Below are 72,089 nucleotides of genomic sequence, written 5' to 3' on the forward strand. Positions count from 1 at the left end.
ATTATTTTCAGAAGCCTGAACTTACCCATTTCTGCTAGCTCTTCCTGAATTCTTCTGCGTACTGTCAGGGCTTACATGATTTTAAGTCAAATTCTCATCTACCCCAGTCATCAGAACAGTAGTGAGTATCCTGGAAATTGCCATTTTCTCTGTTGCTTTCTCATTATCTATGCCCTGAGCAGCATCATTCTTCTTTCTTGTTTTGGTTTGGTTAGTTAGGTAATCAATCGGGTCTCACCTTAATTTAGTAATAAAAGCTTCAGCTAAAACCTTATTATATGCAGCCCCATCTACCATTTCTTCAAAATGAATCCCTTATATCTCTTTGATCTACTGTCCACTTACATCTCTCTTTATTTGTGCTAGAGGTTATTTCATAAGATGAGATCTTTTCAGCCTTCTGATACATAGTTGAAAACCTCAGGACTCCATGCAGCTATTTTCAAATGCTTTTATTGTAACTAAATGCTTGAGATTAGTCAGGCCAAAATTCTGACATATTCAGTTTCATAATACTGAGATGCTGAATAAATGCTCATAAACTGATATGAAAAAGTAGAAGTTGATAATGGTGGTCCTTAAATACTCAGTATTTAAGGTCCCATCCTCCCTTAGCTACAGGTTTAAATGATAAAAAATTGCACATCGGTATAGGGCTCTTACCATGACTATTTCCTTGAGCTTAGTAAAACCACATCTTATTTTGGGATACCACATGATTTCTGCAACACAGAGAACAGGCTTCCCTGCTGGTTGGCCAAACATTTGAGACCATCTCTCTGAAGATACACTCAGGTTTGGAACTGTAGAAGTGCTTTCCTAGCCAAGGTTTGTGATCTTCTTAAGATAGACTAGCTGTGTCTCTCACTGCAATAAAATTTTTGAGGAAAAAAAATGAACTTGGAGATCAGCTTCCAGATTGCCAGACTTTTCTAAATTAATCTTAGGTTTGAAGGTTTGCAGAATAATCAGGTTTTTCTGAAACCACTAAAAAGCCTGCATTGATGTTTCTTTCACATTTTGCCTAGGCATCTATACAATTTAGAGTTCATATTCAATTTCATCATGTTCATAGCTCATTAGCATGCCTCAAAACCAACAAGGATTTTGATACACATAACCACTTCTTTAGCAAAATCATGTACCTTCTTTGGCCCCAAAGTTAATGTGTTCTGCATCTAGGGGTAGTAACTTTTCTATACACAAGATTTATAATGTGCTAAACACAGACAACATTATACCTAATGGCATAAAATTGAAAGCATTTCCTCTAAGGTCAGGAACAAGACAAGGGTATCCACTTTTTCTGTTCCTATTCTACATAGTACTGGAAGTTTGTGTCAGAGCAAAAGAAAAAATAAAGGTATCTAAATCAGAAAAGAAGAAGTCCTTTGGTTGCTGATGACATGAACTTACATCTTATATATAGAAAACTCTGTAAAGACTCTACTAATAAAACTGTTAGAACTAATAAATGAATACGGCAATGTTTTAGAATACAAAACCAATACACAAAAATCAGTAGTTTCCATAGACCAACAACAAGCTATCTGAAAAAAAAAAATCAAGAAAATAATCCCCTTAACAATAGCTACCAAAAAATTAAAGTACTTAAGGAATTAATTTAATAATGGATGTAAAAGAACTATAATATAAAAACTGTAAAACATTGATGAAAGAAATTAAAGAAAAAATAAATACAGCCGTAAGTTGCTTAACAACAAATATACATTCTGAGAAAGGCATTAAGTAAATTTGTTATTGTGCAAACATCATATAGTGTACTTAGACAAACCTAGATGGTATAGCCTACTACATACCAAGGCTATATGATATAGCCTATTACTCCTAGGCTACAAATCTGAATAGCATATTGCTATACTGTAAGCAATTATAACACAATGGTAAGTATTTGTGTTTCTAAACATGAAAAAGTACAGTAAAAACACGGTATAGAAGATTTAAAAAATGGTGTACCTGTATAGGGCATAAATGGAGGCCACAGAGCTGGGAATTGTTCTGGGTGAGTCAATGAGTAAGTGGAGAGTGAATGTAAACGCCTGGGACATTACTGTATACTACTGTAGACTTTCTAAAGACTCTACACTTAGACTTTACTAAGTTTAGAGAAAATATTTTTCTTTCTGCAATAACAAATCAACCTTAGATTAGATTTACTAAAACCAGCATCACACAAACACCTGAGTAATGAATGCACTATGCAATGATGTTACCATGGCTACAATGTGACTAGGCAATACAAATTTTTCAGCTCCATTATAATCTTATGAGACCACTGTTACATATATGGTTCATCATTGACCAAAACATCATTATATAGTGCATAATTGGAAATGGAAAGATATTTCATGTTCATGGATTAAAAGATTATCAAAATGTCCATACCATCCAAAGCAATCTATAGATTCAACACAATTTCTATCAAAATTCCAATAACATTTTTCAAAGAAATAGGAACAAATTCTAAAATGTGTATGGAACCACAAAAGATCCTGAATAACTAAAACAATCTTGAGCAGAAACAAAGCAGTAGGCATTATACTATCTAATTTCAAACTATATTACAAACCTATAGTAATTAAAACAGCATGATATTGTCAAAAGAAATAGACATATCAACCAATAGTACAGAATAGAGAGCCCAGAAACAAACCCACATATTTACAGTCAACTGATTTTCAACAAAAGTACCAAGAACACACAATGGGAAAAGGATAGTCTCTTCAATAAGGTGCTGAGAAAACTGGGTATCTACTTGCAGAACAATGAAACTGGACCCTTATTTCACACTGTATACAAAAATCAACTTAAAGCAGACTATAGGTTTAAACATTATATCCAAAACTGTCAAACTACAACAAAACAACATAAGAGGAAATATTATTGACATCAATCCTGGCAACGGTATCTTTTATTTGACCCCAAAAGCATAGTCGACAAAAGCAAAAATATACAAATGGAATTACACCAAACTAAAAATCTTCTATACAGCAAAGAAAACAGTTAACAGACTGAAGAGACAACCTAAAAATTGGGATAAAATATTTATAATTCATTTTTATTATAAGAGGTTAGTATTCAAAATATATAAGGTACTCAAACAACTCAACCAAAAGAAAACAAATAATCCAATTTATAAAATGGGGAAAGGCAGCAACAGTAGATTGGATAAATAAAATGTGATACATATACACCATGGAATACCACACAGCCATAAAAAGAACAAGATTATGTTCTTTGCAGCAATATAGATGTGCCTGGAGGCTATAATCCTAAGAAAATTAGCACAGGAACAGAAAACCAAACACTACATTTTCTCACTTATAAATGGGAGCTAAGCAATCTATACTCATGGCCATAAAGACAGTAGTAACAGACACTAGGGACTACTTGGGGGAGAGAGAGTAAGATTACAAAAACAATTGGGTATTATGCCCAGTAACTGGGTGACTTGATCAATCTTACTCCAAACCTATGCTCAAGTAACAAACCCACAAATGGGTCCCATGAAACTGAAATAAAAGTTGATATTCTTATTTTTTAAAAAAGGGCAAAGGACAAAGGATGTAAATAGAGGTAGCTAGGAAATAACTAAGATCAGAGCAAAACTGAAGGAGATAGAGACACAAAAACCCTGCAATAAATCAATAAATCCAGCAGCTGATTTTTTGAAAAGATCAACAGCATAGACCACTAGCCAGACTAACAAAAAAGAAAAGAGAGAAGAATGAAATAGATGCAATAAAAAATGATAAAAGGGATATCACCACAGATTCCACAGAAATACAAACTACCATCAAAGGTTACAACAAACAACTCTATGCACATAAACCAGTAAACCTGGAAGAAATGGATAAATTCCTGGACACTTGCACCCTCCCAAGCCTAAACCATGAAGAAGTCAAAACCCTGAATAGGCCAATAACAAGGGCTGAAATTGAGGCAGCAATCAATAGCCTACCAACCAAAAAAAGCCCAGGCCCAGATCATAGCTGAATTCTACCAGACATACAAAGAGGAGCTGGAACCACTTCTGAAATTGTTCCAGACAATCCAAAAAGAGGGAATCCTTCCCAAATCATTTTATGAGACCAACATCATCCTGATACCAAAAGCCAGCAGAGACTCAACAAGAAAAGAAAACTTCAGTCCAATATCCATGATGAATACAGATGCAAAACTCTTCAATAAAATACTGGCAAAACGAATGCAACAGCAAATCAGAAAGCTTATCCATCAAGATCAAGTAGGCTTCAACCCAGGGATGCAAGGCTGGTTCAACATCCACAAGTCTAAATGTAATTCACCACATAAACAGAATCAAAGACAAAAAGCACATGATTATCTCAATAGATGTATAGAATGCCTTCTACAAAATTCCACAGCCCTTTATGCTTAAAAACTCACAGTAAACTAGGTATCAGTGGAACGTACCTTAAAATAATAAAAGCTATGTATGACAAACCCACAGCCAATATCATACTGAATGGGCAAAAACTGGAAGGATTCCCTTTGAAATCTGGCACTAGGCAGGGATGCCCTCTCTCACCACTTCTATTCAACGTAGTATTGGAATTTCTAGCAAGAGCCATCAGGCAAGAAAAAGAAATAAAGGGTATTCAATTAGGAAAGGAGGAAGTCAAATTGTCTGTATTTGCACATGACATGATTGTATATTTGGAAGACCCCATTGTCTCAGCACAAAAGCTCCTGAAACTGATAAGCAACTTCAGCAAAAGTCTCAGGATACAAAATCAATGTGCAGAAATCACAGGTATTCCTATACACCAATAACAGACTTAAAAAAAGCCAAATCAAGAACGAACTGCCATTCACAATTGCTACAAAGAGAATAAAATACCTAGGAATACAACTAACAAAGGATGTAAAGGACCTCTTCAAGGAGAACTACAAACCACTGCTTAAGGAAATAAGACAGGATGCAAACAGATGGAAAAACATTCCATGTTCATGGTTAGGAAGAATCAATACTGTGAAAATGGCCATAGTGCCCCCAGTAATTTACAGATTCAATGATATCCCCATCAAGCTACCTATGACCTTCTTCACAGAACTGGAAAGAACCACCTTAAACTTCATATGGAACCAAAAGAGAGCCCACATAGCCAAGACAATTCGATGCAAAAAGAACATAGCTAGGGGCATCACGCTACCTGACTTCAAACTATACTACCAGTAATCCAAACAGCATGGTACTGGTACCAAAACAGAGATATAGACCAATGGAACAGAACAGAGGCCTCAGAGGCAATGCCGCACATCTACAACCATCTGATTTTTGACAAACCTGACAAAAACAAGCAATGGGGAAAGGATTCCCGGTTTAATAAATGGTGTTGGGAAAACTGGCTAGCCATGTGCAGAAAGCAGAAACTGGACCCCTTTCTGACATCTTACACTAAAATTAACTCCAGATGGGTTAAAGACTTAAACATAAGACCTAACACCATAAAAACCCTAGACAAAACCATTCAGGACATAGGCATAGGCAAGGACTTCATGACTAAAACACCAAAAGCATTGGCAACAAAAGCCAAAATAGACAAATGGGATCTAATTAAACTCCAGAGCTTCTGCATAGCGAAAGAAAAGCATTAGAGTGAACTAGCAACCAACAGAATGGGAAAAAAAATTTGCGATCTACCCATCTGACAAAGGGCTAATATCCCAAATCTACAAACAACTAAAACAGATTTACAAGAAAAAAAACACACAAACCCATTCAAAAGTGGGCAAAGGGTATTGACAGACACTTTTCAAAAGAAGACATATATGGGGCCAACAAACAAAGGAAAAAATGCTCATCATCACTGGTCATTAGAGAAATGCAAATCAAAACTACATTGAGATACCATCTCACGCCAGTTAGAATGGCGATCATTAAAAAATCTGGAGACAACAGATGCTGGAGAGGATGTGGAAAAATAGGAACACTTTTACACTGTCAGTGGGAGTGTAAATTAGTTCAACCATTGTAGAAGACAGTGTGGCAATTCCTCAAGGACCTAGAAATACAAATTCCATTTGACCCAACAATCCCATTACTGGGTATATATCCAAAGGATTGTAAATCATTCTACTATAAGGACACATGCACACATATGTTAATTGCAGCACTGTTTACAATAGCAAAGACCAGGAACCAACCCAAATGCCCATCGATGATAGACTGGACATGGAAAATGTGGCACATATACACCATGGAATACTATGCAGCCATAAAAAAACGATGTGTTCGTGTCCTTTGTAGGGACATGGTTGCATCTGGAAACCATCATTCTCAGAAAACTGACACAAGAACAGAAAATCAACCACCACATGTTCTCACTCATAGGTGGGTGTTGAACAATGAGAACACGTGGACACAGGGAGGGGAGCATCACACACTGGGGTCTGTTGCGGGGGGAGTAGGAATGGGGAGGGACAGTGGGGGTTAGGGAGTTCGGGAGGTATAACATGGGGAAGAGATGCCAGATATAGCTGATCAGGGGATGAAGGCAGCAAACCACATTGCCATGTATGTATCTATGCAACAATCCTGCATATTCTGCACGTGTACCCCAGAACCTAAAGTGCAATAAAATATATTTTTAAAAATAGTAATAACAGCACATTTTAAAATTATGAAAATATAACTGGATTGCTTGTAACACAAAGGATTACACATCGCATGACTACATCAAAGTATCTCATGTACTCCTTAAATATATACACCCACTATTTAACCACAAAAAAATAAAAATTAAAATGAAACAATGGTATGTGGGATGGATAATAAATGATTGTTTTAATTTATTTTATCTCCCCAACCCATTTTTTAACCTCTATTTACATTGTCTTTGATTTGATTCAGGCTCTAAGCATTTGGATTATTACAGCTATCTTCAGATTAGTCTGTTACCCTTCACACTGGCCTGGTACATTCTCTAGACTTTCCAGACCAGCCTCCTCACTGACACAGTGAGACAGTATCTTTCTAAACTTAATTCACTATTACCTTGCTTAGCAAAAGCAGTTTCTGTTGTTCGTTCAAATAAATAATGGCATTCTCTGTGAAATACTTGTGAGCCACTTTTGTGGAATTAAATCAGATAGGCTCTAATCCCTAATTCAGCAAGTTCTTAAATTTTTATACAATAATGAGCTCTACTTTAAGTACTTGATAGCAAAAACAGAATGCCACTTTGAGAGTAAACCATGTGTTGTTTACTTTATCTTTCTCACTGAGAATGTCAGGATTCTTAGTTTTATGTCCAACAAGTTCCTTATATAATTGTTATTTTTGGTCACAGTTGTGCATACTGAGGCAATTTTCACTGTTTTCTAGCTATAAACCCAGATGGCATTGAACATTTGCATAGAGACCCAGGGTTATTGATTCTGACTCTTTCGGCCTTTCCATGGTCTACAGAATTAGGAAGCTTTATACTTACTGGGGGAGGGGGGAGAAGAGATAGTTGTGCAATGTATTTTACCTACCTAAAAAAAGAGAAGCAAATTAATTCTTATATATTTATGAATGGGCAATGTATTTAAGGGTTAAAGAAGACACTTTGTCACAGAATACAGACCTTTGAGCTATGACAAGCTCAAAGTTACAATGACAAGTGAAGACTCTGTAACTGTTCAATGTATAGTTGGAAAAAAAAAAGAGCAAAAAGCAAAAGCACTGATAGAATCTGTGAAAGCCTATAGGGTATGAGAGATTGCTAACTAGATATAATGCAGACATATTGATAAAGCTGAAGATTCAGTTTCTGTCCAAAGGTTAACTGTCAGTGTAAATACAATAAAATAAATATGAAGGGGGTACCAGCATTCAGTTGTATAAAGCTCAGATAATATATTACAGTAAAGATGATATCTGAATGAGTATTGAAGAATGAACAACAATTTATAAGGTAAAGAAAGTAGAAGCCATTCTAGATGTGTCAGCTGGTATTAGTACTATAAAAACACCTAATACTTTCTACTAAGGTTCAAGCAAACTGGACCAGAGCAAAAGTTTCAATATAAAAGTAACACAGAGAGGTTCCCTTAGCCTACCCTTCCACTGTTACACAAGATATTGAATACAAGAGTAAAAAGTTTACCCAGTGCCTAGATAAATATAATCTCTGAAGGTTTTGAAAAAAGAGGTGATCAGAATTGCACTTCCGAGAGATTAACTTGAGCAATGATGGAAGTGTTCTGTAGGGGTGAGTGAAAGAATAAAGAATAAGCAGTTTTAATGGTAATAAGAAACTTAAGATGATTTCTGGCAGTTTCTGAAGTTGTTCTTCTCAATTTCCCAATTAAAAAACCTAGAAATGCACAAAGTCTACTTAGAGACAAAATCTGCCAGCATGGAAGTAGATATATGCCTCAACCCTACCCCACAGTCTGCCCCTAGAGTATAGATAAAAGGTTTATATACAAGATTATTAAACAGTCAGCTATTTGCCACAAAAAGCACTACCCACCTCTCTTGCCTACAGTGTTCTGATAGAAGTGATATTTCCCTGAATATAAAAAGGCCCAGAACCATGCAGTGAAGGTAGAATAAGACATTTCTATCACTGCTGAACTGAGGTAAAGACACCATTTTGAAACACTAATAATTGGATAGGGAGCTATGAAGGCTGCTTCACTTCCAGCTGTAGATCTGACATGGGGATTTCAGTGAGGCCAAGTATAATACGCCCAACACATTTAAATCCATCTTTAGACAAGAAAGTTCTCCTATCAGTTTTCTTCTGTTTAGCCACTGAAAAGCATACACAGAAAAGACGTATCATTATAAGCTTAAGAGAAATAAATTTCCTAAAAATTACTTCCTACCAAACTTAGAAAATTGTTTTAGAAGAAAAAATACTGTCATATTCACTAAAATTCATGAAAACGTGGTCCCCAAGGAATGGGAACAAAATTTATGAGAAATACACCAGGTGAAATGAGAAAAAGAATGGAGAAAAAAAACTTAAAATGCAGAATAATTGGAATCTACATTAGAAGGAGAAAAGAGTATCATTCAGACTGAAGGTAATAGAATCAGTGATACAGAAGACACACTTCATAAGATCTCCCTGAATGCAGCAGTAAAGAGTCAAAGCAAATTGTCAAAGTGAGGTGAAAAATTAGATACTGATCTTATATTTACCACTTCTATAATTACAGATCTTCAGGAATAATAGAACAGTAACAGCAATAGCAAAATAAATAAATGAATAAAATTTTGCTGAAATGAAAAACCTTCATATGGGATTAAAAATTTTCTCTAAGGTCCAAGTAAAATTATAGGACCAATGCTGATATATACTCTTGCAAGGTTTTAAATTGTAAAATCTTGGACAACTATGAGACAAAGGAAAACATAATTTAAAATAAATTCTGGTTGTAGCTACTTCTTACTGGTATAACTCAACTTAAATTTGAGGATTTTTTGGTGCTGGGTAGTGAAATTGCTTAATAAAATGTTTAATTGGGGAATGACTGATAGGCTTCTCTGATTCCCTTTCAAAGTCACACACATATGAGATAAACTCTAGACACAATACAACTGAACAGAGAATTATTCCTGATAAATACACCCCAAAAAACAGTCCCAGAGGTAATATAGAAAGTATGTAAAAGAGAAGTTAGAACATTAAAGCAGCCCCAACATATGTCTAACAGAATAGGACAGGATATTGTCTCTTCTCATATCCTAGAATGCTCTTCCTTTAAATATTCATAACTAGAGATATTGAGAAGAGAAACAATATCCAAATGTAAGGCCAGAAGGAGAACAAAGTTGGAGGTCACAAACTACTGGATATCAAGATTTACTATAAAGCTGTGGTAATGAAGACAGGGTGATACTGATGAAAGATTAGAAACATTAATCAATAAAACAAAATAAAGAGCCCAGAAATAGACTGACATAAATATAGTCAACTGATCTTTAACAAAGGAGCAAAGACAGTACAATGGAGAAAAGATGGCCTTTTCAACAAATGGTGCTGGAACAAATGAACATCTACATGCCAAAAAATCTAGACACAAATTTACACTCTTTATTAAAAAGTCAACTCAAAATGGATCACAGATCTAAATGCAAAATGCAAAACTATAAAACTTCCACAGGAAAACATAGGAGAAAGTCTAGATGACCTTGGGTTTGGTGATGGCTTTTTAGAAATGCCAGCAAAGGCATAATCCTTGAAAGAAACAATGCATAAGATGGATTTCATTAAATTTTTAAATTTTGGCTCTGTAAAAGACACTGTCAAGAGAATAAAAAGACGAGCCGCAGAGTGGAAGAAAATATTTGCAAAGGACATATCTGCTAAAGTACTAACATCCAAAATATACAAAATAATTCTTAAAGCTCAACAGAAAGAAAACAACCTGTTTAAAAAATTAACCTATAATCAAAGTAAATAGGCAACCTACAGAGTGTGAGAAAATTTTTACAATCCACCCACCCAACAAAGACCTAATATCCAGAATCTACAAGGAATTCAAACAAATTTACAGAAAACTAACAACCCCATTAAAAAGTGGGTAAAAAACATGAACAGAAACTTCTCAAAATCAGACATTCATATGAAAAGAAAACATGAAAATATGTGAAATATATGAAAAAATATGAAGTAAAAGCTCAACATTGATCATTAGAGAAATGCAAATCAAAACCACAATGAGATACCAATAAGGGTCCCACACCAATTTCATCAGAAGCCCAAGCATAAAGCAAGAGATTCACAGCACAGTTGGGAAGAGGTGATGTCGATGATGCAAAGCAGATCAGAGTCAATGTGAAATTGCTGGCCACAGACATCGCTGGAATCAGAAGTGAGGCAGAGATTATGTGAGACTTCACATGAGAGGGGTCCGATATAGGAATTCTTGCAAATTTCTTGGCTCTGTGTAACCAATATTTAAGTAGTCATTATATAAAATCTATTGAACCTACACAAAGAAGTGAAGACAATGACGTTGTGATGAGTTGGCTCCTAATAAGTCAGGTTCAGTAAAGTCTATTGAACCTATACAAAGAAGAGAAGATGAAGACGTTGTGATGAGCTGGCTCCTATTAAGTAAGGCCTAGTTGGTCCTTTATGGTTCCCTAGTGCATATTTTAAAATAGTTCCTTTGTGGATAAACCTTCCTTGAATTATTCTATTTTGACTATGCCATCTGATTCTTGTTAGGACTCTGACTTTAAAAGGCAGAGTATTGCTCTAATGAAATAATGGAGAATATCCTTGATCATATTGACCCACAACTGTTCCTATAAATAGTGTGTATCTGATTCAAATGCAAATTTGTTTGTGCAGCAATGCTTTTCTTTTGTATACTCACAACCAGTGTTCTGACAATACTAATTCCAGTACACCTTCTTTCAACTTAGGTATTATTGAAAAGATTTCTCCTTAATACCACAGCTCACAAAATGAGTTTTTAGTTACAAACAAGACAAAAAGCAGTACCTGGCATTTCTTCCTCATGTGCCACACAAAAGCTCAATCGGTTTTGTCCAACTATAAAAGCAAATTACCTGCAAGCACAGAAGGGACAGTAACCACTTTTCCTCATTGTATGCCATTGATATAAGGCAACACCTAAAATGTCTTTTTAATTTTAAAAAATGTGCCTATAGCTTGTCCTTTTACCATGAGCTGTATTTGTCAACTTTATGGGTGGTTTTACAAGCTTCTTAGCTCTAGTGGGTAATCTGTTTGTATTTTTTTGTCACTATTATAACTCTGAATGATACTTCTGCTGTTTTTGATCTCTCTTCTGCCTTAGTAACAATTAATCAATTTTGTACTAAAAGCATTATTTTATGCTTTTCTTTAAAAAAGGGGGGTGGGGCATTTGTTTGCTAGAGTAGTCATTGTTTTTTTGCTTAGAAAACCATGTAAAAGTTCTGAGTTTTATGAGAATTTCATCATACTGCACTGTAGCTCCATCCATTAAAATCAGTATTTGAATTCTTTCTCATCTTTCCTCCATTTTTATGTAAAATCATTGCACTTGCCAAATCACTTTAAGTAGATGCTCATATTTTATATGCAAGGCAGTACTATTTAGTATTTACATGTTCAGCATTATTTTAAGTTGTAGTATTTGTTATTTTATTACTACTTCATTTTGTTTCAATTCCTTTATGAATTTCAAAAATTATTGTGAAATTGCAAACTTTAGTGAATTATATCTGTAACAGTAAAAAGAAATTACCATTTGTTCCCACAGATAAGTACTTCATAATTGTGTCCTTAAATGCAGTCCACCTTAGCACATGTGCAATTTATTAGTGTCACCTATGTAAATGATATGCTTTTTATATTAAATTGTTATAATAATCATTTATGTAAAATTTGTGAAATATATGAGAAAGCTAATTAAAAATAAAAAACTTTCTCATGGACCCTTGAGGACACCAGGGAGCACCAATATTCTCCTACTACACCAAGAAACACTGCACTAGAGAAATACGTTAGAAATAGGGTTCTGCAGTTTGAATCCTAGTTTCCCCCTTACTAGCTGGGTGAACTTGGGCAAGTTACATCTCTAAACCTTAGATACTATTATAATCTCCATTTTACAGTTAAGAAGCTGACTTCATTGGATGCTATGTTATTGTTATCTTTTTATTATTTTGTTTTGTTTTTACCCTTACAATAATGCTTGGTACATATGCATGTCTATTTATATGCCCATGTATGTAATACAAAATTGAATAACCCAGCACATCCGAACTTGTAAACCACAGTAAACAACTGAAAAATCTCAATCGTCTGACACAACAAAGTTTGTTTCTTGCTAATGCCTTATATCCAGTGCAGATCAAAAGGTACAATCTGCTCATCACTGTCACTCTGAAATATAGGTTGATGAAAGAAAATCTCAATACTTTAGAATCAACATGGGAAGAGGGTAAAAACATAGAAAATCATGGCTTGGCTCATAAAATTTGTGCCTGATCCTTCTCACTTTTATACACATTTCATTAAGTAAAGCAAATCTTATGGCCATGCCTAATTTCAAAGTTTTAAGAGAAGTCCAATTCTACCAAGTCCCAGAAAGACAGCCCGAGTATCTATGAACCTTAGGGTAAATTGTTCAAATGATAACTGTGTATGGATACATAAATAAAATGTTAGTTAATGATAGAGAAATAGTTATACAAAGATTTGTCTCAATATATTTCAGTTGACATTTTTTCACTTTTCTAAATATCCATTTTCTATAAATATTATACCAATAGCACAGTGACAGTCATAAAATTAAAGTTACACTACCATTACACTAAGCCTTCTTTGCCTCAAGACTTGCCCTGAGTTGCCCTGAAAACAATGCAAGCTTAGGACATTAATTAGGGAGTATAATCCCAGAGAGAGGAATTTTAGGAAAAAACAATGAAATAAGAAAGTGGGTGTTTAGCCTATTCTCACACTACCATAAAGAAATACCTGAGACTGGGTAATTTATAAATTTATAATTTTTCATTGGCTCACAGTTCCACAGGCTGTAAAGAAAGCATGATGCTGGCTTTTGCTTCTAGGGAAGCTTCAGGGATTTCACTCAGAGCAGAAAGTAAAGCAAGAGCAGACATCTTACATGGCAGAAGCATGACCAAGAGAGTGAGAAGGGTGGTGCTGCACACTTTTAAACAACCATATCTCATGACTCACTCACTCACCATCAGGAGGAACAGTACTGAGGGGATGGTGCTAACCCATTCTTGAGAACTCTACCCCCATGATCCAATCAGCTCCCACCAGGAACCCCATCTCCAACACTGGAAATTACAATTCAGCATGAGATTTGGGCAGGCACACAGATCCAAACCATATCATATCATTCATAGCCCATCCCAAATCTGATGTCCTTCTCACATTTTAAAATACAATCATGCCTTCCCAACAGTTCACCAGAGTCTTAACTCATTCTAGCATTAACTCAAAAATCCAAGTCCCAAATCTCATCTGAGACAGTCTCTTCCACTTATGTACCTGTAAAATCAAAAAAGAAGTTAGTTACTTCCAACATACAATGAGGGTATAGGCATTGGTTATATACTCCCATTCCAAAAGGGATAAATCAGCCAAAAGAAATAGTTCAAAACCCAGCAGGGCAATTATCAACTCGTAAAGCTTCAAAATTGTCTCATTTGATTCCATGTCTCACATCCAGGGCACACTGATGCAAAGGGTGAACTCCCAATGCCTTGGGCAGCTCAACCACCGTGTCTTTCCAGGGTCCAGCCTTCCATGACTGCTCTCATGGGCTGGCGTTGAGTTTTCTCCAGGATTTTAAGGCACAGGGTGCAAGCTGTCAGTGATCTACAATTCTGGGGTCTAGAGGAGAGTGGTCCCTCTTCTCATAGCCCACTAGGCAATGTCCTAGTGGGGACTCTGTGTGGGGGTTCTAACCCCACATTTCCCCTCTGTGTTGCCCTAGTAAAGTACCTTCATGATGGTTGCATCTCTATAGCAGGCTTCTGGCTGAATATCCAGGCTTTTCCATACATCTTCTGAAATCTAGGTAGAGGCTTCCAAGCCTCAAATCCTGCATTCTGTACAGCTTCAGGCTTAATACCACATGGAAGACACCAAGTTTATGGCTTACACCCTCTGAAGCAGCAGCCCAAACTATATGTAGGCCCCATTTAGCCACAACTGGAGTTGAAGCTGCCAGGACGCAGGGAGCAGTGGCCCAAGGCTGCACAGGGCAGCAGGGCACTCAGCCTGGCCCATGAAACCATTCAGTCCTCCCAGGCCTCCAGGCCCATGATGGGAGGGGCTTCCCTGAAAGTCACTGAAATGCCTTTAAGGCCTTTTCCCCCTTGTCTCTGCTATTATCATTTGGTCCATTTTCACTTATGCAAATTTCTGCAGCCTACTTGAATTTTTTTCTCCTGAAAATTGGGTTTTCTTTTCTACCACATGTCCAGGCTGCAAACTGTCCAAAGTTTTATGCTCTGCTTCCCTTTAAAATATAAATTCTAGTTTCAGGTTATTTCTTTGTTCATGCATATGAGTACAGACTGTTAGAAGCAGCCAGTTTATATCTAGAACACTTTGCTGCTTAGAAATATTTCCTGCCAGATACCCTAAATCATCACTTTCAGGTTCAAAGTTTCACAGATTCTAGAGCAGGGCACAATGCAGACAAGCTTTTCACTAAAGCATAACAAAAGTGACTGCTCCAGTTCCCAATAAGTTCCTCATTTCCATCTGAGACCTTCTCAGCCTGGCCTTCACTGTCAGTATCACTACCAGCATTTCAGTTATAACCATTCAACCAGTCTCTAAAAAGTTCCAAACTTTTTCTCCTATTTCTGCCTTCTACTGAACCATCCATACTCTTCTGACCTCTGCCCATTACCCAGGTCCAAGTTGCTTCCACATTTTCAGATATTTTTATAGCAAGCTCCCACTCCTTGGTACAATTCTCATACTGCTATAAAGAGATACTTGAGACTGTGTATTTATAATGAAAAGATGTGTAATTGGCTCATGGTACCACAGGTTTTACAGGAAGCATGATGCTGGGTTATGCTTCTGAGGAAGCCTTGGAGAAATTTCACTCATGGGGGAAAGCAAATCAGGAACAGACATCTTACATGGCAGGACAGGACCAAGAGAGCAAGGGTGGGGAGCTATATACTTTTAAACAACCATATCTCATAACTCACTATCACAACAACAGCACTGAGGAGTTGGTGCTAAACCATTCCTGAGAACTCCACCAGACCCCACCTCAAACAGTGGGGATGATGATTCAACATGAGGTTTAGGCAGGGAAACAGATCCAAATCATATCTGCTGGGAAATACAAGAATATATTATCTAGCACTAAAGGCAACTGGTGATTGCACTCAGGCAACTTTCAGAACTATCCACTCAGTGGACAAAAGAGATGGCATTTATCAGTCAAGCGCTTTCTCTATTGCTCAAGGTAGCACCCCAGACCAACTGTCCTGTACTTCTGGGTTGTTCTTTCAAGTGTGTACTTTTGGGAATGACAGACGGATAGCCACAGTCATCCCATATAGCGGTAACAGGAATCCTAGGATAGGAAACAAAAACTGATCTTCGTGAAATCATATCTGCACAAAGCTGGCCTGTGTGGAATTAGTCATTTCAGCAATGGCTGGGATAAAAGAAGCCGCCAAGAAGACATTAAATTGTACAACAAAAAGTGCCAAATAGAAACACACACACACACTCTCAGAGGCACAGGTAGTGGCATGGGAATAAGCTCACCTGTTGGCTTATACTTTTTGTCTGGTTCACATAGTGAATGATCCCAGGTACATTATTGTTGTCAAATGTATATATGAAATATTTAATATTTTAAAAATATAGTGAAAACCTATATATCCAGAACAAGTGAAGCTAACCTTTCTCTATTAGTGCTACTTCTAAAGTTACCCCTTTTAGCCTAAAGAGCTTGTGGTACATCTTAGAAAATGCTGCAGCCTGGTCAAGGATTCCTCAGATCTGCACTTCAATCTGAGGCTCTTCCTACTGAAGCAACTCTTCTTCCCTCTCTTCTTTCAAAAATTTCAGACCTATATTGCAGTCTGAAGACTTTCCTATCCTACTTGTGCTTTCCCTTCTCTTTATTCTTTACACATGTTTTCCCCAATAAATCTCTTATACATATGAGGACTCAAACTGACACAAGCCGCAACATCTACATGAATTCTCTTGGATTTTTTTTCCTTCTAATATGTAAACTGAATGATACGGCATATACTTTCTCTATTGTAACTCAATGCATTGACATAACGGTTCTTATTTTAACATTTTGTATTTAACAATCAGCTTCAAAAATCCTGATATCACAGTGATCACGCTACTAATGTACATTATTACTTGAACCTTTTTGTGTGGTAAAGATTGGGCTTCTGTCACCCCATTTTCTAGAGAGATTACATTCTGTATACTATAGTAAATAATCCATTTTAAGAAAGACTGTTATACAAATTGAATGATCATTTGATCTGAAAGTGTTCTAAAAAATTTAAATGTGATATTCACATCAAGTTAAGGGTTTATATCTAACTATATATGTGTAGTTAGAAATTAAATATATAATATATATTATATATACATTATCTAAATAGTAAAGTGTGAAATTTTGTGAAGGAGTCAGAAGTACAATAAATATTTCTCATTGTCATGCAAAATACAATAATATATCAATTTGAAAGAGTTTGCTTAGAGCTCTAAGAAAATGAAACATTCTTGAATATAATAGATGTTTCATTAGGAACAGTCCTTCAAAACTCATCAGACCTGTACTCAGATGGATCCTGGTAAATAATCTCATTTTACTTAGCACTGATAGTTTTTCTGTGAATAAAGTATGGAATAATCTAATAATCAATAGAATTCCATTGTGCACTACAATTTTGTCCCCATCCATTTCCGAGTCTTATATATATGAATATATGGACCTTCTCTTTTCTTCCCCCTACAACATAATAAAAGCTAATCATTCCAAGAATTCAGGAATGGCTTTAATAACATTTCATCAATCTAAAATCTCAACAGAAATGAGCAAGCATATTTAATCAATACAATTCTGGTTATATCTTACCAGACATTAAGTCCAGTTTTGGGAATAAAACACAAAAATACTGATCTTAATTTAAAGAAATCATAGCTTAACAACTATCCCTTATTGAACGTTTACTATGTCAGGCACACTACACATATTTATCCCCTAATTCGTAGTGTAGGGTACAAAAAACTACGTTCCTTTTGATCAAATTAATTATCATTAACATTTGCCATACTGAAACACTCTGAAAGAATAAAAATAAATATAAAAAATAAACCCGGAATAGCCAAACAATATTGCAAAAAGTAAAACAAAACTGGAGAGCTCACACTTCCTAATTCCAAAACTCACTACAAATCTATAATGATCAAGTCAGTTTAACTGTCATAAGATTAGACATATAGCAAAATGTATCTGAATTGAGAGGCAAGATTTAAACCCTTATATTTACGGTCAATTGATTTTCTACAAGGTAACAGACAATTCAGTGAGGGAACATAGAGTCTTTTTAACAAATGGTGCTAAAATAAGTAGATATCCAGATCCCAAAGAATAAATTTAGACCCCTATTTAATGTCGGGTTTTTTGAATTAACTAAAAATAGAACAGTTCAAGATAGCTGACTAGAAGCATCTGGCATTTGTGTCCTCCACAAAAAGAACATAGTAAATAATCTTACTTCAAATATAGCATATAAGAGATAACATTGGAATTCAGCAGAGAAACAATAGGAAAAACCTGAGGCACAAAAGGAGAAGGAAATGAGGCAGCTGGCCCAGGCAAGATCATCTGGAAGTATGTAGAGAATCCTCAGTTCAGGTAAAACAAAAATGACAGGTCCCCAACAGTCCACCTTCCCATTTCAGACTCCTACAGTCCTAGCCACAGGAGAACCCCTCATGCTCACAGGCCTTGAGACTATAGGAGAGAGCTGCCTGGAGTTTGCACAATGGTACTGCTTCAGAGAGGAAGCTCACACTGGGTCACAAAAACCCCCTTAAGACCCAAGCAGCTGCAGCATGGCACCATTTGAGGAGCCCAGCCCCCACCAGACTGCATCTTGCCCTGGAGCCCAACAGACCCTGCATGTCCACATTCCTGGAGCCCCACTGACATACCTCTGTGTCCACCCAGAAGACTGCAGTGACATGACACTGGTTAGACCCAGCAAAGTAGCCAACATAATATCCTATACTCTGAGAAATAGTCAGTGCAACACACTAGGGAGGCTGCCCTCAGGACAAAGGAAGCTGATGTGTACACTCACCAGAGACTGAGAGCAACCTTATTCCCCTACTCCCAGCAGCAAGGCTGCAGCACACCTGCTTATGCCGTGAGGATAGGTTCTCCCCACATACTACTGCCCCAGCCACTGTCACCTTAGCATGCCACCCAGGAGCATGGGGATTGCCCTCTGCCCACCATGGCTTGCATCTATGCATACCACTAGAGGACCTGAAGGCAGGCCTGCCCAGCCAGGTATTGCCATCATTACTGCCATCACACACACAACACATACTGCCTAGGGTCCCAAGGAACTGCACACAAATCCAACCCACTGCTGTCACTACTGGCACCAAAGTAAGTGACTTGCAGGGCCAGAAAATGGCCTAAGACCACTGACACTTGTACCAACATTCACTGCACAGAGGCCCAAGAACAGGCACACTTGGGCTTTACTGTCACCACTGAGGTCTAAGGAATTTCTCACCTGGTGCCTGGGTCCCCAGCAAAGCCTCACCATGGTGTGTACTAATAAATTCAGCCTAAGCCTCTAAGGAAATCACAGACATTACTGGTACTATTTACAGTTGAAAAATCAGACAAAGACTCATGAAGCCAGAATCAAAACCAAAGTATCCTACCCAGCCAACGTTATACATGCAACTACAAGAAAAAGTGTCCCCCTACGAAAGCCAATCCAAAAAACCGAAAGAAGCAACTATTATACCAGATATACAGATATCAAATAAGGACAAAAGAAACTTCAAAAAGCAAGGAAATATTATATCTTCAAAGAAACATAAGGATTCTTTAGTAACTGATTCCAATGAAAAACAAATTTATACAATACTGAGAAAGAATTCAAAATAATGATACTAAAGATGCTCAATGAGACATAGGAGAACACAGATACACAATCTGAATACATTTAAAAAAAATGAGTTAGGATCTAAATGAGAAATTCACAAAAGAGATAAATACCATTAAAAAGAACTAAACAGAAATCCTTGAAGTGAAGAAGTTAATGAATAAAATAAAAATGCAATTGAGAGCTTCAACAATAGACTAGATCAGACAGGGAATTTCAGAATGTAAAGACACATATTTTGAAATAACTTCATCAGACCAAAAAGAAAGAAAGAAAAAGAAACATGAAAAGATGGAGAAAGCCTACGTGACAGATGGGACACAAAAAATTAGAAATTTTAGGTATTTCTTTTGAAGGGAAGGGCAACTGCACAGAAAACCTATTTTGCAAAACAATAGGTAGAAACTTCCTAGATCTAGAAAGAGATTTAGCCATGTAAATACTACATAAGAAGCTCAGAGAATCCCAAATACATACAACTTAGTAAGCTTTTCTCCAAGGCACATTATAGTCAAATTGTCATAAGTCAAATACAAAGAATTCTAAAAACAGCAGGATAAAAGCTTCTGGTCACAAATCTGAGAACCTATATCATATTAATGGCAGATTTTTCAGCAGAAACCTTGCAAGCCAAGAGAGAATTGGATGACAAATTCAAAGTACTGAAAGGAAAAAAAAATCTATCCACCAAAAATACTATACAAGTAAAGTTAACCTTCAAAAAAGAAAGAAAAAATAACAAACAAGCAAATTACTTCAACAAGCAAATATTGAAGTGGAAGAATTTTATCTACCATTATGAAAACACATTAAAGTATAAAACTCACTGTTACAGCAAACGCAAATAAAGAAAACTCAAATGTAACCACTATAGAAAACCACGGAACAATGATAAACAGTAAGAGAAAAGAGAGAGAAGAGAGAGAGAGACAGACAGACAGACAGACGGGGAGGGCAGGGAAGGAGGGAAGGAAACGACAGAAATGAAATGACAGGAATAAGTCCTTACATATCAATGTAACCTTGAATATAAATAAACTTTCCACTTAAAAGTATAGACTGGCTTAATAAATAAAAAATGATTTGACCCAACTATGTGCTACCTAAAAGAAACTCACTTCACTTGTAAAAGCACATAGAGATTGCAAGTGAAGGGATGAAAAACAATATTCCATGCAAATGGAAACCAAAAGTAAGCAGAAATAGACTACACATATCAGATAACACAAATGTTAAGTCAAAAGAAATAAAAAGAGACAAAGAATGTCATTAGATATTGAAAAAGAGATCCATTCAGGAAGAAGATATTTAAAGTCCTAAATATACATGCAGATAACATTGAAGAAAACATATGTAAAGCATGTATTATTACATATAAAGAGACTCCAATTCCACAATAGTGGGGGACTTCAATGTCCCACTCTCAGCATTAGATAGTTTATGTAAATAGAAAATAAACAAAGAAACACTAGATTACAACTGTGCTTTATACCAAATGGACCTATCACACATCTACAGAACATTTCATCCAACAGCTACAGTATACACATTCTTCTCCTTAACACATGAAACAGTCTCAAAAACAGACTTCATGTTAGGCGACAAAACAAGTCTCAGTAAATGCTTTAAAATCTAAATTATATGAAATATGTTTTCTGTCCGTAATGAAAAAAAACTACAAATTAACAAAAGGAAATCGAAATTATACAAATACATAGAATTTAAACAGACTCCTGAATGACAATTGCATCAATGAATTTAAAAAAAAAAATTATAAAATTTCTTGTAACAAATGAAAATGAAAACACAACATACCAAAATCAAGGTTAAGAAGAAAGCAAAAGCAATGTTAAGAGGTAAGTTTACAGTGACAAAATGCCTACATCAGAAAAATACAAAGATTTCAAACAAATGACATAATGATGCACCTAAATGAACTAGAAAAGCAAGAACAAACTAAGTCCTAAATTAGAAGAAAATAAATAATAAAGATTAAAGCATAAATAGAGGCTAAAAAATTATAAAGGATCAACAAAATGAAAAGTTGATTTTGTGAAAGAAATAAAATTGAAAAACCAATAACTAGACTAACTAGAAGGAAAAGAGAGAGAAGACTCAAATAAATGAAATCAGAAATGAAAACTAAGATGTTAAAACAGACACCACAGAAATACTTAAGGCCATTAGAGACTACTGTGAACAAATAAATGCTAATAAACTGGAAAATCTACAGGAAATACTTCAATTCCTACACATACAAACCTTCCAAAGTTTTAATTAAAAAGATATCAAAAACTTGAACAAACCAATAAGTAACAAGATTAAATCAGTAATAAAAATTTCCCAACAAAGAAAAGCTCAGGATGGGGCTGAGCATAGTGACTCACACCTTTAATCTCAGCACCTTGGGCAGTCAAGGTAAGTAGATTACTTGAGGCCAGGAGTTCAAGACCAAGCTGACCAATATGGCAAAACCCCACCTCTAATAAAAACACAGAAATTAGTCTGGTGCAATGGCATGTACCTGTAGTCCCAGCCACTCAGAAGGCTGAAGTGGAGAATTGCTTGAATCCCGGCAATGGCAGCAGTGAGCCAAGAGTGTGCCACTGCACTCCAGCCTGGGTGACAAAATGTGACTCTGTCTCAAAAAAAAAAAAAAAGAGGAAGAAGAAAGAAGAAAGGGGGAGGAGGAGGGAAGTAGAAGAAAGAAGAAAGAAGAAGAAAGCAAGAAAGAGAGAGAGAGAGAGAGAAAGGCAGGAAGCAGGCCCAGGATGGGATGGCTTCACTGCCAAATTCTATGTAACTAATAAGGAAGAAATAATTAATTTTCTTCAAACTATTCCAAAAAAATTAACAAGGAGGGAATTCTCCTTAACTCATTCTATATGGCCAACACTACCCTAATATCAAAATCATACAAAAACATAACAAAAAACTACAAACCAATATCCCTGCTGAACACAGATGCAAAATTTCTCTACAAAATACTAGCAAACTGAATATCACTGACTACAGTTAACAATGTATTGTCTATTTCAAAATAATGAGAAGAGAAGATTGAAGTATTCCTAACACATAGAAATGATAAATGCTTGGTGTGATGAATATCCTAACTATCCTGTCTTGACCATTACACATTCTACGCATGTAGCAAAACATCACGTGCCCCCAAAATGTGTACAAATATGTGCCAGTAAAATAAAAAAATAAATTAACACTAAATAAATTCCACAGACTTAATGTAAGAGTTAAAGTTATAAGACTCCTAGCAGAAAACACAGACGCAAAATACATATGACCTTGGATTAGGCAATGTTAGATGACATATGATACCAGGAAGTCATAGACAAGCACAAGTAACAAAATTAAAATTATATAAAATGAACTGTATCAAAATAAAAAACTTTAACTTATACCATCAAACTAATCAAATAATATCAAAATTAAAAACTAAATTATACTATCAAAAATGTGAAAAATCAATCTATAAAATGGAGGAGATATTTAAAAATCATTTATCTAATAAGAGTATCCAGAATACACAAAGACTCTTATAACTCAATATTAATAAGATAAATAACTCCATTTAAAAATGGAAAAGAGTTGATAGATATGTCTTCAAAGATACTATACAAATGTCTAATAAGCATATGAAAAGATGTTCAGCATCATTAGTTAGTTGAGTAACACAAATCAAAACCACAACAAGAAACCACTTCACATGATGTAGGAGGGCTAATTAAAAAAAAAAAGGTGGGGGGACAATAACAAGTGTTGATGAGAATGTGGAGAAACTGGAATCATTCCTTAATTTCTGGTGGTAATATAAAATGGTGTGACAATTTAGCCAATAGTTCAGCAGTTCCTTAAATGTTAACCTAGTGCTACTACATAATCCAGCAGTTCCACTCCCAGGCACATACCCTACAGAAATGAAAAGATATGACCACCAACAACTTCAATGCAAATGCTCACAGCAACATTATTCACAATAGCCAAAATGTTAAATATTCATCAATTGAAGAGTAGATTTTAAAAATCTGACATAAGATTTATTTTTAGGACAAAAATATTTTAAGCTTAGATTGTGCTAATGGTTGCTTAACTGTTAATATACCAAAACCCATGGAATTGTATGTACACTGTAAATGGGTGAATTTAATGGCAAGTGAATTATATCTCCATAAAGATTTTTTTTTAAAACAGAAGGCCATATATTACCATATATTAACAAATGATTAGTGATGGACATTGTAATTACCCCAATCTGATTATTATTCTATGTATACATCTACTGAAATATCACATTGTATCCCACAAACATGTATAATTCTTATCAACTATAAAGTTAAAATTTTTTAAGCAGGCCATGCATGAAAGCAATTTTAAATTTTCACAAATTACATAAAGCAAAGGTTTATTCTTAATCCTCTTTGCCCTAGAATGGTCTCTCACGAATTCTCCTGAGAGGGTAATTAGAGCAGTCTCTGCTTGTAGATATTGTTTCACTAATTATATATTCAATCATTATTATATTTTAATCAAATAGTATACCTTAGCAATGCCCCAAGATCAATAAAACCAGGCACAATTGTTTCTATGTTTAGGGGTATTCTACCAGTGATGTTCTGAAAAATATATTTGGTATTCATACTCATTTCCTGTCACAGAACTCTTAAAACCCTTGGAATCCCTGGAGAGATGAGTGTTTTTTACATGCTACTGAGAAGACTGGTAGCTGAAGATAGCTTCAGGATGTGGGCTAGTCACCAGGAGGACCAAGGAATGATTAGAGGTTTGGGACTTTCAGCCTGACCCCGCAAGCTCTTGGGAGAGGAGAGGGGCTGAAGGTTGAGTCAGTCACCAATGCCCAGTGATGTAATCAATCATGTCTACATAATAAAGCATCCATAAAAACCCGAAAGGACAGGATTCAGAGAGCTTCTAGGTTGGTAAACACATCAGCATGCTGGGAGGTGACACACTCCAACCCCAGGGGTACAGAGGCTCCTGCTTTCATAACCCTTCCAGGTCTTACTTGATTTATTTTCATCTGGCTGTTTATCTACATATATACTGGTAACAAAAGCACTGTAAAGTGTTTCCCTGAGTTTTCTGTGACTCCTTCTAGCAAACTAATTGAACCTGAATAAAGGGCCATGGGAACCTACAACATATAGCCAGTTGGTCAGAAATATAGGTGACAGCCTACTACTTGTGACTGACATCTAAAGTAGGGGACAGTCTTGTAGAGCTGAACCCTCAACCTGTGGAACCGAACCCTCAACCTGTGGAACCTGACACTATCTCCAGGTAAATATTGCCAGAATTGAATTGAATTAGAGGACACCCAGCTGATGTCCACTGGACAAGTGGTTGGTATGTAGGGTTTTCTCCCATGTATCTGGGGTCAGAACTGTTGTGTTAGGTGGTGTGTGAGTAGTAAGTCCACTTTGGTTTTTCCTAACTTTAAGACTAGTCTTTCAGGCTCCATAAAGCTTCAATTGAATAAACAAAAATCCCTACTTCGCTTTCCCACTGACTCCCATGCATCTCTCTAATACTACAATAAGCAAAGTTGAGGGTTTGTTTTTTTAATAAAATTATTTTCTCACAAAAAGAAATTGGCTATAATTATACTAAACAAAGACCTACCAGCCTGGACTTCAGGAAATTGTACCTGTGGTGGAGGCAATCTGTCCTTGAAGAGGAGCTATGTAAATGTGTAGTTTAATGTACTTTTTCACAGATACAGTACTAGTGTTGCAAAAATTACTCTTCTAGTTCTTTGATGGTTTTCTGTAGTGGGAAGAACATGGGTTTTGAAGTCACACCTGGTTTCAAATCCTTGCATTGTCACTTACTAGGTATGACCTTGGGAAAGTTATGTAACTTCTCAAAGCCTCTCTCTATCATGTCTACTATTTAATACTGGAGCTAAGAGGAAGCCAACTTTGAAGACATATATAAGGCAGGGGACACAGAGGTGTTCAATAACCATTACATGTGCTACAAATCCTCTCTTTCCATTTCAAAAGGACAGTAAATTTCTGAGATAAAGTAACAACTTTCCTGTCCCCTCCCATCCAACACACATAACCCAGAAATACCTAGAACTCAGTAAATATTGTTGATGTAATGTTCATTCACTAACATTCAGTGGAAAGACAGACTCTGAGGGTACATTCACAGAAATATTGCAGTAATATCACCTTCAACTGTGAGTGTCCCTAGGTTTACTTTCCAGTCCCAGGTCTTCCTTCAAAGCAGGTTTCTTCCCTGAACTCACAGATAGAGCTTTGAATAGAATTACTGCTTAAGTGTTTGCCTCTTCCTTGAATTCTAACATGAGTAGGGTAAATCTGTACATGTCTAAACCTCCAATTTATCTTGCCCCTGCAGCAAAAGAAGATGGGCATGGGACCAACTCAAAATCCCTTTACTGAATTTCTCTATGGCTCATCTTAATTATAGTTGCACAAAGCTGATTTGCCAGGCATAGAAGAACAAATAATAGTACATCATTTCCACCTGTTTAGATTCTGGTTAAAGTAGAATCATGGATGGAATAATGCTTTCTTCCTTAACCATTTCTTCCTGGTTGCAAATGTTAGAATCTAAAAATATCTTTTACATTCCTAATCCATATTAGCATTCTGACCCAATCACATAAAATCTGAAGTTCTGAGTTAGGTAGCTCTGAGTTATTGATGATCCCATGATCCCCTTTAATGTTCAGAGTGCTGAGACATCATAATGATTTGTTTACAGCTGTAGAATCCTTACAGATAAATAAGGATTCTTGGCAAATACCTGTTATTTTAACATGAGAATAAGCCCGATGGCCTGGCAGAGAACCACACAGTGTTAAGAGCTCAGTCAACTGAGAGAAGTTATAAAACCTAAGTGTTCTTTAATAGACCACATTTAGCTAAACACACCTCAACTTGATTATTTATTCAGAAAATAAGCTTAATTAGCATAACAGCTTGAAAGGCATTTTGAATAAATTTTACTTTTGAATGGTATTACTACTGTCTCTCTAGGCATATCAAAATCAGGTATTCAAGAAAGAAAAGTAATGGCAAACAGACATATGAAAAGGTGCTCAGTATCATGGATCATCAGAAAAATGCAAATCAAAACTATGATGAGATATCATCTCGCCCCAAGAGAAATGGCTTTTATCCAAAAGACAGGCAATAACAAATGCTGGCAAGGATGTGGAGAAAAGGGAACCTTTGTACACTGTCGGTGGGAATGTAAATTAGTACAAACACTATGGAGAAGAGTTTGAAGTTTCCTCAAAAAAATGAAAATTGAGCTACCATAAGATCCAGCAATCTTGCTGCTGGGTATATACCAATTTCCTTTTTTTTGGATATATCAAAGAGATATATGTACCCCTATGTTTGTTGCAGCACTGTTTACAATAGCTAAAATTAGAAGCAGCCCAAGTGTTCATCAATAGATAAATGGATAAACTATGGTACAAATACGCAATGGAGTACTATTCATCCGTAAGAAATAATAAAATCTAGTCATTTGCAACAACATAAATGAAACTGGAGATTACGTTAAGTGAAATAAGCCAGGCACAGAAAGATGACCACCACATGCTCTCATTTGTTTGTGGGATCTAAAACTCAAAGCAACAGAAATCATAGACAAAGAGAGTAGAAGGATGGTTACCAGAGGCAGGGACAGGTAAGGGGATAGAGGAGAGGTAGGAATGGTTAATGGGTACAAAGGAAAAATGATTAGAAAGAATGCCCACTCACTATTTAGCACAATAGGGTGATTAAAGTCAATAATAACTTAACTGTATATTTTTTTTTTTTTTGAGACAGAGTTTTGCTCTTGTTACCCAGGCTGGAGTGCAATGGCGCGACCTCGGCTCACCGCAACCTCCGCCTCCTGGGTTCAGGCAATTCTCCTGCCTCAGCCTCCCGAGTAGCTGGGATTACAGGCACGCATCACCATGCCCAGCTAATTTTTTGTATTTTTAGTAGAGACGGGGTTTCACCATGTTGCCCAGGATGGTCTCGATCTCTTGACCTTGTGATTCACTCGCCTCGGCCTCCCAAAGTGCTGGGATTACAGGCTTGAGCCACCGCGCCCGGCCAACTGTATATTTTTAAATAACTTAAAGAGTGTCATTGGAATATTTCTAACTCAAAAGATAAATGCTTCCGGGGAAGGAAGAAACATTTGCTATAAAAAAGGAAACATTGGTTCCCCCATAAAAGGAAGAAAAAGTATTATTATTAAATAATTTTTTACTTGTAACATTTCGTCTTGTTTTCGTGGCTAGCTTATTTTAAAGATATTATTTCCACTTACTTTTTAAAAGGTTAATGTCTTACTGACTTATTTCTCCTTTTGCAGTTAGACTGTTCACTATTAGTGGTAATTTTACCATCAAGAATTTGGGTCATGTACTCATCAGACTCCTTTATTATTATTTTTTTCACACCTTGGAAAAGCAGACTCTTATTTACCAAGGATGAAAATACTTTTCAATTACAAAAGTTGATTTCAACATAACAAACTTTAAACATGTTATCAGTAGGTATTGCTGTGTAACAAACCATCCATAAATGTAGGTTAAAAGTATATTTTATATTGCTCATATGTTTATAGGTGCAATCGGGTTTTTTCTGGTTTCTGGTGTATTCATTAATGTGTGCATATTCAGCTGTGATTTAAGTAGTAGGCAGTTCTGCTCATCCTGGCTTGAACTTATCACTGGTGTTGGGGTCCATTGGCAGCCAGCTTATTCAGAATTGCCTCAACTCCTGTCTGCATGGTCTCTCGGTGGACTCTCTTCCTAGCAATACTGTGAAAACATGCCCAGGCTAATCTGATGGAAAATGAAAGCAGAAATATACAAAGCCCCTTGAAGCCTAGATTCAGAATTAACATTGTGTCACTTTTGTTTTGGCCAATGCATGTGGCAAGCCACAAGTCAGTCTGTTTCAAGGGTAGGAAAATTGCCGCCCCTCTCATCAATAAGTAGATTAAGTAATATTGCAAAGGGTCTGGATACAAGGAAGAACAATCTACTTCAAGCACTGACTTCACACTTGCTCCTTAAAAGTACCAAGATAAATAAGACACTATACTGCAGCATCCTTGAAATCATAGATTTTAAGGAAATTAGGAACGCAACTATAATGATGCGGGTCATGGTAAGAGGGAAGGATACTGAGAGAAGGGGGAACCAAAGAAGACTTCGAAACCTAGTCCTAATGCCTCTTCTCATGTGAGAATTGGCATTTTATCAGACTGTGGGGAGCAAAGGTACAAGGTAAGAACTATGTGATATACTTAGAAAATTCCAGGAGCAGCAAGTATGTGGAATATGGGAATGTGAGGGGGAATATTATTTTACTGGAAGGCCTTAATTTAGCCCATACTTTCTTCTCCAGCCTTTTCTTTCACTGAAAAGGATAGGTTTTGGATCTCTATTCACTACCACCCCTGCCCTCCCAAAAACAACACCTAGAGAAATTGAGTTAATACAACTAATTATTAGGAAAAATTTTAGGATATACTAGAGAGATAAACATAAAGGACAAGTTTTGTTTGTTGCTTTGTTTTTAACATTAGATTATTTAAAATTTCAAATATCTTCAACTCTTATGAAAACCATCTGTAAAATCAAACCCTCTAATGAAAGTTTTTCCATTCCAACAAGTAAACACTCCTATAGGAGACACCTTTGGCTGTCTATGCTATGGCTATTCTTTAATAGAAGACAAAACCCACAAAAAAGAATGTGGGTGATGAAGTCAAAAGATATGCATTTTCTCACTCCTCTGTTCACTAATACGTGGCCATGTAGGCTGGGTGCAGTGGCTCATACCTGTTATCCCAGCACTTTGGGAGGCCAAGGCAGGCAGATCACGAGGTCAGGAGATCAAGACCATCCTGGCTAATATGGTGAACTCCCATCTCTACTAAAAATACAAAACATTAGCGAGGGGTGGTGGCACATGCCTGTAGTCCCAGCTACTCAGGAAGCTGAGGCAGGAGAATCACTTGAACCTGGGAGGTGGATGTTGCAGTGAGCCAAGATCCATGCCACTGCACTTCAGCCTGGGTGACTCAGTCTCAGAAACAAGGGGAAAAAAAGAAAAAGCATGGGCATGTTGCTTTTGGATCCATTTTGTTCCAGATTTCCCAGAGGAGGAGAATTTACAGGAGGCTTTCGGGAAAGTTTTCCTTCATAGTTCAAAATTAAAGAATCTATCATGGAAGAAAACGCTTTTTTATTTGACCAAATGTCTACATGCACTATCTGGAATTGTTAAAGCCATCTTAGAGACATAAGTGAGAATTAACCCTTAAAGAGATTAAGCCTCAATGCTAACAATCATCATGAGAAAATATTAAATATTTTCATGAGCTAAGCCAGGGATCAATAAATGAAAAGTTGGGTGAAGGGTTTTAGATAGGTAGTTCACGGATTTCATTTACTTTGTGTGTGAAGTTCATCATTGAAAATCCCATGTCCTGAAATCTTTGCAAGAGTGAATTCTGAGCTTAGAATCTTCTCTGCCTCCATAATCCATGAAGCATGAAGAAACATTTAAAAAGAAAACTACACAAAGGCCTATAGATTTTGTCAGTGTACTGTCAATTACATATTGCCAATAGACTTATAATTAAGGACCAATTTTATAAATATGCATTATAGTGTCTTTGTTTCTTAATCTGCTGTAAGTATATTATAATGAAAATTAGGATAGAAAGGAAGTCAGACCTAAGATTAATTCCTTATTCTCCCATGTTGAACTATTCATTTATTTAATACATAGGTATAGAGCCCTGATCATGTGTCAGGCATGCTGCTTGATACTAAAAATACAGTGGTAAACAACAATGATATGGACCACATCCTCCTGGAAGTTGCAGTCCAGTGAGGAAACTTATAGTCTAGTCAGGCAAGAGAAAAGACTAAAAGGCATCCAAATTGGAAAAAAGAAATGAACAATTAAAAATTATTTTAATGTTTATGAAGAAAAACTCCAGAATATACTGGAAAAAAAATTATGGGGTTAGAAAGTTATGCCTAAGGAAAGATTATCAGATACTATTCTGAACAACTATACACTAATAAGCTGGAAAACTAGAGGAGATGGATATATTCCTCAAGTCTGAATCATGAAAAACTAGAAAAACAAAATGGTCCAATATGGAGTAATAAGATTGAATCAGTAATAAAATTTCTGAACAAAGAAAAGTCCAGACATAGCTTCTCTGCCAAACTCACAAAGAAGAACTAACATCAACTCTTCTCAAATTATTTTCAAAAAAAAAAAAAATCAGAAAAGGGAATTCTCTTTGACTCATTCTACAAGGCCAGCATTATTCCGATTCCAAAACCAGACAATAATGTAACAAAAAAGAAAACTACAGGCCAATATCCCTTATGAACATAGATACAAAAATCCTCAACAAAATACTGTCAAACCAAGTCAAACAGCACATCAAAAAGGTAATATACCATAAGCAAGTGAGATTCATCCCAGGGATGCAAGGATGGTTCAAGAGATGCAAATAAACATGACACATCACAACAGAATAAAGGACAAAAATCGTATCATTATGTCAATAGAAGCAGAAAAAGCATTTGATGAAATTTAACATTCTTTCATGATAAAAGCTCTCAGCAGACTACGAATAGAAGGAACATACCTCAACATAATAAAAATCATATGAGACAAACTCACAGCTAACATCACACTGGATGGAGAAAAGCTGAAAGCCTTTCCTCTACAAACTGAATCAAGACAAGGATGTCCACTTTTACTACCCACGGTACTGAAAGTCCTAGTCAGAGCAATTGGGTCATAGAAAAATCTAAAAGACATTCAAACTGGAAAAAAAAAGTCAAAGTGTTCCTCTTGCAGACATAATATTATATCCAGACAAACCTGAAGACTACACCCAAAAAACTGTTAAATTTGAAAAATGCTTCCATAAAGTTTAACTTTACAGTACTTTTAGTAAAGTGTAACTTTACTGAATATAAAAATCAACAAATAACAGTAGTTTTATATATGCCAAAAATAAACTGCCTGGTAAAGAAATTAAGGAAACAATTCCATTTATAATAACTATAAAATAAATGAAATATCTAACCAAGAGGATCAAAAACTTCTACAAGAAAAACTACAATGATGAAGGAAATGGAAAAGGACACAACAAATGGCAAGACATGCCATGCTCATCGAACAAAAAAAGTAATATTGTCCAAATGGTCATACTGCTCAAAGTGATCTACAGATTCAATGGAATCTTTATCAAAATACCAATGTCATTTTTCATAGATATATAAAAAACAATCCTAAAATTCACATGGAACCAAAAAGAAGCTCAACTAGCCAAAGCAATTCTGAACAAAAATAACTGAGCTGGACATATTATATTACCTGACTTCAAAATATATTACAAGGCTATAGTAACCAAAATACTGTGGTTGGTATACAAACAGATGGAACAGAATAGAGTACCCAATCCACATATTTTATAGCCAACAAATTTTCAGCAAAGGGGCCAAGAGCATACATTACAGAAAGGATACCCTTTTTAATAAATGGTGCTGGAAAAACTGGACATTCATTTGCACAAAATAAAACGAGACTCCTATATCTCATCATATACAAACATTAACTCAGAATGGATTAAAGACTTAAATGTAAGACACAAAACTGTAAGACTCCCAAAAGATAGCATAGGGGAAACACTCTAGGACATTGGTCTCGAAAAATAGTTCATGGAGAACACCTCAAAAACACTGGCAACGAAATCAAAAATAGATGAATTAGACTACATAAAACTAAAAATCTTCTGCACAGCAAAGAAATCAACAGAGTGAAGAGATTACCTACCTAGTGAAAGAAAATATTTATAAACTATTTATCTGACATGGGACTAATATTCAGAGTATACAAGAAACTCAATAGTAAAAAACAATCTCGTTAAAAAATGGGTAAAAACAGAATGGCTGTTATTAAAAAGTCAAGAAACACTCGATGCTGGGGAGGCTGTGGAGAAACAGAAACACTTTTACACTGTGGGTGGTCATGTAAATTAGTTCAACTATTATGGATGACAGTGTAGTAATTCCTCAAGGATCTAGAACCAGAAATACCATTTGACTCAGCAATGCCATTACTGTGTATACCCAAAGGAATATAAATCATTCTACTATAATGACATATGCACATGTATGTTTATCACAGCACCATCTACAATAGCAAAGACATGAAATCAACTCCAATTCTCATCAATGATAGACTGAATAAAGAAAATGTGGTACATATACACCATGGAATACTATGTAGCCATAAAAAGGAATAAGATCATGTTTTTCACAGGGACATGAATGAAGCTGGAAGCCATCATCGTCAGCAAACAAACACAGGAACAGAAAACCAAACACTGCATGTTCTCAGTCATAAGTGAGAGTTGAACAATGAGAACACCTGGACACAGGAAGGGGAACACCAGAGCCAGGGACCAGTCAGCAGACTGGGGGACAAAGGGAGGGAGAGCATTAGGTCAAATAACTAACGCATGCAGAGCTTAAAACCTAGATGATAGGCTGACAGATGCAGCAAACCACCATGGCACACATACAACTATGTAACAAACCTACACATTCTGCACTTGTATCCCAGAACTTAAAGTAAAAAATAATAATAAAAATTTTAAAATGAAAAGTAGGCAAAGGAAATGAACAGACATTTCTCAAAAGACGACATGGAAATGGCCAACAGGTGTATAAAAAATGCTCACCAGCACTGTTAAGGAAAATACAAATTAAAACCACAATGACATATCATCTTTGTCTAGTCAGAATGGCTAATAATATTTTTTTTAAAAACATGCTGTCAAGGATGCAGAGAAAGGGAACTCTTATACACTGTTGATGAGAATGTAAATTATCAAAGGCACTATGGAAAACAGTATGGAAAATTTTCAAAAGTAAAAGTAGAATTACCATTTGATCCAGCAATCCCACTACTGGGTATTTATCCAAAGGAAAAGAAAAATAGAATACCAAACGAATACCTACACTTCCATGTTTATTACAGCACTATTCACAATAACCAAGATGTGGAATCAACCGAAGTGTCCATCAATGGATGAAGGGATCAAAAAAAGAAGGCATATATATATACAATGAACCATTATTTGGCCATAAAAAAGCATAAAATTATGTCATTTGCAGCAGCATGGATGGAACTGGACATCATTATGTTAAATGAAATAGGCACAGAAAGACAAATATCTTATGTTCTTGCTCACATGTGAGAGCCTAAAAAGTTGATCTCATGGAGATGGAGAGTAGAATGATAGCTATCAGAGTCTGGAAAGTTTGCATGTGGAGAGGGATGGGGGATAAAGAGAGGTGGGTTAATGAGTACAATCACACAGTTAGATAGAAGGAATAAGTGCTAATGTTTGGTAAGAGAGTAAGGTGACCGTAGTTAACAACAAAGTATTGCAGATTTCAAAACAGATAGGAGACAGGACTTAAAATGTTCCCGCCAGACAGAAATGATAAATACTTGAGGTGATAGATACCCCAAATACCCAGACTTGATCATTGCACATTCTGTTCAGGTAACAAGGTATCACACATACCCCATAAATATGTATAAATATTATGCATCAATTAAAAATAAAAAAGAGTCATCCTTGGGAAGTGGTATTTAAGTTTGGGACTGTGGGCTATGTTATTTAAAATTGTTACATGTAAATTGGAAAAACTTTTCAGTATACACAGGATTAAATAACGGTTCAGCATGGGGTGGGTAGAGATTCATAATTATTGTTTGTTTTGCACATACTCATAGTCTCTCTTCTATTTCAATTCATCTTACCTGGTCCTAATATCTTTCTTGTGTGTCTCTTATTACATTGTATGACAGGTGTTCCATAAATGTTCAACGAATAGAACCACCTTGACTCATTTACAAATCTAATAAATGTAGCTTTGGCTTACCAATCTAATAATTTTAGCTCTGGTTTTCATTTCCATTTGGAATGTAGAGGCCATAGCACAAACAAGAAAAAACTGCCTGTTTTTCCATTGTAGTTTTCCTGTAAGCTCTGAAATTTCATCAACCATTATACAAGAAATTCTCAACTGTGAAAAATTAATGAGATTTTTATGCAACTCTCATCAAAATAGGCTAAGAGTGGGAATGTTTTCATTGAAATGCTATTGAGAAGCTCACTTTTTTATGTATAGAATAAAGGTTCTTTATTAATTGGCTGAATGAAGGATTGATTGAACTATTCTCAGAGCTCTGGTCCTACATTTAGCCTGGACCAGCTTGTCTTGGCAGCTTAAGGCCTTATCTTCTATCTGAGTGAGAGATGACTGTGGTTTATTCAAAAGGCCATGGCCCTTATCTGCCAATGCAATGGACCAGCAAAGATACTAGCGTAAGTTATAAAGGGCCTTGGGTGTCATGCTGAAGACTTTGGGCCTTACCCTATAGCAGCCTAAATTTTGAAATAAGACAATAAAATGATCTCATGTATCTGTTATTTAGATAACTCTTTTTGCACTGAAATTCCTTTTCTCAGGATCAGCTTCTGGAACAACCTTGCCTAAGGCAATACTGTTTTCACATCAAGTCCCTAGAATTGATACCAGGAAGCACTGATAGAGGAGTTAAGAAGTAAAACTGGAAAGGTTTGTCAGTAAAGGATACATTATTGAGAAGGTTAATAATACAAAGTTGTAGGCAACTGAAGTTCAAATCCACAGGTGACTTCTGAGACATTAGGTAGAAAACCCATCAGAATATTTATTCACCAGCTGAGACAAAGCAGTAACCCCCTTCCAGGCTTGCCAAGTACCTCTACCCCACCTTCAATGCATGGAAATAAAGGAAAAATCTTGAACGCCTTCAAGGGAAATTCCAGGCCCCTAGCTAGCCTTGAGATGTAAATGAGTAATTAATAAGCAAGAAATAACTTAAACAATAGCCTTCCAAAAAAGTCAGAGACACAAGGTGTTTTGGATTTCCATAGAAACTAAAAGATGTGTTCTGGAGTTGTTTTTAGAAACCTGAATGGACTTCAGATAATGTGGAACTGAGGACTGAACACTGATTGCTACTCTGAGTTCTAAATTTCTTCCTAAGTGGCTTAGAAAGAGTCATGCTTACGGACAAAACCTTGACATTCCTTTCTGCTGACCCTGAGATTTTAGACAAAACCTTTTTTTCTTAATCCATTGCAAATCTGAAAATCTCTGAATCTGCTTACAATCCACATAAGACCCTGTGCTTCAAAGTATCCTGCCTTTTGGGGACAAACCAATGTGACTTTGTCTGTAACCTCTGTCTCCCCACCTTAAAAAACCCATACACATAAGCTATCAGGAGTTCAAGTCTTAAGCATTAACTATCCAATTCTCCTTGATGCCTTGGCAATAAATGCCTCAATTTCTCTCACTGTAAATGCCATTATCAGTGTTTGGCTTTGCTGCTTTTGGCAAGTGGACCCAAGTTCTGTTCATAATACAACTCTTATTTTTCAATGGTTGAAGGCTGTTCCTGGGAGTGCTCACCACCACAACCCCTAAGCATTTTCTGTCTGCCCATGGCATAGACCTAGCAGTCTCCAGAGGCTGAATAAAGCTCCAGGGAGAGAGTCTCAGGTGCCTGCTATAACAAGCCCTTGGCAAGTAGGGAAACAGAAAGTGTTAAGGGTATATAGCAGGGCATGGACAGTATCTGCTACACATCTATAAGTAGGTTGTAAGTCCGCTGCTCTTGTCAGGTAAGAAACAGTGAGAACTTGAGCCATACAGTTGCAGTGGGGACGGAGAGAAAAGAAAATACTTGGAAATGTATTTAAGAAAAGCAACAGAACTGGCAACCAAAACAATAATAGTGATGAAGAAAAGAGTCCAGAGGAACTCCCAGGTCTCTGAATTGAGTGTTAGACTGGATGTCATTATCTAGTTTAGGAAATAGAGTAGAAGCCCTCATCCTGTTTCCCTGAGTTTATGTTAAGTTATAGGCAAATCATATTTGACACAGTTGTCTGTACAGCAAGTTGAGTTCCCCACGAAGTTGATTCTGGGGTGGAGATTAGCATAAGGAAGGCTTATTAGAGAGTGCACTCGGAATCAACTCACAGTGAAAGAAAGAGAAAGTGGCATAACTGAGCAAAGAGGAAGGCGGGCATCGATGCAATCTCAATGGAAGACTCAGCCAGCCCTATGAGAAGTTCCAAAAATGGAATCACCCTCAGAGTTGTACCCACTTTTGTGGGGCACTTACACCCCTATATTGAGCATTTATTGGAAACCGGCTATCCCAAAAAAGGGACATGACATTGAGTGAGACAACTCTCTTCAGCCAAGACAATCCCTGAAGAGGGCTGACAGCTGTCACTGCCCTAATAGCTGGAGTCATGGGTATTGTATTCCAAAATAGGAATGGGGACAATGCATGGTAGCATCCGCCACAGGCAGGGTTATGATCATATGCTTGTCGTTGGTATTTGATGCATAGATCTAGTGCAAAGAAGAAAAATTAGCTGGCAACACATTTGGAGAGTTCTCAGTTTAAAAGCATGTCAGTAAGTAACTTGGGCAGATGGTACAGAACAAAGAGATCTTTCTGAAAACTCCAAATATGATTACTCTATGGTAAATTATGGTAACTCTCCTTGCTTAGAAAAAAGGCAAATAACATCATTATAACACTATAGAGTGGGTTATAGATTATCTGTTGACAATAAAACATAGGGAAATTTAATTTAATTGCTTCATTTCAAAGGTGGGTAAGTAAAATAGCAGAAAAGTTATGAAGAACATAAACATATATAGTAGAAATAATGTTTTTCTCTTGGTGTATATGGGAATCATAACAAAAGAAACTGCCCAATTTTTCTGTCAAATTCCTTTTGATATTAAATAAGGACTATAAAAGTATGATTAAAGAAAATATGGTTTTTAATACTCATGACAAGTATAGCAATTTGGAACAAAAGTGTGAAATGTTTATCTAATAAATGCTGTGTTCCACATGATGAAAAAATAAAAGTTAAAAAAAAAGACAAAAACACTAACAAGTATAAATAGTATTTCCCAAGGACAGGATAGCCTAGTGTATTAAAAAATAAAAGAAATGACTCACGCCTGTAATCCCAACACTCTGGGAGGCCAAAGTGGGTGAATCACGATGTCAGGAGATCGAGACCATCCGGGCCAACATGGTGAAGCCCCATCTCTACTAAAAATACAAGGGAAAAAAAATTAGCCAGGTGTGGTGGCAGGTGCCTGCAGTCCCAGCTATTCAAGAGGCTGAGGCATAAGAACAGGAGAATCACTTAACCCAGGAGGCAGACGTTGCAGTGAGCTGAGAACAAGCCACTGCCCTCCAGCCTGGGTGACAGGAACTACAACTCAAAAAAAAAAAAAAAAAAAAAAAAAAGAACTGAGATCACTTGAACTAGTAAAACAGCTTCCCCTGGTACTTATCATCGTCTGATCTCCGCAGGGTCATCCACACTTCTGAAAATCTCTGCAGAGAAAATATAATATATTGGCCAAATGCTGATTTGGGAGTTGGACTCACTTCTTTTCCACTTGCCAGATCTGATCAAGCTATGAGCAAGTCTCTCTACTTCTCTGTATCTCAGGTAGGTTAATAAAAAGACCTGCTTCCAAGTGATATTGCAAAATGTTTACTGGCACATAGTAATCTTTCAAAATTCTGTCATTATAAGTCACTGCTATTATTTGGCTGGAAAGACCTGTGCAAAGTTATACGGGTACCTCACTTTCCAAAGTCACCTCTGCTGTTAATGTCTGATGCTGGTGAACACTTAGTTTCATTGTTCCAAGAAGAAAACATGAATTCCACATCTTTACTTCCCTACTTGGCAATGTCCAAAACAGACACAACCTAATAAAGCACCAGTTTATCCTTTTTGCCCAACTCAGGCATCATAAATTGTGTTAACTCTGCCTAGGAGGCTCCCTTGCTAGAGTTTCTATCTTAAAGGTTCAGTGGGCTTCATCCACATTCAACACCAACTGGCTCGCAGCTGCAAAGCAGCATTGTGCATGTGAAACATATCTTACAGCACAAGTGTGCTAAGTCACAGGTGTTTTATTCTGTGAAAGAAGAAATCACAAATGACCAAAGATCCTGGTCCTTCCCTTTCAGGAGGTTCTTCCTGACATTAACATCTACTGGTTTTAAAGTAAAGTGTATGTCAACATGTCCATACCTGCATCTGGAGGAGGAAAGACAGAGATGGTACCCAGGCATTCTTAAGCAGCACATCCCTGCCTACTACCTTTGGATCCCCTAGAAAGCCCATTGCTTATAGGGATGGTCTTTTCCAACCTACAAAACACACTTTCCACCCTCTTGTATCTACAGGAAGATTTACTTTCTCCCAGCTTTGTTTCACACTCTCAAATCTGAGACAACCTCCACCTACCCTATGACTAAAGAAGAGCTGTTTAATCCTCCCTTCAGTAAGTCCTCCTGAGGGGGCTTTCTCATTTCCTCTGGCAAATACAGTCCTTGAAGACCTTCCCTCACACGGCTCAAGTATTCCAGAAGAGCCTGAATCACAAAGTCCAATGTAGGCACATTCTGTTTTCCTGACTCAAAAGAATCAGAAAACTGTTATAAGGGGTTAGGTCTACATAAATGGAAGCAAGAACAAAAATGAACTTGGCAAGATTTCCTCAATGGTGGTGTAAGAAGCTCTGCAGAGCTTTTCTCAGGAAAACCACCATTACTGATGAAAATTATTGTTTAAGAAAATTAAAATTTCTAAAACTTTTCAGCATACAGCCATTATGTCAATGTTTATTCAAAAAAATCCATTAAATCTTTATACAACACTGACAGTATGTCACATTTCAATCATGACAGGCTCCTTTACCCTCCCTCTCCCCTCTGTCTGTGCTATGAAAGCTTTACTCTGGATGTACGTAGCTAAGAGGAGGAGGATCCCTTTCCCTCCCCCAGTTCAGGACTGTCTTTTTTTCTGGGAGAGATAGGCCACCAGTATTTCTCATTCTTATAAGGCTGTATTATAGAAACTCTTTCCCAGCACATGCAGATGAAATGTCTTGGGCCCTCTTCTTTCACCCAGCCTTCACTTATACAGTAGAAGTCTATGCTTGGTGTGGCAGGAAGAGAATGCTGGCTCTGATCAGCCTTGAACAAATGGACCGTTCATACGGGAAGAGGTAAACCAGGAAAACCAGAAGCTACTGCTCTTACCATTGACTTGCTTGCAGAGGAGGCTATCCCTTTTAAAGAAGCAGGCTGCACAGTCCCTGCCCCCAGAAGTAATGACACAGATTTTCTGCCATGGGGAAAAAGCAGGAAATAACCACAGAGAGATCAAAAATTTTCCCTAAGGGAATTGGTTTTAATTTAAACAGAACAGGGAATTTTAAGCAAAGGATGATGTCCAAAAAAAAAAAAAAAAAAAAGGAGATTTGGGGCAGGGCATGATGGCTCATGCCTGTAATCCCAGCCCTTTGGAAGGCTTAGGAAGGTGCATAACCTGAGATCAGGAGTACAAGACCAGCTTGTCCATGATGAAACACCATCCCTACTAAAAATACAAAATTAGCTGGGCATGGTGGTGCATACCTGTAATCCCAGCTACTAGGGAGGCTGAAGCAGGAGAATCGCCTGAACCTGGGAAGCAGAGGTTGCAGTGATGCAAGATCATGCCAATGCACTGCAGCCTGGGCAACAATAGCAAAACTCTGTCTCAGAAAAATAAATAAATAAATAAATAAGGAGATTTTGGTAATAAGCAGTTAATCAACTGGCGAATTGGTGGGTAGTTCTGTAATAACAACAAACAAAATTACAGACCAAACCATTTAGCAGAGAGAATCAGATAATCATTACATATAATCAGATATAAAAAGATACAGCTAAAAAGAATGCTCCCAAAGGGAAAACAAGCCTCAAAGACTATCTCTGCAAAATGGCCAAGAATTGGCTCAGACCGTGGAACAATTTACGTTCTAGGATATTCTTGAAAACATTAGAGCAATCAGTAATTGCTGGAAGCTAACAGCTGGGTGTGAAACCAATAGAGGTAAACCAGGTAAAAGCTTAACAGGGAGATAAGAGAAAGAAACACTTAAAGAGAGACTAGCTAAAACCTATGTCATCCCTGGGATGGGAGGTCAGGGGTCAGAGCAACTGTGCACATTCCCAAGGGTGTACATTTTAAGAAGCAACATTAGATGCTACACAGTTTGGAGGAAACAAACTTCATTAAAATAATCCAGACAAAGTCAGGAAAGAAATTAACAAGCATAAAAAGCAAGTAACAATAAGCCACATAGAAGTGGAAGTAGGAAAGTAAGTATCCAGCATTGCTATACTATGTAAAATACCAAGTTTCCAACCAGAATTTTGAGAAACACAAAGTATAAAGTAAGTGTGACCCACTCAAGAAAAAATGGACAACAGAAATAGCCTCTGAAAGAGCCCATAAGCCAGATTCAGCAAACAAAGATTTGGAGGCAGCTATTATAAATATATTCAAAGAACTAAAGGCTGGACACAGAGGCTCATGCCCATAATCCCAGCACTTTGGGAGGCCAAGAAGGGCAGATCACCTAAGGTCAGGAGTTTGAGACCAGCCTGGCCAACACAGGGAAACCTGTCTCTGCTAAAAATACAAAAATTAGCAGTGTATGGTGGTAAGTGCCTGTAATTCCAGCTACTTGGGAGGCCGAGGCAGGAGAATCACTTGAACCTGGAAGGTGGAAGTTGTAGTGAGCCAAGATTGAGATTGCACCAATGCACTCCAGACTGGACAACACAGCGAGACAGCATCTTAAAAAAATAAAAACAAAAAATAAAAAAGAACTAAAGAATATAATGTCAAAGAAGTGAAGGGATATATATGATGATAATGTCTCATCATAAAGAATATCAAAAAAGAGAAATTATTTTTAAAAAAACCAAATGGACATTGTTTTAGTTCCAATATACAATAACCTAAATTTTTAAAATGCTATAGAAATTAACTATATACTTGAGATGGCAGAAAATAATTAGTGAATTTTAAGTGATTAACATTATGCAATCTGAAGAACAGGAAAAAATGAACAAAGCCTGAGGGAAATGTGAGACACAATTAAATACACCCACATGCAAGTATTGGGAACTCCAGGGAGAGAGGAGAGAGAGAGAAATGTTCAGAAAACTATTTTAAGTAATAACTTAAGATTTCCCATACTTGATTAAACACATTAATCTATACATGCCAGATGCTCAGTGAAATCCAAGTTATCTAAATGCAAAGATAAAATAGTGAGATGCACCAGAGTTAAACTGTTAAAATACTAAGAGAAAATCCTGAGAATGAAAAAGAACTTTTCACATATGAGGGAAACTCAACAAAATGTCAGCTGACTTCTCATCAGAAAAAAAAAAAAAAAAAAAAAAAATGGAGACCAGAAGCAGTGAGATGATATTTTCACAGTGCTGAAAGAAAAGAAAATGTCAACCAAAAATTCTCACCACTCCTATTAAGTATTTTTCTAAAAGTCCTGGCAAAGACAGTAAGACAAGAAAAGGAAAAAAAGGCTATATACATTGCAAAAGAAGAAATAAAACTGTCTTTGTTCACAAGTGATTTTGTCTATGTAAAAAATTCCAAGAAACTGACAAAACAGCTCCTAGAACTAACAAACAAGTATGTCAAGCTTAAAGAATCCAAGGTTAATACATAAAAGTCAATTGCTTTCCTATATACCAACAATAATCTATTCAAATTTGAAATTAAAAACAAGTATCATTTAAATTGGAACCAAAAATTCAATATTTAGACATAAATCTAAAAAATACATGAGATCTATGTGAAGAAAACTGAAAACCATAATGACAGAAATCTAACATCTAAAATAAATGAAAAGATATTCTATATTCATGAATACAAAGACTAAATATTCTTAAAATGTCAATTCCTGCCAACTTGATCTATAGATTTAATGCAAAACCAATCAAAATCCCAGCAAGTTACCCTGTAGGTATGGACGAACTGATGCTAACATTTATATAAAGAGGCAAAAATTCAAAATAGCCAATATAATAATAAAGACAAAGTCAAATGACTAACATTATCCAACTTCAAGATTTACTATCAAGCTAAAGGAATCAAGATAGTCTGGTATTAGTAAAAGAACAGACAAATAAATGGAACACAGCACAGAGTGACCATTAACTACTCTGGGTGGATGGCCTGGATACCCCTGCGCGCTCTTTCACTGAAAATCTGTGTCTAAATGAATTTATTCATCCATCGTTGGGTCAGGGTCTGCCTGTCGGACCCCGATAGTAGTGCCCTGTGTCAGGATACTCATCAGTGGTGTCCTGTGTGAGGAGACTTGTCATTGGTGCCCTCTCTGAGGCTTTGCTACAACAGATTGTGACAGAACCTCCAAAAATGAAGGAAAATGCAACTGCGTAGTCGGCAAGTCTTTGGAGCATGCTTGGGATATCCAAGTTCAGAGAGATTGTTCAGGCTAAGATTTCATCATGGGACAACAGTTATCAGCTCAAAAGAAATAGTATATAAATGTACTCAAACAGCTGATTAAAGCTAGTGGAACCTCGGTTTCACAGGCTCAATTAAGGGACCTTACACAAACTGTTGTTTCCCAAAGCCCATGGTTCCTGGCAGAAAGTAAGCTAGACATAAAGCTCTAGGAACAAGTGGGGAGAAATATTAAACATCATCATCACTGGGCCAAAATAACAAAGAGGAAATGGAACTCCCTCCTCCAATAGATAGGCAAGCAACATTAGAAGGGGAGCTCCTTGTCTGCCCAGTCATGCAAAATCAAGAAGGCAATGAGGTATATGCTTATAAAAAGATGACAAAAAAGTAATTAGAGACTGAAACCGCATGTCTAAGCAGGCAGTGGGTGGAAGAAAAGGCTCAGTGGCCAATAAGCTCATGGCGCCCAGGCTGACCGGAACTGCCCAGGCCAGCAGCAGCTGCCTGGTGGTGGGAGGAGAGAGTTGTACAGACAAAAGGCAGCATCCAGGCCATTGCAATGTGGCTGCCACCCCAGGACCAGCACTGCTGCTCTCTGGCTCAACAGGCAGCCCATGGCAAATTTTCATGTTCCTTTATCAGCAGCATCCTAGATTATAATTCTCTGCTGAGATTTAAGTAAAATTTAATAATCTGTAAGACCTTTTTCTAATAATGGTTACTGTTGTTATTCCAACCCACTCTTGATGTAGGTTCTCTCAAAATTCAATTAAAGTAAAACAGTAACCTCTAAAGGGAGAGAAATTACTGAGAGCCCATGAATTAGCTGATAAGCAATTAAAAGCCGGACATGTATAAACCTCAACGTGCCCTTGGAATTCACCTTATTTTCACATCATTCCCAAACAGTCTGGCAAATGGAGACTTTTGCACAGCTTACATGCTATTCTTATGGGACCTCTTCAGCAAAGGCTCCCTTCCCCCATGGCAATTTCTCAAGATTGGCATGTAATTGTTATTGACTTAAAAGACTTTTTATACAATTTCACTAGCAGAACAGGACAAAGAAAAATTTGCATTTACATTACCAGCTATTAATAATGAAAGACCAGCTTGCTGATTTCATTGTAAAGTGCTGTTTCAAGGAATGCTTAACAGTCCTACTAAATGTCAGTATTATGTGGATCAAGCTTTACTTCCCAGCAGAAAGGAATTTCCTAACTGCAAGATTATTCATTTTATGATGATATTTTACTGGCAACCCCAGTGGAGCCAATACTTTTAAATTTATATACCTCTTTAATAAAGAATACACAGCTAAGAGGTTTAATCATTGCACCTGAAAAAGTACAAATGTCCTCTCCTTAGAAAGATCTTAGGCATGTACTAACTTCACAGTCAGTAACACCTCAAAAGGTTAAATTAAATACTAGCAACTTACACACCTTAAATGATTATCAGAAATTACTGGACAATATAAACTGGCTCCACCTCACTTTAGGTATATCTACAGGTAAGTTACAAAACCTGTTTTCTATCTTAAAAAGCAATACAGCCCATGAATCTCCCAGATATTTAACCCCTGTAACATGCTCAGAAAACAAAAAAGGGGGAGTATGAGTAAGGAGCCTGAAATACTATTGGCGCATGCCTTATTTACTCTTAATTTTTTAAATTTAGATAACAAATTTCAATCAGCTGTAGAAAAGCACTTTGCTAAAACCTCTCAAGACAAAAACAGACTGGACAGAGAAATAGAAGGAAAGAATGAATAAGAGAGAGATGAGAAGAGACAGAGATCACAGACAAAAAAGTATGACAAAGGAGAGAAGTAGTAGGAAGAAGAGAAATGTTAAGAAAGGTATAGTTAGAAGAATGCACCTTTAATAAAGGTTATAAAACAGAGTCGGAAATTAAGGTATGCTGAAGATTGTCTGTGAAAGTTGTGAAAATGTTATAGAAGAAATTCATGCAGTAATGTGTAATTTTTGTTTTGAAGGTCTAAGCAAATTTTAAAATGTTCATTATAAAAGAAATTATGTGTGTAAACATATTGGCTAAAGTTAAAGAAATATCATTCCGTAGCACAACAGGTTTTTCTTAAAACACTAACCTGCTGTTTAACAAAGATTATAAAAGGTCTCTTAGTGCAGATACCATGCCTAGAATTTCCAGTATACCAGCACCAGCTTGGAGACTACATCCTTATCAGAGGACAAAAAGAAGAAAAAACTCAAGCCAGCCTAGGAAAAACCCTACAGTGCCCACATCACTGGACAATATGGTTTCTGCAGACAAAACAGGCCTCAGACATCACAAGGGAAATGTTGATACCAACAACACAGGAGGCTGAGCAAATCTTGCTCTGGACACAGATAACATTCACTCCAGTTAACTTTTATTCTCTCACTCTGCATGCAACCTATACCTGCTACACTCTGTCAAGCCCATCTTCTAATGTGCCTTTTTTCTACCATGTTACTTAAACAAACACCCTCTTTCCCAGCTTTTAACAACACAGCTACGTGACTAAAGGGGATTAACATACCCCCAAGTGGGATTCCTCAGTAATGGCATACAGCATACAGTGAAATGAGCTGCCAAATAACACTACAGGTCACTCCTTGATTGGAAAAGAATGTTGCTGATTATACTCCTGGTTGTCTTATGTTATTTGGCAATTCTAGGATGCAAAGCCAGAATAACAATAATGATCATCTCAACTGATGGACGTGTTGCTGCACACATTGGCACTCTTCGATTATTAAAGCCAGATGCAAAAAACAGAAAAGGGAGACGTGGTAGTTCAGTCAGGGTGGTGGAAAAATATTAAGGAAAAATATTAGAGCATGTTATAGAATATAGTCACAGACCTTCCTGGAAGGCCAGAAGGTTTTGTAAAAGACTCAATATAGAATTACGGTAGAAGACAGTCCAATTCTCCTTGAGCTAATAGCAAGAATAAATAACAAAGGAATGTAAGGGAGTTTTCCTGAGTAACTTGTGTACTCATGTGGTCCTAAAAGGTAATCTTTAATCATTCAAGAGCCAGATGGCTTTCTTCAGGGGAGGATGACCAGATTTATCACCTGTAACTGGTGTTTGCTTTAGGCCTCAGACCTGGCCTTTAATTTTTATCCTATAGGGGTGTTGACTCAAAGCCTTCCTCATTTAATGTGTGCTGAATAAAGGCCAGCAAGGCCAGGGAGTCAGGGGCGGTGCCTATTAACTCCTTCAGGTGAATGGCCCGGACACCCCAGCCTGCTTGCACTGAAAATCTGTGTTTGAATTTATTCATCTGTCATTGGGTCAGGGACTGCCTGTCAGACCCTGACAATATGGAATTAAGGAATTTCAAATTAAAACAATGATATACCACTACACACCTATTAGAATGACCAACATCAAAAACACTAATAACAACAAATGCTGGCAACAATGTAGAGCACCAGTAAAGCTTATTCATTGCTGGTGGAACTGCAAAATAGTACAGCCAATTTGAAATATGGTTTGTCATTTCTTACAAAACTAAACATTCTTACCTTATCTTTCAGCAAACATGTTCCTAAGTATTTACCCAAATGAATTGAAAACCTCCACACAAAAGCCTGCATACAAATGTTTATAGCAACTTCATTGGTAACTTCCAAAATCTGCAAGTTATGAAGTTATCCTTCAATAGATAAACTGTGATACATTAATGCAATGGAGTATTATTTAGCACTAAAAACAAATAAGCTATTGAGCCATGAAAAGACTTGTAGGAAATGAAAACGTACGTTACTAAGTAAAACAAGACAATCTGAAAAGGCAACACACTTTGTGATTCTACCAATAAAAAGTACTGGAAAATGCAAATCAGTGATTGCCAGAGTTGCAGGGAGGTTAAGGGAGTAGGGATGAATAGGGGATTTCCACAGATGATTTGTAGGACAGTGAAACTATTTTATATATCATATGTTACCATGATGGTGGATACAAAACAACATGCATTTGGCAAAATTGGTAGAAGTGAACAACACAAAAAGGGATCCCTAATCAAAACTACAGACTTTATTTTCTTAGTTCCAGGGTAAATGTGTATGATGTGCAGGTTTGTTACATAGATAAACATATGCTACAGTATTTGCTGCATCTATCAACCCATCACCTAGGTATTAAGCCCAGCATACATTAGCTTTTTTTCCTGATGCTCTCCCTACCCCTGCTGCCCAGCGTGACAGGCTCCAGTGTGTGTTGTTCCTGTGTTCTCATTGTACAGCCCCCACTTATAAGTGAGAACATGTGGTGTTTGGTTTTTTGTTCCTGCATTAGTTTGCTGAGGATAATGGCTTCCAGCTCCATCCACGTCCCTAGGAAGGACATGATCTCATTCCTTTTTATGGCTGCATAGTACTCCATGGTGTATATGTACCACATTGTTTTTATGTAGGCTATCATTAATGGCATTTGGGTTGACTCCATATCTGTCCTATTTTGAATAGTGCTGCAATGAATATATGCATGCATGTATCTATATAATAGAATGATTTATGTTCCTTTAGGTATGTATCCTGTAATGGGATTGCTGGGTCAAATAGTGTTTCTGGTTCTAGGTCTTTCAGGAATCACCACACTGTCTTTCACAATGGTTGAACTAATTTATGCTCCCACCAATAGCGTAGAAGTGTTCCTATTTCTGCACAACCTTGTCAGCCAGCATCTGTTGTTTCCTAACATTTTAATAACTGCCATTCTGATTGACACAACATGCTATCTCATTGTGATTGATTTGCACTTTTCTAATGATCAGTGACGTTAAACATTTTTTCATGTTTGTTGGCCATATAAATGTCTTCTTTGAGATGTTTCTGTTCATGTCCTTTGCCTGCTTTCCAATGGAGTTGTTTTTTTCTTCTATATTTAAATTCCTTATAGATTCTGGATAGTAGACCTTTGTCAGATGAATAGATTGCAAAAATGTTCTCGAATTGTGTAGATTGTCAGTTCACTCCAATGATAGTTTCTTTAGCTGTACAGAAGTTCTTTAATTAGATCCCAATTTTGGCTTTGCTTGCAATTGCTTTTGACATTTTTGTCACTAAATCTTTGCCCTTGCCCCTGCCTATGTCCTGAATGGTATTGCCTAGATTTTCTTCCAGGATTTTAATAGTTCCTGGGTTTTAAATTTAAATCTTTAACCAATCTTGGGTTAATTTTTGTATAAAGTATAAGGAAGGAGTCTGGCTTCAATTTTCTGCATATGGCTAGCTTTCTCAGCACCATTTATTAAACAAGGAATCATTTCTGCATTGCTTGTTTTTGTCAGGTTTGTAGTAGATGTGTGGTCTTGTTTCTGAGATCTCTATTCTGTTCCATTGGTCTATGTGCCTATTTTTGTACCAGTACTGTATTAATCCATTCTCATGCTGCTAATAAAGACGTATATGAGACTAGGTAATTTATAAAGAAAAGAAGTTTGATTGACTCACAGTTCAGCATGGCTGGAGAGGCCTCAGGAAACTATTATCATGGCAGAATGAGAAGCAAACACATCCTTCCTCACATGGCAGCAGCAAGGAGAAGCAAAAGATGGAAAAACCCCTTATAAAACCATCAAACCTTGTGAGAACTCAGTATCTCAAGAACAGGATGAGGGTAACCATCCCCATGATTATCTCTCACTGGGTTCCTCCCACAACACATGAAATTATGGGAACTACAATTCAAGATGATACAGGTGGGGACACAGCCAAACCATATCCAGTACCATGCCATTTTGGTTATCGAAAACTTGTAGTATAGTTTGAAGTCAGAGCACAATGCCTCCAGCTTTGTTCCTTTTGCTTAGGATTGTCTTGGCTATACAGGCTCTTTTGTCATTCCACATAAATTTTTAACTAGTGTTTTTCTAATTCTGTGAAGACTATGACTTCATCTTAATTTGTTTACATCTGTAAAGACTCTGTCAAAATGAGATCACATTCACAGTTACCAACATATCTTCAACACAAAATCCAACATATCCTATTGGAGGACAAATTTATCCCATGACAAAGAATATCTATCAGAAAAAAGCCACAGATAACATCTTACTTAATAGTGAAAGAGTTAATGCATATCCTCTAAGATGAGGAACAGCATATGAGTGTCTGTTCCTGCCACTTCTATTCAGACCTGTACTGTAGTTCCTAGCTAGGGAAATAAGGCAGGAAAAAAAGAATAAGACACCCAGACTTAAAAGGAAGATGTCTGTCTATATTTGCAGATGACACAATTTTGTATGTAACAAAATTTTAGAAATCCAATAAAACGTTACTAGAATAAACAAATTTAGAGAGATTGCAGGTACAAGGTCAAAATATAACATCAATTGTATTTCTATGCACTAGCAATAATTCATCTAAAAAATGAAGCAAATAAATCAATTGCATTTAAGATAGCATAAGAATAAAATATCAAACAATAGCACAATAGTTTAATACCTGTATACTGAAAACTATAAAACTTCACTGAAAAAAATTAAATATATAAATAATTGGAAAGACATTCCATATTCATGGATTGGAAGGCTTAATATCATTAAGATGGCAAAATTTCCCAAATTGATCATCATTTTCAACATATTGTTATGAAAATCCCAACTACTTTTTTTTTTTTTTTTTTTTTTTTTAACAAATTCTATAGGTCATGAGTCTGGGCAGAGCTTACCCAAATCTTTTACTCAGAGTCTCATGAGATTTCAAACAAGCTGTCAGCCAGACTGCATTTCTCTCTGGAACTTGGGCTCCTCTTCAAGCTCATGTGTTGATGGCCAAATTCAGGTCTTGTGACTACAGGACTGAAGGCCTCAGCTCCTAGAGATAATCCAGTTAATTATCACATGACCCTCTACAACATACCAGCTCACTTTTCCAAGGCCAGCAGGAGAATCTCTCACTCTAATCTGCAAAGATATGACTTATATAACCACGGGTATGTGTATCTCATTGCATTTGTTGTATTTATTGGGTAGAAGTCAGTCACCGGTTACACCCACGCTCAAATGAAAGAGATTTTCCAAGGCAAAACCTCTTTTAGAGTTGTCCTAGTTGCTGAGCAAGGAGGAGGAGTTATCTGTCTACCAACTCCTACTTGTCACTGGTGTGGATGTTCCTGGAGTTTTTATTTTGCAAGCATTCCTGACCAGATTCACATTGAGAAAAGCGCATCCAGAGGAAGCCCTCAAGCAGTGAGTCCCATTGCTTAGAGTAAAAAGTCTTCAGCATGTTTGAGGACTGTGAGGGCCTACAAGAAGATAGCCGGGTACCAATAGCACCTGCTGCACTCCTAGAAGAGGAAAAGCCTCAGATGAATGTAAAGTAGTGGGAGTAGCGACAACAAACAAATTCTAATACTTTAAACACCTATTTTCTCAAAGATACTTCAAATATTAGCTACAAATACAAAAGATTAAGTCTATAGGGTATGGACACAATACTTGTAACAAATGTACAAAAATTCTATTATATAACACTAATTATGGTGTTCATATGTTTAAAGCTTTTGACTTCTTAAATTCAAGAAAGCCATAATAAAAATACTAAGTAGATAACTTTATAACACATTCCCAAACTCCAGGCCTCATTCCAGGTTTTTGGCACAAACCTTTCCACAGAGACGCTGAGTAAAGCTTATGGTAAAAATGCCACAGTGTGCCACAGGAGAAAAAGCAGGAGTCATGGAAGTTTTCAGACTTCCCTGACACTTGAAGGAAGAAATAGAAGTTTGGTTTTATGTCCTTCATCTCTAAGTCAGTCTCATATGCAAGACACTTGGTTTCTCCTTGGTGTTGCTCTTTTACCTGAATACTAACTTGGTCTCCAGAAAGAAAAGTTACGAATTCTAGACTATGTCCTTTGGAGTTGAATTCTCTCATAGTCATACTTTAGCAATACCCCTCCCTGGGATTACTATCAACAGAAGCTTTTATGGCCAAGGCTGGGTTACTACCAAATCCTCACTGCTTACTCCCTGGTGTGCATTAATAGAAGCAAGTATGATATAGCAGTCCAGATACATAAATATGCATAGTTTCCTGTCCTGGCTCTCTCAATTACAGACTGTGTGATCTTAAGCAAGTACCTTAACTGCTTTGGCAGACAGTTTTCAACTGGTAATAGAGATTAAATGAGATACCTGATTGCTCTGGCTAAAACTTCCAATATGTTGAATAGGAATGGTGAGAGGGGGCAACCTTGTCTAGTGCCAGTTTTCAGAGGGAATGCTTCCAGTTTTGGCCCATTCAGTATGATATTGGCTGTGGGTTTGCTGTAAATGGCTTTTACTATTTTGAGATACATTCCATAGATACCTAGTTTATTGAGACTTTTTTTAGCATAAAGCGCTGTTGAATTTTGCTGAAGGCCTTTTCTGCATCTATTGAAATAGTCATGTGGTTTTTGCCTTTGGTTCTGTTTATGTGATGAATTATGTTTACACACGTGTATGTTGAACCAGCCTTGCATCCCTGGGATGAAGCCTACTTAATCGTAATGGATAAGCTTTTTGATGTTCTGTTGCAATCGTTTTGCCAGTATTTTATTTAAGATTTTTGCATCTATGTTCATCATGGATATTGGCCTGAAATTTTCTTAAGTTGTGTCTCTGCAAGGGTTTGGTATCAGGATGATGTTGGCCTTATAAAATGAGTTAGGGAGGATTCCTGCTTTTTGTTTTTGTTTTTGTGTTTTGGAACAGCTTCAGAAGGATTGGTACCAGCTCCTCTTTGTATATCTGATAAAATTTGGCTGTGAACTCATCTGAACTTGGACTTTTGGTTGGTAGGCTATTAATTGCTGCCTCAACTTCAGCCCTTGTTATTGGCCTATTCAGGGATTCAACTTCTTCCTGGTTTAGTCTTGGGAGTAAGTGTCCAGGAATTTTTCCATTTCTTCTAAATTTACTGGTTTATGTGCATAGAGTTCTTTGTAGTAATCTCTGATGGGAGAGTTTAGATTTCTGTGGAATCAGTGGTGATATCCCCTTTATCATTTTTTATTGCATCTATTAGATTCTTCTCGCTTTTTTATTAGTCTAGCTAGCAGTCTATCTATTTTGTTGATCTTTTCAAAAAACTAGCTCCTGGAATTACTAACTTTTGAAGGGTTTTTTGTGTCTCTATCTCCTTCAGTTCTGCTCTCATCTTCGTTCTATCTTGTCTTCTTCTAGCTTTTGAATTTTTTTTTTATCTTGCTCCTGTAGTTTTTTTTTTTAATTGTGATGATAGGGCATTGATTTTAGGTATTTCCTTATTTTCATGTGAGTATTTAATGCTATAAATTTCCCTCTAGACACTGCTTTAAATGTGTCCCAGAGATTCTGGTACATTGTGTCTTCGTTCTCATTGGTTTCAAAGAACATCTTTATTTCTGCCTTCATTTAATTATTTATCCAGTAGTCATTCAGGAGCAAGTTGTTCAGTTTCCATGTAGTTAAACAATTCTGAGTGAGTTTCTTAATTCTGAGTTTTAATTTGATTGCACTGTTGTCTGAGAGACTGGTTTTTATGATTTCCATTCTTTTGCATTTGGTGAGGAGTAAAGGGTACTCAATTAGGAAAAGAGGAAGTCAATTATCTCTTTTTGCAGACAGAATGATTATATATTTAGAAGACCTCATCGTCTCAGCCCAATATCTCAAGATGATAAGCAACTTCAGCAGTCTCAGGATACAAAATCAATGTGCAAAAATTGTAAGCATTCCTATAAACCAATAACAGACAAATAGAGTAAAATACCTAGGAATATAACTAACAAACAATGTGAAGGACCTCTTCAAGGAGAACAACAAACCACTGCTCAAGGAAATAAGAGAGAACACAAACAGATGGAAAAACATTCCATGCTTATGGTTAGGTAGAATCAGTAACATGAAATGGCCTTATTGCCTAAAGTAATTTATAGATTTGATGCTATCCCTATCAACCTACCATTGACCTTCTTCACAGAACTGGAAATAAACCACCTTAAACTTCACATGGAACCAAAAAAGAACCAGCATAGCCAAGATAATCCTAAGCAAAAAGACCAAAGATGGAGACATCAGACTACCTGACTACAAATTATACTATGAGGCTACAATAATCAAAACAGCATGGTACTGGTACCTAAACAGAGATATAGACCAAAGGATCAGAACAGAGGCCCTGGAAGTAATACCACACATCTACAACCATCTGATCTTTGACATATGTGACAAAAACAAGCAGTGGGCAAAGGATTCCCTGTTTAATAAATGGTGTTAGAAAAACTGGCCAGCCATGTACAGAAAGCCAAAATTTGACCCTTTTTGACAACTTACACAAAAATTAATTCCAGATGGATTAAAAATTTAAACCTAAGACCTAACACCACAAAAACCCTAGAAGAAAGCCTAGGAAAAACCATTCAGGACATAGGAATAGGCAAGGACTTCATGACTAAAACACCAAAAGCAATGGCAACAAAAGACAAAATAGACAAATGGGATTTAATTAAACTTAACAGCTTCTGCACAGCAAAAGAAACAATCATCAGAGCAAAACCAGCAACGAACAGAATAGGAAAACATTTTTGCAATCTACCTATCTGACAAAGGGCTAATATCCAGAATCTACAAAGAACTAAAATTCACAAGAAAAAAACAACCCCATCAAAAAGTGGGCAAAGGACATGAACAGTCACTTTTCAAAAAAAAGACATTTATTTGGCCAAAAAACATACGAAAAAATGCTCATCATCACTGGTCATTAGAGAAGTGCAAATCAAAACCACACTGAGATACCATCTCACATCAGTTAGAATGGCAATCATTAAAAACTCTGGAGACAACAGATGCTGGAGAGGATATTGAGAAGTAAGAACACTTTTACACTGGTGGTGGGAGTGTAAATTAATTTAACCATTGTGGAAGACAGTGTGGCGATTCCTCAAGGATCTGGAAATAGAAATTCCATTTGACCTAGCAATCCCATTACTGGGTACATACCCAAAGGATTATAGATTGTTCTATTATAAAGACATATGTACACGTATGTTTATCACGGCACTGCCTACAATAGCAAAGACCTGGAACCAACCCAAAGGTCCATCAATTATAGACTGAATAAAGAGACTGTGGCACTTATACACCATGCGATACTATGCAGCCATAAAAAAAGGATGAGTTCCAGCCCTTTGCAGAGACATGGGTGAATCTAGAAACCATCATTCTCAGCAAACTGACACAAGAACAGACAACCAAACACTGCTTGGTCTCACTCATAGGTAGGTGTTGAACAACGAGAACACATGGACACAGGGAGGGGAACATCATACACTGGGTCTGTTGGGAGGTGGGAAGCTAGGGGAGGGAAAGTGGAGGGTAGGGGGATTGGGGAAGGATAACATTGGGAGAAATACCTAGCAAAGGTGATGGCAATGGAGGCAGCAACACCATGACATGTGTATACTTATGTAACAATCCTGCAAGATCTGCACATGTACCCCAGAACTTAAAGTATAATAAATAAATAAGATGGCCACTTAGGTCTCTTCACACGATAAATATCCTGAGCTCATCAGGTATCTCTAGAATAGCACTCACCTAACACAAATTTCTGTGATGATGAAAATGCTCTCTATCTGTACTGTCCAATACAATAACTACTAGCCATGAACAGCTGGAATGGGGCAAGGACTAAGGAACTGGATTTTTCATTTTATTTCATTCTAATTGATTTAACTGTAGCCATGTGTCTCATTGCTACTGTACCAGAAAGCACAACTCTAATGACAAAAGCATAGGTAGAGATAATAATTATTTTCTAATACGCAATCAAACAGTTATTCCATTTTGTTATTTACAGAGTTGTTACAAGGATTAAAAGAAAATACATGGACAGAACTTCAAACAATTTATAGTAATCACAAAATAAATGTTAGCCTTTGTACTGTCCACTTATTTTATTAGTTGATTGTTAAATTTTAATTACTAACTAGCTTATTTTTTGCTTTGATAAGATAAACAGATTTATGAAACTCTGAGCAGTTATCTCCTTTGGTTCAATATTTATCTTCATGGGGAAAGGACAAATGGGGCTTATGAGTATGATAAAAAAGGTTAGTCAATTTCTGTGAAATTAGCTTATCTGGCAATATATAATCCCAAAAACTTAGACTTGAATTTTCTCTCTTTTTATGGAGTAGTTTCCATTTGTGATGATATTTTTTTCTACAGTTTCAGCCCCATTTCCTCTGAGCCCTTAAAGTGTCTCAACCTCCTTTTCTGTGGCTCAGTAGTTTTACAACCACTGAAAATAGCTCATTTTACCTCTTGTTAGGTGCCCTTCTGAGCAAGATAAGATGGCTAATTACATATGCCATTAACCAAATGCAATTCCAACTAATTGACAAAAAGTATTATATAGTAGCAATTTTTGAAGAACAAAGTTGTATGAAATACTAGCTTGTACTTCAGAAGTTTGTCCCCAGAAATAAAGAATTCTAAACATTTACTGTCTCGCTGTGAGTTCTGCTAAATTACGTGCCTATTATGTGATATCCCAGAACTATGAAGCTTCAACATTTAACTAAAATTCAGAGTGCCTGCTACATACAAGAAGCTCTGCTAAGCATCATGAAGGAAACAAATGTATCTAAGATGTAGTCCCCGAATCTCAAGACACCTGCATTCTCTCTTCCACTTATAATTGCTTCAGTGGCCCCTGTTTACCCCTAGGATGGTATCCTCAGCACAGGCCATAATCTACAGTGCTCTAGTCCCAGCTTTCCTACTCAGCCTGGTCTCTCCAGTTCTCCCCTACACGTCCCATGCTTCAGTGGCGTAAGAATACTCTGTGCTCTCTTGCATCAGTGCCCTCCTGCAGCACATACAAGAACCAACGCCACATTGCTCAACACTGATTACGTTCGTCTCATTTTACACACACACAAACACACACACACACCATTCATTCATCACTTATTTTTAAATCCTAACACGATTTCTTCAATACTGCCCCAAAGCCTTACTCCTTTCTTTCTGCTGACATTGCAGCTTGAGTGTAACAATATGGTAATGGCTGTGATGGAAATAATGTTTTGTGAATCATTCAACCTTGAATCATAAGTTCCTTGAAGACAGTGATCAAGTCCTCACATTTTTATAACCTCGGGTTCTAGACAGAGTAGTTTTCCAAAGCTCACTTTATAACTAAGTATAATAAAAATGAGATTAAAATATGTATTGAACTAGATCACAAAGCAAAATGTCACAAGATACTTCAGATTTTCAAATAAATTTCCACCGGAATGTAAATGGAAAATCGTTCATGTAACAAGATATATCAGAAAAAATTTCATCCTTTTTGCTTAAGGTGACAACTAAATCGGTCCCTGAAGTTAAAGGCAGAGATGAGAAGGAAATAATATCACATGTGGCAGACAGGATCTAAGGGTTAACCACTGTTATCAATATTTATTTACTCATCCCTTGACCATGTAGCTGCTGAGTGCTTTGAGCAATCCAGGGAGAATAATGCATAATTTCTGCCCTCAGAGATCGCTGGATGTAAAAAAGCATGTAAGAATCTTTGTGTATCCTTATACAGAAGGATGTACTTTAATATGTTATATTAAATGTCTGGCCAATTTTTTATTTTTAGTAGAAGTAGGGTTTTGCCATGTTGGTCAGTTTGGTCTAGAACTCCTGACCTCAAGTGATCTGCCTGCCTTAGCCTCCCAAAATGCTGGGATTACAGTCATGAGCTGCTACACCCAGCCAAGAACTATATTTTAGACACATTACATAATCCAGAGAAGGTTGTTCTCTATCAGTTTACCTGAACTACAACATGCAGCCTTGAAGCAAGAATCATTATTTTTCTCCAGTAGTAGCTAATACTTAAGCAGTTCTATGTGCTGTATTCTAAGCACTTTACAGAGATTAACACAGTTAAACGTCACAACAATCCATGAGGTAGTGTGACAGTCATTCTTCTTTTGTGAAGTGCACACATATGCCAAGTGATCTGTTCATCAAGCAAAGGTGGCAAATGGCACACTATATCCCACTGCTTCACAGCTCTCTTCATGTCACTTGCCCTTTCCTTCCTCACTCTCAGCTCTCTAGACTTGGACCTCCAGTAGCTGCACTTTGTCTTACTGGTTACTGTTTTTTTTTCTTCTGAGATGGAGTTTTATTGTTGTTGCCCAGGCTAGCATGCAGTGGCATAATCTTGGCTCAATGCAACCTCTGCCTCCCGGGTTCAAGCAATACTCCTGCCTCAGCCTCCCCAGTCCCATAGCTGGAATTACAGGCACGTGCTACCATGTCCGATTCATTTCTGTATTTTTAGTAGAGACGGTGTTTCACCATGTTGGCCAGGCTGGTCTTGAACTCCTGACATCAGGTGATCCGCCCTTCTTGACCTCACAAAGTGCTGGGATTCAAGGTATAAGCCATTGGGCCCAGCCAACCTTACTCTGTTTTCTAGATAACCATAGAAGATACATATTAAATTATATACTGCTTTTTAAAACTATGCTGTCACTTAAGAAAATTAACTGAACCTTACTAGAAGACTGTCCAATCAGCTTGAATTGGGCCTTCTGTGCAAGGGAATTGTCAGTGTGCCTAGCAGAAAAGAGTGATAGGACTTCAAGCTTTCGTGTTTTTGCCTAAGGCATAAGTCAGTCTACAGCATAAAAAAAAAGGCCACACTCTAGAGACTTATTTTAAGTGTTACATAACCCCTGGTAGTAAAACTGTGGGGGAGGAGATAATCACAGCCCTCGCCTACCTATTGCTTTTACCCCAAAAGAATGAAATAACTGTCATCCACTGAAAAGCTTAACTAGGGAGACGATCCAAGATGGCCGACTAGAAACAGCTCTGGGGTGCAGTTACCAGCGAGAACACGGAGAGTGAGTGATCACTGCATTTCCAAAGGAATTTTTACTGCCCACAGATCAGGAGATTTTCAGGTGGAAAAGCACCACGGGTCTCCAGCACAGCTGTTTCAGCTGGCGCAGGTCTCCACACAAAAACTCACACAAATCTGGATGTTGTTTCAGCTGGTGCCTGGAATGCCTGGGAGACAGAGTCACCCATTCAACTGAAAAAAAAGGGGGCTGAAACAGGGAGCCAGGTGATCTGGCTTGGCAGGTTCCACCCCTACAAAGACCAGCAATCTGAAACGCTCTGGATTGAGAGTTTCACAGCAAGCACAGCTGGACCTGGGATGGTCCAGCTCTGTGGGGGGAAGAGCATCTGCCATTACCAAAGCAGTCCACCACTACTGAGGCAGTCCGTATTACCGAGGCAGTCCACCATTACCAAGGCAGTCTGCCGTTACAGACACAGTCTGCCATTACTGAGGCAAACCGCCATTACCAAGGCAGTTCTAACTATATCTCTATAAACAAAATCACAAGGAAGTTCACACGGGAGCTGGGCAGAGCCCACGGCAGCTCAGCAACACCTCTGCTGGCAGACTGTGACTAGGCTACCTCCTCGCTGGGGAGGGCATCTCTGAAAAAAGGCAGCAGCATGTCAGGAATTTATAAATAAAGCCCCATCTTCCCAGGACAGAGTATCTGGGGGAAAAAAAAGCAGTTATGAGTTTCACTACAGCAAACTTAAATGTACCTGCCCAGCAGCTCTGAAAAGAACAATGGAGCTCACAGCTTAGCACTTGAGCTCCTGTAAGGGGCAGACTGCCACCTCAAACAGCTCCCTGACCCCCATCTATCCAAAGAGACATCTCATAAAGGAAAGCTCAGGCTGACATCTGGCAGATATCCTTCTGGGACAAAGGTAACAGAAGAAGAAACCGGCAGCAACCCTTACTGTTCTGCAGCCACTGCAGGTGATCACCAGGCAAGCAGGATCTGGAGTGGATCTCCAGCAGTCCTATAGCAGAGTGGCCTATTAGAAGGAAAACTAAAAAACAGAAAAAAATAACTTCATCATCAACAAAAAGGACATCCACTCAGAAACCCCATCCAAAAGTCACCAACTACAAAGACCATGGGTAGATAAATCAACAAAGATGGGAAGAAGCCAGCACAAAAAAGACGGCAACACCCAAAACCAGAATGCTGGTTTCAGAGGAGCTGGTACCACTCCTTCTGAAACTATTTCAAACAATCCAAAAAGAGGGATTCCTTCCCAAAGGACTGGTACCAGCTCCTCTTTATATGTCTATTAGAATTCGGCTGTAAACTCATCAGGACCTGGGCTTTTTTCAGTTGGTAGACTATTAATTTCTGCCTCAACTTCAGCCCTTGTTATTGGTATATTCAGGGTTTTGACTTCTCCCTGGTTTAGGCTTGGGAGGATGCAAGTGTCCAGGAATTTATCCACTTCTTCCAGATTTACTGGTTTGTGTGCAGAGTTGTTTGTAGATTCAACACTATCCCCACCAAGCTACCTATGACCCTCTTTACAAAAATGGAAAAAAACCACCTTAAACTTCCTATGGAACCAAAAGAGAGCCAACATAGCCAAGTCAATTCTAAGCAAAAAGAACAAAACTTGAGGCATCAGTTTTACCTGGCTTCAAACTATACTACAAGGCTACAGTAATCAAAACAGAATGGTACTGGTACCAAAACGGAGATATAGACCAATGGAGCAGAACAGAGTCCTCGGAGGCAATACCACATGTCTACAACCATCTGGTATTTGACAAACCTGACAAAAACAAGCAATGGGGAAAGGATTCCCTGTTTAATAAATAGTGTTGGGAAAACTGGCTAGCCATGTGCAAAAAGCAGAAACTGGACCCCTTCCTGACACCTTACACTAAATTTCCCTGTTTAATAAATGGTGTTGGGAAAACTGGCTAGCCATGTGCAGAAAGCAGAAACTGGACCCCTTCCTGACACCTTACACTAAAATTAACTTCAGATGGATTAAAGACCTAAACATAAGGCCTAACACCATACAAACCCTAGAAGAAAACCTAGGCAAAACCATTCAGAACATAGGCATAGGTAAGGACTTCATGACTAAAACGCTAAAAGCAATGGCAACAAATGGGATCTAATTAAACTCCAGAGCTTCTGTACAGCAAAAGAAGCAATCATTAGAGTGAACTGGAAACCAACAGAATGGGAAAAAATTTTTGCAATCTACCCATCTGACAAAGGACTAATATCCAGAATCTACAAAGAACTAAAACAGATTTACAAGAAAAAAACAAACCCATTCAAAGGTGGGCAAAGGATATGAACAGACACTTTACAAAAGAAGACATTTATGAGGCCAAAAAAACATATGAAAAAATGCTCATCATCACTGGTCATTAGAGTAATGCAAATCAAAACCACATTGAGATACCATCTCACACCAGTTAGAATGGTGATCATTAAAAAATCTGGAGACAACAGGTGCTGGAGAGGATGCAGAGAAATGAGAACACTTTTACACCATTGGTAGGATGGTAAATTAGTTCATCCATTGTGGAAGACAGTGCAGCAATTCCTCAAGGACCTAGAAATAGAAATTCCATTTGACCCAGCAATCCCATTACTGGGTATATCTCCAAATAATTAAAAATCATTCTATTACAAAGACAGATGCACACACATGTTCACTGCAGCACTGTTTACAATAGCAAAGACCTGGAAACAACCCAAATGCCCATCGATGATAGGCTGGGCAGGGAAAATGTGGCACATATACATCACAGAATACTATGCAGCCATAAAAAACAATGAGTTAGTGTCCTTTGTAGGGACATGGATGAATCTGGAAACCATCATTCTCAGCAAACTGACACAGGAACAGAAAATCAAACACCGCATGTTCTCACTCATAGGCGGGTGTTGGACAATGAGAATACATGGACACAGGGAGGGGAGCATCACACACTGGGGTCTGTTGGAGGGGACTAAGGAGGGACAGTGGGGGTAGGGAGTTGGGGAGGGATAACATGGGGAGAAAAGCCAGATATAAGCAATGGGGATGGAGGCAGCAAACCACATGGACATGTATGTACCTATGCAACAATCCTGCATGTTATTCACATGTACTCCAGAACCTAAAGTGCAACATATAAAAATAAAAAATATAAAAACTTATCTAAACCAATTTGTCTGTTCACAAAGAGCACACTCAGTATTTGTCCTTTATTTACTATTCCAATGTAAAAAAAAACATAGCTTGTGAGAAATATGTGGAATACATTATTAAAATAGAAAACATCAGTACCATGAAAACACATGAATGGATACAATAAATAAAACATACGAATGAATAATAATTCTATTAAATGTATTTTGGACATGGTGCTGTTCAGAATCTGTCTTTAAGGGAAAAAAAGGTTAAGGGTTGTAGTTACTTTCAATCAACATTCACGGTCCTTGTACTATGTGCCAGTTAAATGGAGAAATTCAAAGATCACTAAAGCAGTGTCTTCCACAGACAACGTTACCATGAAATGGAGATGCTGTAATTTGAGAATACATGTTCAATTAAAATTTCTGAAACATAATTGGATGGTTGAAATCAGAGTAAAAGCTACATGAGATTAGCTACCATTTTAACAGAGGCCCTATACTTAAATATCAGAGAGCCCCAAGAACTGTAAGATTTGTTTGCTTGATTGCTTTTTGATCATCAACATAGTAAATGTTTTTTGCCATTATATAAATTTTAAAACTGTGGAGCTAAATCAGAAAATTATTAGTGTTATATATAAATAAAGCTAGAACTTGGTCTAACAGTCTTCTGATTCCAACCATCCATACCATATTTGATCATCTAAAAATGGAAGCCAAAGTTTTCACGATTTATTTCATGACTTACTCACAACTACTAATTGGTACTCTCTGATTCCAAAACCAGCCACATTTGTTATGGACAGGCTTCCTTCCTTCCTTCTCATGCTAGGTAAGGAAATGTCTAGTGCTGTTACTTACTCTATGACTTTGGACTTGTTACCAGAAGCTAGAAACCCAAAGCAAGGAAACACCTTGAAATTGTGGCTTAATTCTTCCACTTTATAAATGAAAAAGCAAATGTTCATATAAGCTTCAAGAAACAGAGAACAAAGAGTAAACTGTTGTTTTCTACTGACATATAAGGAAAATTCCACTGTGTGCTTAATGCCTCCAGATAAACGTGGTGATAGCCTTTGCTAAAATATTCTTGAAATACCTGTAAGAAAATTAATGAATTTAGAACTACTGTTTGTCAATTTTACTTTAAATGTGTCACAGGTAATAAAAAAAATCTGCTGTTACCAAAACAATACTTAGTAAGATTCTTCTCTGAAGATTTTTAAATAAATGCCACAGCCAACAGAATGAGTATTTTCAGTTGGAGTCAGATCACTGCATTATTTATTACCTCATTATTAACTACATATTTTAATGAGTTCATTTCTCCTGAAATCTATTCACCAGAGGGTATGAGAGGGAGTATGAGAAGGTCATGGGGAAAACCATGAGGAATAATTTCATGATGGATGGAACATAAAAATCCAATTTGGGCCACTTTTATTTATGTGGCTGCTTTTTCACCGTATTGGCAAAATACAGAACTGAGAATATGACATCCACAAGTCCTCATCACTCCCCATCCTCAGCTTTGTATCTTTTGTACCATGCATGAAGATTTTAATTATTTGTTTCAGTTATTTAATTATGTTAAGCATATTTTGGCATCCTTGTTCAAATTCTCAAAATCCTGCTTTAAAATATGAACTTCTCATATATTTGAGTAAAATCTCAAACCCTGCTGGATCACATTTTCAGCTGCCTCCATCACACTTTCTCAGCCCTACCACCAGTCTCTCCACCAGGCTTGAACATATTCCAAGTCTAACCTTGTAAGTCATACCAGTCCTTCTCCATGTTCTGCAGCAATGTGAAAAAGCAGTACCATCCTCCTTCCTATGGTGTGTCGTCTGTCCCTTCAATCCTCATGTTGAAATTTGATCCTCACTGTTGAAGGTGGGGCCTAATGGTAGATGTCTGAGTCATGTGAGTGGATTCCTCATGAATAGATTCATGCCCACCCTAGGGTAGGAGCAGGAGTTCTCAGAACTGGTTGTTACAAAGAGCCACCCCTTACCCACTTGCTCTTTCCCACTTCCTTTCTCACCCAATGATGCCTGCTTCCCTTCCTCTTCCACCTTGAGTGGAAGCAGCCTGAGGCTCTCACCAGAAGTCAAGCAGATCCTGGCACCACGCTTCTTGTACAGCCTACAGAACTGTGAGCCAAGTAAACCTCTTTGCTTTATAGATTACCCAGGCTTGGGTATTCCTTAATGGCAAGAGTAAATGAACTACGATACTCCTAATAATGGAGGTTCAAAATCTTGGCATTTTCTAACTACCCTCTCACATTCAGCTGCCTAATCCTACAGATTCCACCTGAATATGTGTCTCCATCTTTTTTAAATATTCTCACGGGGTTCCATTATCACTTGTCTGGCCACCCTTATAGTTGACCTGCTAACTGGTTTTCTTATCTCACCTCCATTCTTACAAAGTAGCAGTGGATAGGCCAGGTTAATTTTCTTAGAAGGCAAAAACTGTCAAGACTGGGACAGAGGCAAATACCACCAGTGATACACAGTGCAGGTATAAAGCAGGTTACTGTTGAACACCTAAAGTCAGACAATTTGGATCCCAATTTTTTACCACCCCACAGATAGGAATATTTGGGCCACTATTCCTATTTGAAATACACCAGGGGTTGGTATCTAGAAGAAAGGCATTACCCTTCCTAGCTCTATTTATTTACAGAGACATGGCGGGAGGCGGGAGAAGCACACAAATAATCATCTAATTATGGGAAGTAAAAACTTTTGAGTTTACATATCACCTAATAGGTAGAATACCCTTGCTGGTAAGAGAAACAACCAGGTCCAAATATTAGTCACCTAGGAGACTATATACCTTCTTATCAGTTGGAGACCTTGTCATCTTCCTGCTGAGACACTCATTCTTAGTCTGTCTGAGGGTAGCCACCTGGGCCATCCAGCAGACAAAGCAGATACATGTCACATGTTGCACTTAAAATCAAATTCATTTTCAAAGCCCTATTCACAACTCCTCATAGATACCTTATTGCTTACAAAGGGGAACACATTTCTCTAGTCTGGTAAGCAAAATTTATTTCCAGCATGTTACTTCCCCCACCCCCACCGCATCCCCCAGCTAACCCAGGTTTAACCCAGGCCCTAGTATGAGTGTGCCTATTGTTTTTCTATTTCTGCCAAATTGACTCAGTCTTAATTCCTTGGCACACTTAGTACCATCTTGATTGTGTTCATTTGTGCACACTTTTTTTCCTGCTGGAGTATCTCCATCTGCTTACTACCCATGACTCTTACAAATATATTTTCCTTCAAGGCCTAACTCTAAGAATGCTGTTTCTATGAAGACATATCTGTTTTTCCACCATATCACACTAACTTCAAAGAGTTACCTTCCTCCTTTGAGCCTCCAATGCATTTGTTTTATCTCCGGTTTTCCTCATACTCTTTCTTGAATTATTATCATCTGTTCATCTTCCTCTTTACAACCTACTTTTCTGTACCTCCACGGTTAATTGTTGGTTAAAAAAAAATGGCTAATTCAAATTTAAAACTAACTGCATTACATATCGTACATAGTAAGAACACATTTGATTTACTGGGGAGGCTTCTTATCCTATTTTGAAATGCTGTTCAGATCTGCCTATGTACTATATAAATAGGTACAATTCAGGAATCACAATTACAGCTATTTAGTTTTAAGACACATTGAACTAGTTAAAGAAACAGAAATTTATTGTAAGACTATAGGTTCCTATAGTCAGGAACCAGAAAGGTACCAGGATTAAGGAGCACAGGTAATGTATCAGTCAGTCATAATCCCAGTAGAAAACAGATGGCACCCTCAAAAGGCTAATTGGACTATTCACAAAGCCTTAAGAGCAAATAGAGTTAACAGCAATCAACAAAGCAAGGTGAAGTTCTCCCATCTTACTCCTTTAGGCCTACAGGTGGTAATAGAGTAGGCCAGTCGCTACATCTGGGGTGCATTTAATGAAACATAGTGACATTTCTAGCCATAGCCAAAAGAGAAAATTACCCTGAAGAAGCTGTTACCTTGATAGAGAAATGGAGCTACTGCAAATCTGTAGCTTGAGAGGGAGGAAGCTAAAAAAATAAAGACCCCAGCTCCTCTTCTTGCTGTTTGATCTCCTAATGACACTTCCCATTGACCAAACTCACCTGGAAGCCAGAAAGCAAGGGAGTCAGTAAATCAGATGACAGAGATCAGCCTGTCCTGGGAAATCAAGCAAGGAGGAGACAAGTGAAGAGTAGATGCAGAGGTGAAAAATGAATCATCTCTGCAACCATTATCTCTGCATACCATATTTCCATAAAAACAGGCAAGGAGGAAGAATTGACATACCAAAAGAATTCAAATGAGCTTTTTAGCTTCTCCCTCCACATAGCAGAGGAAAGAAGGCCATCCCGTGCTCTCAAGCTTACATATCATCTGATCAAGAGGTCAGCCCACATCATTGGTGGTCTCCAACTCAAATCCAAATTCCTGAGACAATGTTTGGCCAAGCTTCAGTTCGGTATTTACTTCCCAATCACATGTGACTGGGGGATTTCTAGAGGTATATATAGGGGTGAGTGCCAAATGACTCAACTCAAATTATCAGTAAAAAAATTCTAAGAATGAAGGCACCAAACACCTTAAAATAATCTGTAATGGAATCCTAAGGACAAACACCCCAAAGCAATGTTCCCATCTCATACTCATGGTCATCAAGTTACTTACCCATAAATTCGTAAGGAGAAAAACAAACTGGAAATAAGGACTTACCTATTCTCTGGGCTCCATCTTTAATGCAGCAAAGTATGATGCCCACCCTAGGAGTTCCTAATGCACTGAACAGATTAACCAATCTGGAAAGAACATTTTCATTTACCAACAGAATTCATAGTTTAAGATACACTTGGGTATTGTTTCTGTTTCTTTGCCTCAAACTCTGCCTCAGGCTCATTGACCTCGGCTCAACAAAAAGAGCATCTCAGTAAAAGTTCAAGGCAAAATTCCAACTTTAGGGAATGTATTGACAACTCTTAAAAAAACTAAGAAGAAATGATAGGCCTTAAATTCTGCCTCTACTGTGGAAACAGCAAGTGACTTTTTTACAATAGCATTGCCCTAAGAGGTATGCTAGCAATAAACATTACAGGAGTCTGGTATCACTTAGAGTTACTTGTTTCCATATTACATAAGTTGAACATACTAAAAGAGCTAGAAATTGTTCCTTCTAACAGTTCGATCAACTGTATTTTGAATAACAAGATAATCTGAAACCCCTATCTGTCTTCTTGAATAGTCATCAGAAAAGAAATTTTGTGCTGCTTCTATCATGCACATATTTTTTAGATTTAATTTCTTTAAAATGAAAGAAGGTGTAATGAAACTAATATGTTTTGAGTCAGAATTGGACTCAAATTCCAGATCTGCCTCTTGTTATGTGATTGACAGCACAGGTCCTTCAGGAAGCAGAACCTAGTGGGAAGAATAAAGTGTTAACGTCTTACTTGAGAAGTCCAAGACCGCGGAGGTAAGAATGAAGAAGAAAGAAGTGAACAAAGTGTGATGTGATATATCAGGAAACTGGCTACTATCCGCAGCCAGCTGGGAAAAGTCAAAGCAAATTAAGTGGCAAGTGCCTTCCTTTGGAATGCAGGGCTTCTTTAGGCAGGTTACCAAAAACATGAGAAATAGAACAGTCTACTGAAGGTGGAGGGAAAGATGGAAATTTATGTTCATCTTCCATTTTTCATTTCCCATTGGTCAATATTTACCCCGTGGGGAGTTAACTGCCCTGCATTTCTAAGTTGTCTCATCCAAATCCACAGCAGTTACTTAGGAGGCTGCATCCCACTCCCAGTGGTGTATTTCATCTGATAGTCATTTTCTATTGCTGCTTAACAAATCACCACAAATTTATCTCCTTAAAACAACACAAAGTTATTGTCTCCGTATCTGTAGGTGAGGAGACCAGCACAGTCTAGGTGGGTCCTCTGCTCAGGGTCTCATTAGGTGAAAATCAACGTGTCAGCAGGCAGCATCTCCATCTGGAGGCTTGACTAAGGGAAGATTCACTTCTAAGCTCCCTCAGGTTGCTGACAGAGTTCATTTCCATGTGGCCATATGAATGAGGTCTCTGTTTACACGCTAACCGTAGGTGTGGAACCATTTCATTCAGGTCCTAGAGGCCTCTCTTGGTTCTTGGCCATGTTGCCCTCCTCACAGCATGGCTGTTCACTGCAGGCCAGCAGAATAAGCATCTCTCTGATGCTTCCTCGCCTTCCCTTAAAGTACTCCCCTTGTTACAGACTGAATGTTTCATGTCCCCCCGAAAATGCGTATGTTGAAACCTCATCTCCAATGTAATAGTATTAGGAAGCAGGACATTTAATAACCAATTAGGTCTTGAGAGTGGCGTCTTCATGAATGGGATTAGTTCTCATAAAAGGTACCCCATGGTGCTCCCTCACCTTTTCTTCCATGTAAGGACACAGTGAAAAGATGACCATATATAAACAAGGAAGCAGGTTCTCCTCAGACACCAAATCTGCTCATACCTTGATCCTGGACTTCTGGTCTTCAGAACTGTGAGAAACAAGTTTATCTTGTTTCTAAGACACCCAGCATATGATATTCTGTTATAGCAGCCCAAATAAACTAATACATTCCTGATTAGTTAAGAAATAACTTCCCTTTTGATTAGCTTAATGCCAGCAGATTAGTGACCTGATCATGGGAATGTTATCCCATCATATTCATAGGCTCTGCCCACACTCAAGAGGAGAGCATTATGCAGTGCGTATGTACCACAGGCAGAATCTACAGGTCATTTTAGAATTTTGCCTGCCACAACTCAAACATAGGAAGAGTGGCTAGGTTGCTGGACATCAAATGAGAGAGGAATAAAGAATAAATTCGTCAACACTGGGAACACATAAAAGGTTTGTGTACTAATACATTGGCCTTGATCGATTTTCTTTAGGCAGGTTACCAAAAAAAAAGAAATAGAAGAGTCCACTGAAGATGGAGGGAAAGATGGAAATTTATGTTCATCTTTCATTTTTCATTTCCCATTTTATGTTAAAATTTTTTTCATGTTAAAGATTAAAAAAAAAAAAAAACCAAGGCTAAAAACCTCTCATCACTGGTGGGAGGAAATATTACACTAGGGTTCACATTAGCTATCATTTATTTCTATTTCCTCCGCACCAGAGACTAAGCCGTGCCCTCCACATGCATTCTCATTTGATCACTTTTTATCTCAACAAACCAATGAGTTTGGTCTTCAAAGCCTCATTTTACAGACAAGAATATCCATTTTGGTATTGCTGCCTGTTTCATGTAACCTAGTTAGCACAGGCTTCACGTTAAAGCATAGTTTGAATGGTGGCTACCTGTGTAAAAATTTTTGGTGAATCATACTTTTTCTATTTGTATAAAATTTAATTGATAGGGACCATTAAGAATCCCCATCCCTCACCCACAAAAATAATGAAAATAAATCAAGTAGATAAATGTACAGAAAAACTTCTTGGCTTTTTGCGTTACTGTTTTAACCATCGATTTGAACTTTACCAAAGGAAATAAGGGTTTAATTTCACTAATGTGTGTGTATATGTTTTGATTCAGTAAATGTGCACTTTCGTTAAGTATAGAGATAGGTAAAAGAAAATCTTAGGGTTTTTTTTACCCTTGATTCTACCCAAACTCAGAACAGATTACTTACAGTATTATTTTCAAAAGAAGAGCATATATCTTTCAAAAATACAAATTTAATATAAACAATACATCTTTGTATTCCTTTTAACTACAGAGCTGCTGCTGCCTCGCCCATCTTCCCCACTCAGAGTCAGGGTTTACCAGTTTATATCCTCTGTGACCCTTCCTTTCTCCTCCTTGCCTTTGCTGTTGTCATGAAAATGAAGGCCAAAAAAAAGCATTAAAATGGCCAGATTACAGGAATGAGATCCAAAGGCAAACTATATTTTAGCAAAACTCCTACCAGAGAAAGAATTACTATAACCCATTGCCCCTTAGTCACTTTCAAGTGAAGAAACCAGTCTTCAAAGAAAACATATATGAAATGAAACTTATGAAATGTGACTTTATCAGTTTGAGCTAGCTTATGCTGTCGTGATAAACAAACCCTCAAAATTCCCAGTTTCTTACAACAGCAGAGGTTTCTCACTCACTTTGCCATTTCATCGTGGGTCAGTTGTGTCTTTGCTCCATGATGTAGCCCATAATGGAATATTTCCCATTATGTGTGAAAAGTAAAAGGACTCCAAGTAACATACCAAGCAGTGAGTCTGGCTTGTTCAGAAGAGACACCCATCATTTTCACTCATTGGTCATTTCACTTTACTGCAATTCAAATAACCAGGCCTAACATCAACTCCTTCCTTAGGGAGGAATAGCAAATATTTTGAACAGTACAATTTAGTATGGCAATTCATATTAATGACATAAATGTAAATTGTTCTACCTCATCAAAGTAGAAGTAATATTACATTACTTTGTATATCACCAATGACAGGATTCCCCAAATCAATGACTTTATACTTTCTACCAATTTTGATACATGGGATCCTTGAGCTAGGCCCGCTTTTACATTAAATCCTGAATGATAATAGAAGACCATAGCTCAATAGCACAGGGTGTAACATCCAGAGAAAACAGCTGTCTGACAACAGTGGGGTGAGGCCTCTCTCTAGCACTGTTCATCTATCTGGGGTCCTACAAGCCCGACTGGCCACTGCCTATTCAGTGTGGTTCATTCCAAGTCAGACAACTCTGCTGGCAGTTTCCTTCTTTCTATGGCAGGTTTATACACAGGGGACATTAAGACTCACAAGACAGTACCCAGGTTACAAATACACAGGTGGCCAAATACTCCTGGGATCCAGCTACCTCTAAGGTGTTTTTAAGCAGGTTCAAGTCCACTAGTTTTCCTACAGAACTTGGTAGTGTGATCTTCCAACTCTGAAAAACCCAGTATCACAGAAAACACTCCTCACCCTTTGTAGCACTATACTTTTCTTTCTCTGGAATAGCACCTCTTAATTTTCAATGAGACTTGTAGCAGATGCTGTGGTATGCCACTCAAATCCCCCTTCAGGTTTAAGATGCCCATTCCCCCAGCCACAAGGGGTGTTGGCTACTAATGGAAAGCATCTGTGTCCATATACAAGCATTGCCTTTGGCTAAAGAAAGCCACAAATGTTACTTTTCCTCCCCAGAACAATCCACATTCAGAAACTGATTGATGTGCTGGCACAAAATCCCGGCCCTTTACCTAAATTAAGAAATTTCTGAAGGATCAATTTTAGGTTTACAGTTCCCCCTGAGATTAGCTGAAGCTGCTATTGCAACTGAATTGCCACTCAGTTTCTCCCTAGGTCCATTCTGGATTCATTGTTCCCTCAAAAGTGCAGATCTAGAGAGCACTTCCAATAAACAAACTGTATGAATATTCCAATGTTTCAGGGTTTCCCATGGAGCCTCATCTGCAATTGTTGATACTGGAATTGATCCTACAAAGCAGACTCTAAGATGGACGCTTAATCTGGATCACTCCCTGATCAGCTGGCACAGAAGACCTCATCATTGGTAGCAAGAGAAGTTCAGACTGCCCCTGCCTTGCGATAGTGCTGCAATCATTAAAAACTTTTATGGGTTATGAACTAACTGGGAAGGGAATGCACTATCAAGTGCAATATACAAGGTATTTTAGAGGTATAGGGGAAGTAGTTATTGTAAGGATAATAGACTAGTTGGCTGTTGTTGAGAATACCCAATACATTGAGGAAATCAATGAAAATTTGAGGACTATTAATCACTAATTTAAGACAAAATATGAAGCCGGATGCTCTCCTTGACAACATATAGAGACTCTTATCTCCTGCAGGTGGTAAGAAGAATAAATGAGAATCTGGCCCAGGTCTTAATTATAGCAAAAGAGTACAAAAACTCCAAAGGGAGTTGAACTCTCAACCTCAACAAGTCTTCTACTTCAAGATCAGGGCTTTGTTGAGAAACACTCAACCATGACACATGGAATGAAGACATCTGGATCAATGCACTCAAAAATCTTGCCCATTCCTTCGCGTTAAGGCCACTCATCCCTGAGGAGTATGAGTCCTGGTCATTATTCCCTTCTTAGTCCATAGCTAATGGCTCACTCACCATCAAAACTGGGCAGTACAGTACAACGAGATTTCCCTAGTGAATCACCACTCATTCTTTCCCGCCTCTCGTGAACCAGGCTTACCTCCTCCTGGTGATTATGGTCAACTTTGTAACCTCTTTATATTCTTGACATAAATGCAAAATTTCTGAAAGCCAAAGTCACATACCACAGTTAAGTTTTTAGCAAACTGTACCCACATCCACTCCTTCTGGAGCAGAGGAATTAGTCCTAAATTGCTGGTATTCGAAAGGGCCCCCTGGTGGCTCAAGCTAATTCCAAGTAAGACAGCTTGCTAACCCAGCAACAAAAACAAACAAAAAAATTAGCTTAAGGGTGTCTGCAAAATTGGCCACTGGCCACAACAAACAAATCTCATACATCAAGAATATAACCAAGATGGGCCAGAAACATCACAATGGAGCCCTAAATAGTCCAATGGAATCATTATAAATAGGGGCTTGTCAGAAGGGACTGGCTACAACATCAGTGAAAAGCTAAAGTCACTGATGAATATGAATGTGGACTGACTTGTCTAACTGGCTACAGAGAGAAAAACTGGAAATTTCCTTGGAACAAATTCAAATACAAAAATAAACACAGAGTTTCAATCTGTTGGACTGATTTCTGA

At 37.4% G+C, this 72,089-nt stretch overlaps 1 long non-coding RNA gene across 1 annotated transcript; it reads right to left on the minus strand.

The window, feature by feature from the left end:
- Positions 1-11,285: 11,285 nt before the first annotated feature.
- LOC116564224 lies at positions 11,286-27,387 on the minus strand. Its single transcript, XR_004274803.1, has 3 exons — positions 27,255-27,387; positions 17,134-17,138; positions 11,286-11,296 (listed from the first exon to the last, which is right to left on the minus strand). It is a non-coding gene; the product is annotated as an uncharacterized LOC116564224 (long non-coding RNA).
- Positions 27,388-72,089: the final 44,702 nt, after the last annotated feature.

The sequence above is a fragment of the Sapajus apella genome, unplaced genomic scaffold (assembly GCF_009761245.1).
Source record: "Sapajus apella isolate SASKATOON/1434 unplaced genomic scaffold, GSC_monkey_1.0 scaffold37, whole genome shotgun sequence".
Taxonomy (NCBI): Eukaryota; Metazoa; Chordata; class Mammalia; order Primates; family Cebidae; genus Sapajus; species Sapajus apella.